Source organism: Terrapene carolina, unplaced genomic scaffold (assembly GCF_002925995.2).
Source record: "Terrapene carolina triunguis isolate 2854851 unplaced genomic scaffold, T_m_triunguis-2.0 Scaffold66, whole genome shotgun sequence".
Lineage (NCBI taxonomy): Eukaryota > Metazoa > Chordata > Testudines > Emydidae > Terrapene > Terrapene triunguis.
In genome coordinates, this window is record NW_020664417.1 from 10,945,531 (window position 1) to 11,017,619 (window position 72,089).

Sequence of the window (72,089 nt, forward strand, 5' to 3'; positions counted from 1 at the left end):
CTACCATGATCCATACCCCTCTACCCCCACCCCAGCAGCTTCCTAACTCTGTAGGTTCCTAAATTCACTCCGTGTTTAAATTTTCTCTGTAAAACTTAACTAGGCATCTAAGTTTCTGCCTCTGGGCATGTGCACTGCTGCTTCAGGCCTCTATCCAGCCTAAATCTCAGCACAATCCTCATATCAGGTGCTCTGTTTCACAGAGCTGGAGCCTCTTTGTAGATCTGAGCCTATGTAACTCTTATGGAGCTTCTCATTCAACCCAAACTGCTCACCTACTCTTGCAGTCATTTATACCTATCAGAGTGAGTGCCAAGTGTAAACATTATAAATGGAAGCATTTGACACTACTTTGCACAGGTGTAGATGACTATACAAATTAAAGACAGTGAGGAATCAGGCCTGATATCTGGAAGCTTAAAAGTAATGAAAATAACCAGATGGTTAATAAGGACATAAATGTGTCTTTTAGTGAGTATTATAAATATAGATCATTATATCACTATTGTGTTTTAAATTTCACTTTTATTTATATATGCATATGGGGTGCACACTGTAGTACATCAGAAGAATGCCTTTTGTCTTCAAAGCCAGCCTATTTTCTGTGTCTTTCTTCCACACTTTGTGAGCTTTATGCATGTGTTTTTCTGATGTTCTTTTGCTTTTGTAATTACATCAGTAAGATTATTGTTAAAAAGCACTTTTAAAAGTATCAAAGCACAGTGACTCTTGACACTTTGTCTCCCAGAATTGATACAATTTGTTGTTACATTTCACCACCAGCTTGGTACGAAATAAGGCTATCATCTCTCCTTCTTTCACAAATGCATCTCATATGAATTAGAGTCCTCCTTGCCTATTTAAAAACAAAGTAAAAAAAATACAGTATAATAGGAAAAATGCAGAGGGAGTAATTCAGCTGTAGAGCCTTTAATAAAACTGGTTGGGAGGCACTGACCCAGTATTTTTAGGTGGTTTATATTATATATGATACGAACCCACCATGCTAACAGCAGACCACAAATACCACGCAGTGAGCAAAATATTCTCTGAACACTGGAAATGTTCTAATTGTTCCACCATTTGAACACTTGAGTTAAATAACTCTTTAGTGATTCACTGTGGACATTCAGGGGTCCAGATCCTCTGTTGTTATACATCAATGTAGCTCAACTGAAGTCTATAAAGCTGACTGCATCTGCTGAGGATTAGTCCCAGCAGTTCTCAACTTTTTTTTTTATTTTATATTTTAAGTATGGAGGCACATTAGGTTTCAGCATTATACAGGTTTGAATATGATTCAAAACATTGGTTAAAGAGAGCTTAAAATAATTTATGTACGTCTCTTGCTATGAACATTCACTCTTCATTACTTTTTAAAAATGTGTTTGGCTATGCAGGTGATCTGGTTCCCTGAGTTGAGAAGGATTGGGAGTGCTGTGGAAGTGGTGCATTCAGCTTCTTAAAGTAAGTACACTGGCTGATGAAGGAGCATCATTGATACATAATGGCCATGATACAAAACTTTGTTAGCAAGAGATAAAAGCAGAGAATATAGAAACATTCTTGGGAATGTGGAAGAGAAAAAAAACTAAAAATCCTTCTGAAATTGTAAGGAGTTGTCAACAATACCATGAGTTTCATCATTTACCCAACTATAGAGACAGGCATCCTAAATTTAACTGCAGATGCTATATTTGCACCCTCTGGTTCCCAAGAAATTATTCTTGTTTGAATTCATTTCATATGCAAAACTAATTAGTCAGCTCAGTGAATTCTTTCTGTGGCATAGAAGATATTTTAATTCCAGTGTTTACTAAAATGTTCAGACTAAATTCACTGTAAACTTGTGACTTGCATTTGAGCTTGTAAATTCAATATATTTCTAGAAAACAAAACAAACAAATATACCCTGAGTGATACAGTGTATGTTTTCACTGCATGGTCTATTAGAGGAATGCACATGACCATCCTTTCAATATGTTTTTTTTAAATCTTCTTTGGGAAACTTACAGTACATTTAACAGCCAGACTAATCTGTTTGGATCATCCGTCAGAGTGAGGAGAACTTTTCCATCTGTTTTCTGTGAACCATTCAACTAACATTTTTAGAGTATCCTTTCAGTCTTATTTACTGTAAGTATGATTCATAAAACAAAAGAATAACATTCCGCTAATCAAGGGCCCTAACTTATTTCCCCTCCTTTTCATTTTTGCTGACATGTAGCATATTAACAGTTAAATCCAGTAAAAGGAAAAAGTAATAGTCCACTCAGAAAATATATGGTGACTGATCATATGACTTTTTCCCCCCAAAAAAGTCTGAGAAGAGCTTACAATTTAAAAACCAAGTCCTGCTCACTTTACTCATGTACACAGTTCAGCTGTGTGATAGGATTTAGCCCTGTTTAGTCTAGTTTAAAACACACATATAGAGGAGAGATTTAAATACAAGCAGGAATGTAGAGAATGGAGAATTGCAACAGTAAGATCATGCTTTCACATAGTGAGTAATTCAAGTTTCTTGGAAGCTCAATAAGGATTTTGGGGCTGGGGTTATTTTTTATTTAAAGATAATAATAACTTGAATCATCCCCAAAGAAATGAGATTTAGTGAGGAACATAAAAAAGACGTTAGGGTGTGGGGCCAGGAAAAGGGTTCTTAGCATAAGGGATAGCATGAAAAAGTTCAGAATTGGGTATGGGAGAAGGACACAAAGGGGTTCGTCAAATGAATATCCTGGTCTGCATTAAACACACTCTCTCTATATATATATATATCAATTGTATGTGTGTGTTTAATGCAGCCCAGGATATTCATTTGATCCCCTTTCTGTCCTTCTCCCATACCCAACTCTGTATGTGTTATATATATATATATATATATATACACACACACACACACACACACACACAGGGGAGGAGGGGAGGCATGGGGAATGAAAACAAGAAAAAAAAGAGGAGGGATCTAAACTTTGAAGGGTCTTGAAAGTGAGAACGAGAAGTTCAGTATAATGTGGGAGCCAGCAAGAGAGCTACAATAAGGACTGAATATGGTCATAGCAGTGAGCAAGGTGAATAACTTTTGTAGTTGGGTGTTACACACTGTGAAAAGGGATATGGGGACTGATTCAGCACCCATTGATTTCAATGGATGCTTGATCAGGACCTAAGCTGAGAGCACATGAGGTTAGGAAAGAGTAGTTGAATTCAGCCTCACTATATTTTTAGTGTCATGGAGAGGAATTAATGTAGTTAATGTAGAGGAATATTTTAGTGTCGTTCAAGAAAATATAAGAAGAAATAATAAGATAGTAACCCTAAGTATTCCTATTAGGATAATTCTTCCAATACATGTGGAATTTGATTATGGAATACTCTCCTCAGGGATGTGGTGAGAGGTCTATTATTTAAGACATCGATTCCCCACCCCACATCGGATCTATTCAGTCAAAGAGAGAATACAATGTGATGTCTATTTTTAAAGTTGATTTTCAGAGTGAAATAAGACAGTCTATTCTCACTCTGTTACTACTCCTCAGAGAGCACCAACTTTGGTTCTTTGTGGAATGAATTAAAGAGACAGGTGAGAGACAGGAACCCAGAATGAGAGCAATGTATTTCAAGCAAGACAAACTTCCCCATGAGATTATTGACTCTGGCAGTTGGGTGCTATGTTTTTGCTGAAAGTAATGTATTTTGTATGGAAGTTCATCTCTTGGTGAAATCATCTCCAGTGTGCCTTGTTTCAGAGGGTAGCATTTTCCATCTATGGACAAATTTTCAAATCTGGGTGCCTAATTTTTCCAGCAAAAAAAAGTTACACACACAAAATCCTTCATTTTGGCTGGAGATTGGACTAGAACCTTGCAGTCCCTTCTAACCCTGTGTTTCTACGGTTCTATGAAAACACAATGTAAGCAACAAAACTGATAATTACTTGCCAAAAAATACATTTGAGTATGCAGTTGTACATATAAATACAAGTTTTGCTCTTGTAATCATTACATGAGCATTTGGGCAAGAGAAAATGAGGCAGTTATATTTTGCTATTTGGGTCCCAGTCTGTTAGCAACATGAGGCGAATGATGTAATCAGTTATTAAAAAAAGGAGAGCGACATCTTGGGTGAGCTGTATAACTTGAGATTGATGTTGTAGTTCAGGGGTTAGTTATTACCAGATCATGCTCTTACAAACCCCTTGCTTTGGTGAGTATAAAATAGTAGGTTTAAGCACAGTTTTCAATACATATCACCTTAGTAAGTTAAAATAAAGTTTTAGCTCTGTATTAGTTCTGAATTATTATTAAGTCTGTTTAAAAGCATTGCTGTGCTGCAGTTGTGGTAGGAGAGAAAAGTGATATGTTCACTGCAATATGTTGGCACAGGTGTTAAAGCAAAGGCAGCTAAACCTAAGCAGTGTTTTATACAAGACATCAACAACAGAAAACCTTGGTAGTTATGTGCCATACAAGTAAGTGGCCAAGTGGTGTATTTTGTAAACTGTTTTATTTTAAGGAGCAGAAGGAAACTCTGGTTGGGATTCCCTAGATTTCCCAACTCTATGGAGCTCTATGAAGTACACTCTAAAGGATGTTACAGTGACCTTTCACCTCAATGACTAGTTAACTACTATTCCTTGACTCATCCTGTCCCCTTTGGGGTTGTTTGTTCTCCCAGGATCACTGAGAGAGACTAATAATTGATTCTTTTTCAAGGTAGAAAGAAGATGAGATCCATCTTCAGGCATCAAAACATGAATGGAAGTACCTTCCTCCACCTCAGTTTTGGACATAGACACACTGGCCATGCCTTCTAGTCTCTCCCGTTCACTACCCTGCATGGAACCTCTAAAAAGCTTAGCTTCACTTTTAGGAGGTGTCAGTAATTCCACTGCCTATCATGAAAGCATGTGCCCAGAGGTGGAGGTGAGGGTGAGGAGGAAACCCAGATGCTGACCTTAATTTAAAAAACAAATTTCAGTCACTGTCTCCCAGCAAAATAGTCTGTGCCTCTTGCTGAATTTTCAGCTTGGGTTCAGGAGTCTTTAAATTCCAATTGTTAACACAGAGTGCCTTTGGGGTACACTAACGAAAGCATCAGAGTGGAAGTAACTCTTGTCATTTCTAACACGTCACTGTCAGCCTGGTATCTCATAGTGTGAAGGTGAGAAATTGAAATGTGTGCCATGATTGGTAAAAACTTTTGCCCATTTTAAAAAAGTAGAGGGCTATTTTCTTTCTAATCTCCCAGATATTCATCATTTTCCCCATTTTCTTGAGTGCATGAACTTTTACAGTTAAGAAAGCAGAAATGGATGAGGGTCAATGAGCATAATTTCAGCAAACAGATATATTAAGTTCTCAAGAGGCTAACCCTAAAACTGAGAAAATGTTTAGCATGCAAAGCGAGTAAAGTGAGGCCTAGCTAAATACTTTTTGTATTGTGCTATATAAATGTAATTAACATATTAAGGCCAGTCAATGATAAAAAATGGGTATAAAAGTTAGCTCTTGGTGTCTGCACTTTCCTCAGCCAATCAGACCATTCAGCGTTTGGAACCACATACAAACATTTGATATTTGGGGTGGTTTTTCCCCTCTGAAATAAACATACTGCCACCACTAACAACAACAACAACAACCACCATCCACCTTTAAGCAATTGCTGGACCATCTGAACAAACCAGAAACTGCCATACCAAACCAGTTGAGGTTCTCCCATTACTAGTTAATATGATACCAACCAATGACTTGTGCCCAGACAAAGCTGATTCTAATTATAAATGCTTTTGACTAACACAGACGGTAGCTACTGGGAGATACTTTTTTGTGTGCTCAGGTTTAGTGATATTGATTAGTCTTTCCACTTATTTGCTAATTGTTAAAATAATATTGTAATGAACCACTAAGAGTATCCATGGGTATTTAAACGAGTGTTTAACCTCTTTAAGTGAGACTGTACAAATAGATGGCATTGTAAATATTTAAAATTCTATGAATAAGGCTCACACTAATCCCTATTAGCAGACCTTGAATGTGAATATAAGAACATTTCACACTGCCCTTCCCTGAGCAGTATCCTTCTGGTACTATGCAATAATGATGTCTATAAACCCAAACACTTAAAACAACATATAATAATTTTCTTTTTGATTCTATAGTGTGGGCTACTTACCTGAGACTTGAAGTGGAATTGGTGATTTTCTTTTTTAATGATAACCTTTTCACTTCCTTAAAACTATGGTATATTACCAGAGACCATTGTGTGTTCTGGCTATATCATACATATCTCAGTTGCTTAAAAGACATGGGAGATCTCATAGCAACTGCCACAGATATGAATTTCCATAGTTTGTTTATTATTCAAGTATCTACTCTCTCTCTAATGCTGTAAAGTTATTAAAGTTTCCTGTGCATGAGAAATTTAGCTGTTTATAAAATTCTTATATTATCATGGAATCATTATCTTAAAGGAATTTTGAATTTTATATGTTAATACATGGAGCGATAGCTCTGGTTCTTTTTAGGTTGTGTTGTTTATAAACAAAGTAACTGCACTTTATTTTCTGTCAAGTATCAGAGGGGTAGCCGTGTTAGTCTGAATCTGTAAAAAGCAACAGAGGGTCCTGTGGCACCTTTAAGACTAACAGAAGTATTGGAAATCACTTTCCATTACTTGCATCTGAAGAAGTGAGGTTCTTACCCACGGAAGCTTATGCTCCCAATACTTCTGTTAGTCTTAAAGGTGCCACAGGACCCTCTGTTTATTTTCTGTGTAGAACATGCTTATACAAACTGTTATTTGTGTGTACTCTTTCCAGATTTGGAAATAGTTTACAGTATCATTCATTTGTGTTTTTGCTAAGACGTGTGGGTGGCTTTTTACACATTTTCAATTAAGCACCAAAGAAGCACCTCATGTAAACATGGGTTAGCATTAGGAAAAACTCCTTCTGAGCTGAATCATATTAATGGTGCATTGTGGCCTGATAATGAAGCACAATTCACATTTGTAGCACATATAAACTTTTTTTTGTAAGTTATTATACCTTTGTTAATGTGACTTTATTATTGACCAAGATCATTCAGTGGGGGACCATATCAAAATGCAGCTTTAAGAAAAGTACAAATGTACATGTAATTAATTTGTGCTACAATTTAACTGAATAAGAACACATGATCAAGGTCATTATTTTGTGATGTGATTCTGAACTTTGATTCACAAAGTAAAGGTTGTTTCTGGTCCTTTAGGAAATTGGAGATCTGTTGTATCTGAAATGCAGTGGTATGCACAATTTACCTCAAAACAAGCAAGTGATCAAGGGGATTGACAACAAGCGATGGGATCTACATCCTATCAATACATGATAAAATGTGAACAAAAAGAGAAAATGTTGATTCATAATAGATTATCTAAGATGTACTAGAGGCATGTATTATTTAATATCAAATTTAGTGTAATAAAAATCTTTATTTTGTTCCTGATATCTTCATTTTGAATATATGATATTATGTATTAATAGCCTAATTTTTCCTGCTGCTAAATAAACTAGCTAATATTGAGAAGTAATGTGTGGACAATCTACTTGACAAGATAATTTGGGAAGGTCTATTATGTAGTATGATTCATGTGAGTGAAAGAAATGGGAGAATATTATTTATTACCAAATATGTAAAGGACAAATGATAAAGACACCCTACTGTTTTCAGTTGGTTTGTTTTATCACTGGCCGAATGACAAGAGAGGTCTTGCAAAGAGACCACTTGATTTGAAGAACATAACATTTCATTATAACTGCTAGGAGAAAGACCAATTATATACACAGAACCAACACCTGAAAAGGTAATTATTGTGGTTTTTAAAAATAATTTAATGGTTTTCAATAATAGGTTTGGACAGGAATTCACTGTGAATTAATGACCAGTTCTAGTCAGATTTTGAGACTACAACTTTATCAATAATTATTGCTTAGTTCTTAGCATACTTTTCCACAAACCCATATCCTATGGAACATTGAGCACTCTCCATTCCCATTGATACTAAGTATTTGTATTATTTGATTGTTTCAGTTGTTGAACACCTACATCACATAATGTTTGTTTCCTGTTGGAGATCTAATCCAAAAGCCCAATAAAGGCAATATGTGTCTTTCCAAGATCTTTCATGAACTTTGGATCAGGCCAGGGATGAATGGCTGGTTGGTTAATATCAACTAACAACTAAACGGTAGATAACAAGCACTCATTTAGAAAAATAAATAAATCAAGATGTTGAGAACCAAACTATTTAAGGCACAAGGGATGTAAAGAGATTAATTTCTTTAAATCTCTCTTTACCAGTAGTAGGAATCTGGGTAACAAACAAGACCAAAGGAATTGCTCATAAATTTGAGCTAGTTGACATTACTGAAACCTCTTAGGAAGTTTCTCGTGATTGGAATGTTAAGATCAATTATTATAACGTATGTAGGAGAGATCCATTGGGCAAGAGAGGAAGGGTGATGCCACTCTGTCAAAAATGGCATTACTTATTTCTGAGTCACTGGTTAAGATGGAAGCAAATCATCTTCAATGCTTATGGATCAATGTCCAGATAGATAAAGCACAAGATGGGGGTGTGAACTGGTGTCTGCTACTGTCCATCAAATCACCTTAGGGTACCAGATGACTGGATCCTAGAGCACCTATCCATAATATGTAGGGGGGAAAGTTGCATTATCATGAGGGACTTCAATCTGCATGACAAATACTGGAAATCTAATTGTGAAAACATCCTCAGAATTTCTAATATTGTAGATGACAGTTTCTTAACTTTAAGAAGTTTTGCATTCTGAAAGAGGAAAAGGAATTGATCTCAGAACTAATATTAGTGATTGCTCGGGTGCAAGAGACCTAGTGACAGAGGATGTGGAAAAAGCTAATGTACTCAATGCTTTTTTTGCCTCTGTCTTCACGAACAAGGTTAGCTCCCAGACTGCTGCACTGGGCAGCACAGCACAGGGAGGAGGTGACCAGTCCTCTGTGGAGAAAGAAGTGGTTCAGGACTGTGACGAAGTCGGGGATTTTCTTGTTTTTTCCTTGTTTTCCAGTGGTTTGCGTGCAGAGGGGGCGGGACTCAGCTTCCCTGGGTGTTACTGGTTTAACGAAGTGAGGGGAGAGGGAGTTTGATGTTACAGAGGACCGGAGAGGGAACTTGGGACTCCAGCCGATGGCCTGGAGGAGGGACACCCCAGCGACTGGTGACCTGATGACCCGGAGACCCAGCAGCCGGTTCTGGCCAGTGGGAGAACAATGGGCTGCAAAGAAAGGACCCCATGACCTAACCAGCCCGTTCCAGCCAGAAGGGGCCAGAGGACAGAAGGCCGAGGCGACCCTGTTTACCTGGAGAGAAAACAATGGACAGAGGTGGGGCCTGGGGCCAGTGATCTCAGATGCCCAGCTGGGAAGCAGGGGGGCTCAGGGCTGGAGAGGGGGAGCAGGCAGAGCCCACCTGGATGCAGGGAGAGACTTAGATGGGCTGTGCAGAGGGAGGCCAGACCTGCGGGTCAGAGAGTTTCCTGTGCTGTGTTCAATGCTCAATAAATCCTCCTGTTTTACGCTGGCTGAGAGTCACTCCGGTCTAGAGAACAGGGTTGCATTGTCCCCTTTGGGGGCGGAGGCCTGGGGGATCCAGAGCAAGTGGACTCCCTGAGGGGGCCCACGGCGAGAGACAGATGTGCTAAGACTCAGAGAGGTGTGGCTCCAGGAGGTGGACGGGCCTGAGCCCGAGAGAGAGTGGACCCCTGAGAAGGGCTGTCTCACTGAAAGGGGCACCCCCCACGGGCTGCACAGGGCCACGAGTGGGCACGATCTATGAGTCCATGACAAGGACTATTTAGAAAAGCTGGACGAGCACAAATCCATGGGGCCAGATGCGCTGCATCTGAGGTGCTATAGGAGTTGGCGGATGTGATTGCAGAGCCATTGGCCATTACCTTTGAAAACTCATGGTGATCGGGGGAGGTCCCAGATGACTGGAAAAAGGCTAATGTAGTGGCCATCTTTAAAAAAGGGAATAAGGATGATCTGGGGAACTACAGGCCAGTCAGCCATTCCTCAGTCCCTGGAAAAATCATGGAGCAGGTCCTCAAGGAATCAATTCTGAAGCACTTAGAGGAGAGGAAAGTGATCAGGAACACTCAGCATGGATTCACCAAGGGCAAGTCATGCCTGACTAACCTAATTGCCTTCTATGAGGAGATAATTGTGTCTGTGGATGAGGGGAAAGCAGTGGATATGTTATTCCTTGACTTTAGCAAAGCTTTTGATACGGTCTTCCATAGTATTCTTGCCGGCAAGTTAAAGAAGTATGGGCTGGATGAATGGACTATAAGGTGGCTAGAAAGCTGGCTAGATCATCGGGCTCAATGGGTAGTGATCAATGGCTCCGTGTCTAGTTGGCAGCCTGTATCAAGCGGAGTGCCGCCAGGGTTGGTTTTGTTCAATATCTTCATTAATGATCTGGAGGATGGCATGGACTGCACTCTCAGCAAGTTTGCAGATGACACTAAACTGGGAGGAGTCGTAGATACGCTGGCGGGTAGGAATAGGATACAGAGAGTCCTAGACAAATTAGAGGATTGGGCCAAAAGAAACCTGATGACGTTCAACAAGGACAAGTGCAGAGTCCTGCACTTAGGATGTAAGAATCACATGCACTGCTACAGACTAGGGACTGAATGGCTAGGAAGCAGTTTCGCAGAAAAGAACCTAAGGGTTACAGTGGACAAGAAGCTGGATATGAGTGGACAGTGTGACCTTGTTGCCAAGAAGGCCAATGGCATTTTGGGCTGTATAAGTAGGGGCATTGCCAGCAGATTGAGGGACGTGATCATTCCCCTCTATTTGACATCGGTGAGGCCTCATCTGGAGTACTGTGTCCAGTTTTGGGCCCCACACTACAAGAAGGGTGTGGAAAAATTGGAAAGAGTCCAGTGGAGGGCAACAAAAATGATTAGGGGGCTGGAGCACATGACTTATGAGGAGAGGCTGAGGAAACTGGGATTGTTTAATCTGCAGAAGAGAAGAATGAGGGGGGATTTGATAGCTGCTTTCAACTACCTGAAAGGGGGTTCCAAAGAGGATGGATCTAGACTGTTCTCAGTGGTAGCAGATAACAGAACAAGGGGTAAATGGTCTCAAGTTGCAGTGGGGGAGGCTTAGGTTGGATATTAGGAAAAACTTTTTCACTAGGAGGATAGTGAAGCACTGGAATGGGTTACCTAGGGAGGTGGTGGAGTCTCCTTCTTTGGAGGTTTTTAAGGCTCGGCTTGACAAAGCCCTGGCTGGGATGATTTAGTTGGGAATTGGTCCTGCTTTGAGCAGGGGGTTGGACTAGATGACCTCCTGAGGTCCCTTCCAACCCTGATATTCTATGATTCTATGATTTGTCTGCTAGAGCAGAATGAAGTTTTTTCAAGGAATAGAAATGTCACCAAGATGTTCTGGAGGCTCCCAAATTCTTTGTGAATTCAGACTGAAATCAAAAAAATAGTTGCATCCAAAAAACAACAACAAACCTTTAAAAAGTCAGAGTCAAATTGAAATGTTTAAAAGTGAAACATTGTTTCAAAACAATCTTTTATTTTTAAATTTAGCCAATTAAAAAACAAGAACACAAAAAACACTAAGATTGAAAAATACCCCAAACCAACCAAATCAAAAGAAGAAACTCAGGCTAAAACTGAAGTGTTTGAGTTCAACTAATATAAAAATATTGGGAAAAATTATTTGCTTTGATTCAAACTGGATTTTTTCCCCAAATTTATCGTTTCATGAAATGAAATGAAAAATTTATTATTTGCTCAGCTGTGATTACATTTGTTATGTGCAAGGAGAATAAAATCCAAACCAGTAATTACACACACACACACACACACAGCATTTAAAAAGGACCAATTTCACAAACTTGAGGACAATCATCAGCCAAATCAGCTGGTAGAAAGAATTTAAACCAAAAATTATAAGTAACAATTAGAAACGGTTTAAGAACATTTTATTAGATCCCCTAAAAGACACGATCACTCAGCTGAGAAAGAAGACCACACTGCTTTAGAGAAGAAATTAAAGCAATTATTTTTAAAAAATGCATAGCCATTGTTATAAATTAAAAGGTAGGAACCAGAGAAAGTTGATAATGGCAGGAAAAGGATACTAATGGCTTGCAAAATTTAGCACAATAAGGAGGAGCTTTTAAAGTGTTAGGAATACAGCTGGGCAAATAACTTCAATTGATCTTCTGCTTTTGGGGAAAATTCCAGATGATGTATTCATATAATGATGATGAAACTCTCTGTTCTATCCATAACTCAGGAGAAAGTTAAACAGCAGCTACTAAGTTAGACATTTTTAAACCACCATGTCCAGATATCTTGCATCTAAGGATCTTGAAAGAGAGCTAGCAGAAGAACTCACTGGACCATTATTGTTGATTTTCAATAAGTTTTAATACCCTGGGGAAATTTCGGAGAACTGGTAGAAAGCTAATGTTGATCCAAAATATAAAGAGTAACTATACTGACCCAGGTAATTATAGGTCTGTCAGCCTGACAATTGATCCCAGGCACAGTAATGGAATGGCTGATATAGGACTAGATTAATAAATACATAATTAAAGATAGATGATATAATTAATGCCAATCAACAGAGGTTTATAGAAAACTGATCTTGTCAGAGTAACTTTTTTTATGAGCAGTTTGGCTGATCAAGATAAATGTGGATGCAGTATACTTAGATTTCTGCGATGTGTTGCCTTGGCACCACATGACATTTTATTTAGAAATTAGAATGGTACAAAATAACATGGTGCACATTAAATGGATTAAATACAGGTTAATTGCAGTCTCAAACTGCAACTATAAATGGGGAACAATCATTGAGCAGTTGTTTCTAGTGGTATTATGGCCCAATGGTATTTAATATTTTTAATCAATGGCCTGGAAGAAAACAAAGTTTAAGTTTGCAGATGACACAAAGACTAGGGAGTCATAAATAATGATGAAGAGGACAAATCATTGATACAGCACAATCTGGATCACCTGGTAAACTGGGCTCAAGCATACAATGTTTTAATGTGAAAAAACGTAAAGTTATACTTCTAGGAACAAAGAATGTAGGCCATAATTCCAAAATGGGGAATTCTGTCCTATGAAGCAGTGACTCTGTAAAACCTTTGGGGGATCAGGCTGAATATTACCAGCTGAACATGAGCTTCCAGAGCGACACTGTGGCCAAAAAAAGCTAATGCAAAGCTTAGATGCATAAAAGAGAAGACTCTCGGATCGGAATAGGGATTCTATTTTACCTCTGTATTTGGCACTAGTGAGACTACTAGTGAAATAGTGTATCTAGTTCTAGAGTCCATAGTTCAAGAAAGATGCTGATAAATTGGAGAGGGTTCAGAGACGAGCCATGAGAATGATTAAAGGATTGAAAACATGTTTCACAATGATAAACTAAATATATTGAGCTCCTTCAGTCTAAAAAAAAGGGACATTTAAGGGGTGACTTGATCACAGTGTATAACTACCTATATGGACAACAGAAGTTCAATAAAAGAGAGCTGTTCAATCTAGCAGATATAGATAACTAGAAATAAGCTTTAAATTTTCAAACAATGAAGGTAATTAACCATTGGAACAACCCACCACTGCCAATTGTTAGATCAAGATTGGATGCTTTTCCAAATGATATGCTCTAGTTCAGTGGTTCGCAACCTGTGGCAATCAGCACACAGCTGTGGCCCATGTGACATCCTCAGAGCCATACAGCTATTACATATATACATATATTAGTGGATGTGTCCCACATAACACATAGATAACTGCATATGTGGCCCAAAATGGTAAACAGGGTGAGAACCATTGCACTAGTTCAAAAGGCAATTAATTCAGGAAAGTGCTGTGTTATGCAGGAAGTCAGACTAGATGATCACAATGGCCCTTCTGGGTTTATAATCTAAGAATGGGAGTTTAGGGTGCTCAATCTCTTGCAGCAGAGTCAGTCATTCCCAAGATTTATATTTTGATATTGCTAGTTGTGATATTAGATTCAGCATGTGAAAATGATGGAATAAAATAGAAGCAATTTCTCTTTTCTCATTTTGTCTTTAATAGTTTGATTGTAAATATGGCTTGACATATCACAAGGCACATCAAGTGTGGCAGCAGTACAGATGTCTTACAGATGAACTCTACATGCACAGCTTCTGCTTTTGTACTGAAAAATTAATATGGTTCCAAACCTCTTAAAATATTTTGCTTATGTTTTTTGTATGATGTAAAAGTAACTGTTGCATATGAACTTTAAAGATATTAAACAAAGGTGGCTGGAAATTCAGAACATCTAACCACAGTTAAAGCCTGTACTGGAACCAACCATTTAAAAAAGTAATTTGTGGGTCAGCAAATATTAGTTGCAAAGGTAACTTGCTTTTCTTTTGGTATCTTATTGAATGACTTATTTACACTATTCCTGTTCTCCTCCCCACTGAAGGCCATTTTGCCACCAGCACTTTCACTGTAAGGATGAAGGACTACCTTTGGAGTTGATAAGACAGTAGTGGACTCAGTAGCCTTGCAGAAGTCTTTCAGTGTTGGACATCGAAAGCTTCACCTTTCTGATTTATTTATCTCATATCTGGTGCTGTAGGATCCCCAGATCTGCTCTAAACAAGGATATTTTGGATAGCTGTGTTAAAACAGCTCTTTGGAGCAGGCAGACTAGTTTAACCTTTTTAAAATACTAACTGAATGGTCCCAACCACATTTGAAGTTAGCATTACAGCTGAAAGAAGAGAAGAAGTTGTCCTATATCTGCAGTGAATATCACCTTGGAAAGGTGCTGAGGTGGTGATTTATCTAGTCTTTTGGGGATGTTAACTAAGCATTCAAGTAAAATAGGTGTTTGAGACTGATGGTGTTGCTGTTACTGTATTGTGAAATTTCCATCTGCTACCAACACTTGTGTGTGTGTAAATCTACCACTTCACTAATGGGGGCTGACTGCAGTTTTAAAAACTTTAAAATTTTCCTTTTTGCCTGCAATGTTTAGGGAAATGCTGCAATGAAATGCTGCAATGAAAGGATTATCAACGATGGTTGAAAATGATTGAAAAATACAAGCCACAGCACTCTACTGTATTTTACAATAAAGTTCTGCTTCCTTCCTCTCCCCTACTCACCAGTTCACTATTGAAGTGAAGCCTTGGATTTCTTTCGCTGAAAGGAAATAACTAGACTGAAAGAAGCTGGGACTTCACCTATAACTATGATGAACTTTGACCGGAGCAAAGTGAATGATGCTTATAGACAATGAAAGGGAAGTGTTCAACTTTCACATCAAAGCAAATTTCATAACAGGGAACAACAAGGTAAATGATGAGAAAATGTGCTATTCCATGAAGCTGACACTTTCCTTTCACTTCTTTCAAAAACAGCGTTAGCAATATCTCTTAATTTGTCATCCGTTGTCAGCACCTCTTCTCCTTTCCAGGAGTGACTAGCTTCTCAGAGATCTGTTTAACACAATTTCCCAAATGGCAGCAGGCATCCTAAACTGTTTTCCCTCTAGGATTCCATTTCAGCACTTCTCTTGTCAGTGTACTTTCTCCCCTTTGATGTATCCCAGCCATGTCAAACATTGTTACTGCACCATAGTACTAGCCCCACAGTTATCCAGCACAGTATCTTCGCCCAGTGATAAAAGTTACTCAGTTATTCAGTGTGTCGAACTTTATTCCTTTACTTTTCAATGACTTCTAGTTCCAGAAAGCATACTAAAAATCTTCCCTTGGTTTACCAACTGCTCCTGCTGTTACATTTATTAGCCTTAATAAAAGCCATTAGTTATGCACAATGCTTTCTTCATTAATGAAATATAATGAAGTTAATGCTTCTGCCTTAATATATGTGGCAAGGCAATTGTAAGGATTCCACTCATTGCTATAGAATAAGAGTGAACATAACTTGAAAGGTGTTACAAAAATAAACTGAGATAAATCTGCAAAAATCCAATATTGGGTTTTCATTAATTTTTTTAAAATGTTTAATTATTGGTATCTGATTTCTGTCCCTCGGTAGGTAATATAATGTAGCTGACATGATATTTTCGTGTATGTGGTGTTGCAGTATCTACTTGTATTTGGTAAATGTTCTGAGAACAGATCCTCACCTTGTTTGAATTGTTGCATTCATGTCTGAACCCAAAGTTAAATATTGTGGCAGATCAAAGAATGGGAGGGGAGATTCTTCACTACTTTGTCCTTGCTTAGTCATTTACACCTGAGCAAATTAAGCATTAACTACTATAAATGATATAAATAAATGGAGAATTCTCAGGTGTTTTATACCACTTTGCACAAATGTAGATACACAAAGTGTAAGGAAATGGAGAATCAAATCATCAGTGTTCCAAAGCATACTTGATCTGATGACATCAGAAGTACCTTGTATTTACAGATCTCCATTCCCAGACTATGAAGGGAAGTGTAGGTTCAGTTTCCAAGAACTCATGGTTAACAGCTAACCCCAAACTTAATTAGGGTTTTCCATCTCTAGTATATCGCAGTATAAGGAATTATATAAAAGTCTTTATTATATTTACAATATTGCCTGCTATGTTCTTGCTGTTCAAACACTCAAACACCCTTCCTTCTCCAGGGATCTCTGAGAAATCTAAGGAAAGACAGAGATCAGGACAGCTTCAGCAAGAGAGACCGAGGGAGCCCCCACATCAAAATAGCCTATAACCCAGTGGTGAGGGCTCTCAGAAGTGGCAGATCCCAGGTCAAATTCCTCCCCCCTCCCCCCACTATCCCTTCCATCCAAAAAGGGGTACTTCGCTCAGGGGCCTCCCAGCATCCCAGCTGAGTTCTCTAATCACTGGGCTAAAAAGTTAAGAGGAAGGTCATCCTCTTCTTCAAATAGAAGTACTTAACTCCTAGAGAGTGTTTGCATCTGAGAATCCCTAGCAGAGTGGTGTTCTCCTGAAGCCCAGACTTAGGCCCCTATTTCCAAGAGGGATCAGGGCTTAGCACACCCCTTCCACAGGGTGGCATCTCCCATTGGCTAGTTTAGGCAAGAAGCTGCCTAACTCCTGGCTTTTGTTAATCTCATTCTGTGATGCCTCACTCCCCTCCATTTGTTGTATAGGGAGCCTAAGTGCTAAACTCAGGCTTGGTAAATCTGAGTGATTTCTAGGCACCTAAAAGCTAGGGGAGACATGATGATACTGAGTATTGCCAAAATTTCTTTGTGAATCTAGCCCATAGTCTAGATAATACTTAGCTAAACACTGCAGATAGCACAGCAGGCAATCAATATTGATATTCCCAATCCAAGTCTCAAAATGTGCTCTAGCTTGTGGCCTGTTTATAAGTCATGCAAATAGATACAGTGGCATTTTGGGGTGACAGATTGCTGTCAAAGCTTTCAACTTACGCACTAGAGCTCAGATCTCTAGATCTCAGGTATCAAATATCAGTCCAGTTTTTCTTCTTATAAGATGTTCACGTAGAAAGAGGTTCCACTCTACCAAAGTGATTGCTCGGTGCCATAGTATACTAACATATCTACAGAAGTGATTATGATTTTTGGCTTAGTGAAAACTAGGTGCAGTTCTGATTCCAGTTGCATTTAACAGTGGTTGACAGCAATTGAGCCACAGGAAGAATCAAAGTTGACATATTTAGAACACACTACTAAAGCACTTGACTAAGCCAATAAATGGCTGCAGCTGGGACATGTCCTGTAGGTGATAATGGAACCAGTAGGGTAGTTTTTGTGGGAGATAACTTTAGACGGGAATATTTTGCATTAATTGTCAAAACAGGAGATTTTGTGTGAACTTACTTAAAAGACCAGGTTCATTTGTCATGATATCCTTTATGATGTATTCCCCCCCCGCCCACAAGATGTGTTAGTTGGATCAACCAAGATCTAAAACAAAGTAACTGATTTGTATTTAAAGCTAGGTTCAACTACCCTCTTGTTTTTTGAAGCTCATGAGACTTTCAATAGTTTAAACAAAATAAGAATCTGGTACATTTATATTGGGCTATCCAAATATATTTGTATTGCAGTGAATTAATATGGTGTTTAAGACACTTCTAATGGTCAAATTTTGTCATTCAGTATCACCTAAGTGTAAACTGAGTAACACAGTTCTTCTTAGACTGATAAAATTTGACTACTAGAAGTGCTTAGATATTATGGTAACATCCTAATAAAAATTTAAGCAGGAGAATATCAAGCGTTCATTTTATTCAGATATTTTCGAGGTGGAAACAACTCAAAATTCTTTGCTTTTAAAAGTGGACATAACTTCATTGAAATAGTTGTGCCTATTGGCAGGTGTTACACAGGACCCACACATATTTGATGTAGAGCCTAATGGGTCCCTGCCCCTCATCAGAGGGAGCGCTGTACGTCCCCAAAATTAGTTCTTGTCACAACACAAAACTAAGCTGGATTCCTGCATCAAGAAACTAACTTAAATGAACTGTATTCATCAATGTATGTTGTGACATATCCAGGAGGGTTTCAATTACATGAAAAAGAATTGGCAATTGAATCCTATTACCATTCCCAAGAAGTATACCCATTTCATCCTCAATGATTTCAAACAGTATGGAACATCTTTAAGACTGTTGGTTGTTTGAACTGTTCAGTTTTTATTATTCACTACTTAGATTTGTGGTGATTGATCAGTTATGTCACACAATATTGTTTCTGTTCTACAACTGAATAGCTGAAACTTTGTAAACTAGAGCATGTCCTAACCTCTGTCTCAGTGCTGGGAAAGTTAGATCAGACCAACTGGGGATAGAAAACCCCTGGGGCTCTAAGGTGAGGGGTGGCGAGGGAGGTGGCGGGGGAGAGAAGGAGAAAGGGAAGGCTTGGCTGCTCCTGACCCTTCTCCACTCTCCCAGAGCATACATGAAGATCATGGCTGGATGGGGATGAGGGTCATAAGAGAAAGAGAGGTTTCTTCTCATCTCCCTGCTGCCCATTGCTCCTCCCCCATAGCCTAGTCAAAGTTGTATGTATCTCATTGCTTTACTCCCTTGCTGTACATAAAGATCTCAGGCCATGCAAATAGTGATGAGTGAAAAAGATACAAATAGTGAATAAGACATTTTACTATGAATTTTTAACATTTTAATAAATGCCTTATGGTTTTGTGAATACTTGTGAACAGATAATGACATCATGAACAGCAGCAAAAAAAAATTAAGCAGTTTCATGAATGAGAACACTTTCAAGTCAATGTTTTAATATTAATCCAACTCTAAAAATTGCAATAAGATACTTATACTGTTTCCAAAAGATCTTGGTAAATATATTTGGACAATTAGTATGATTTTTTCTAGTGAGAGCCAGGCAAAATTTTAGGGTACAAAATTATTTGAATTTGGGTCAGGTTTGGCAAATTGTTTCACCCAAAAATACTGAAAGTGTCAAAACCAACCATTTTGAAAAATAAACTCTTTTAAAATGAAATATCAATTAAAAATGACATTTGTGAAACAGATGTTGTTTTGACTTGAGACACTTGAAATATCTTGATCAACTTAGCAAAGTTATTTTGGGTTTAGTTTCATTGAAAAATGTTCAGTTGTAATTCAAAACAAACTTTGCTTTTGGGAAGGGGGGATTTTTTCTTCTGTTCAGCCACTGAACCATATTTGTTCAGTTCAGCTCTAGTCAATTCTATTCTGCTTAAGTTCTTATATGGCACTCACATTGGAACATGCCTTAAAACACACTGTTCTTCGTATTGTACGAGAGGAGGATTAATATTTACAAGTTATTATTTTCAAATAAAATTTTAATTCTACCATGAAATACTAGTAGTGGTCTGACTTAAGGGGCTGATACTATGATTATGGGTATGGCATAAGAAACTAAAGAGAACTGAGTAGACTAGAATGAGCAGTTTGTGACCAGTTGTCCAGTATATTCATGGGGTTTTTTTTAAGTAATGTTTTTACAAGTCAGCCAAAAAAAAAATAAAAAAAATGTTTTCCCAGTCAGGCTGAGAACTACTACATGGGCATTTCTTAGTGTCATAGTCAATAAAAGATTACTCCTCTGTCTTTGTGCTCTTTGAATTAAATAGTTATGAGCTTTTGAAAAGCAGACATCCTAGATATGGAGAAATTGCTACTATTTTGATTTCCCCAACTAAAGCCTGTCTCTCCTACATAATAAGATGACATCTAGTATAGTATAGTTTCCAAAATACCAGGTATTCACTGATATTATGTGGGAGATAAAAATTCTCTTCCGTGTTCAGTGGCTTCATCTGCTGGTTATAAATTCTGTGCAAAACACTGCCTGTCTAAATACTGTTTTATTTCTTTCTCTTTTACTAATTCATATTCCACATGCAGTCTCACAGCAAAACTACATACATTACATGAAATACTTTATTAATCTCTGGACTTTAAAAAAGAAAGGATCTGTTTCCCATCCCCTCATCCACTCAAATGAAGGATCACGAATACCTGAAGGACCAAATTCTCTGGATTCTGGCCTATGGTGTTGAAAATTGTGTGTTATTCTTTATGGTTCACATTCATGGTCATTTTCAGTCAGATTTTTTTCTATTTCAATAAGCAGCTTTATGCCACTTACCAATTTCCCCGTCGAATTTCAAGCTGCCAATTTCCCCATCTTCAGCACAAAGATAGCCACCAAAAGAAAAAAACAAACAAATTATACCTATTTTTAGAAAGTTGCTTAAGTTGTAATCCATTTATTTTTAACATGAACTCTAAGTGAGCTGTTTCTTTCAGTTTACAACCAGTGATCATGATTGCAAGCAAAAAGAATGATGGTGCACCCTTTACATACAGTAGTAAAGTAGTGAGCTCACCACCACGTGTAAGCTAATTGTTCAGCAGAAGTGCCTAAGTATTGTCTGCCTATGCTGATGTATGAGTTTCTCATATTATGCTGTTAGTTTTCTCCTCCCCTTGCCCCACACACTTTGGAGTGAATTCCTTATTTTAATTCCAACTGCTATTACATCATTGACTTGATAGATTCGTAGATGGGACCATGGTGTTCATCTAGTTTGACCTCCTGCATAACACAGGCTATCGGATTTCCCTGAATTAATTTCCATTTGAATTAGAAAATATCTTTTAGAAAAACATCCAATCTTGATTTAAAAATTCCCAGTGACAGAGAATCCTCGACAATCCTTGGTAAAGTGTTTCACTAGTTGATTACCCTCACTGGTAAAAGAAGTGGATTTTATTTCCATTTTGAATGTGTCTAACTGCAACTTTCAGCCATTGGCTCATGACACACTGAAGAGTCATTATGAAATATAGTTCTTCATGTAGGCACTTACAGACTGAGTACTTCTTGGCCTTCTCTTTGTTAAGCTAAATAGATTGACCCCTTGAGTCAACCACTGTAAGGCGTGTTTTCTAATCCTGTAATCATTCCTGTGGCTCATCTCTTAATCCTCTCCCAATTTATCAACATCCTTCTTGAACGGTGAGCATCAGAACTTTACACAGTATTCCAGGACTTCTTGTACCAGTGCCACATACAGAGGTACTAAAACCTCCTTGCCCCATCTCAAGATTTCCCAGTTTAGAATCACAAGGAACACACCAGCCCTTTTGGCCACAGCATTTTAGTGGGAGCTCATGTTTAGCTGATTATTCTGCATGATATCATGTCTTTCATAGTCACTGCTTCCCAAGATAGATTTCCCCATCCTGTAAGTATGGCTTATATTCTTCTTTGCTAGATGTATGTATTTTCATTTAGCCATATCAAAACATTGTTTGCTTGAGCCCAGTTCACCAGGTGACCCAGATTGCTCTGTATCCATGACCTGGTCTCTTCATTATTTATCACTCCTGCTATCTTTGGGTTATCTGCAAATGTTATTGGTAATTATTTTTGTTTTCTTCCAGGTCATTAATAAAGAAGTTTTAGATAGCATAGGGCCAAGAAGTGATCACTGTAGGACCTCACTAGAAACACACCTGCTTGACAATTCCTTGTTTACAATTATATTCTGAGATCTGTCAGACTTGAAGTGACTTACCCCAGAATTTGATCTTACATTTTTACTTGTCAAAATGACTGGTCAATCCTTTAACATAAGTACAGTAATGTCAGAGGGAAAATTCAAAACACTTATGCATGTGCTTACCCATGTGATCTCAATGAATCTGTCCCCATATATAAAGCTAAGTATGTGCTTAAGCATTTGCAGAAATACCCTCAACTAAAACATGAAATTCATGGGACATAAGTGGTGAAAGGTTTTGTGCTAGCCCTCTGCAATGGGTGAATTTCAATATAAATGGACACTGACAGAAAAAGAAAAGAATGAAAAACTTTTGTTCTACCTTACTAGCTTTGGTGCTTTTAGGTTTAGGAGGTATATAGGGCCAGAGTCCAAGAATAATAGTGCCTATACCTATTTCCATGAACATTTTAGTTTGAAACACTGATTCTATCTTATTGCAAGGTTAACGAGTTTTAGGATTGGTCTTCTCTGCAGCATTAGCTTGAGTAATCTACACTCTGGTTAATACTTTTCAAATTAACCTAACTGGAGTGAGTGGTCACATTTAAAAGGAAAAACACTCAAGCTGCATAGACCAGATTAGCAGCACAGAGTAACTGAGTACCCACTACATTACTAACTTAAGCATCAGCAGCATTGAAGCTTCACCCCACACCCTGGACTGGCCAGATAACTGGAGTTTACTTGAGCTAGAGACTTGCATGTGTGCCTGGGAATTGGGCTAGGGACAACACTTGAATTATACCTTAAGCTAACACTGCAGAGTAAAAATAAACCCTTAAAATAATTTGCTGAATAAGGGCATGAAAATCATAGTTGGATGTGGATTGCTATAAACTATGCATTTAGTTTTACAGAGGGTAAAATTAGCCTAAGTCGACTTCATGGTAGATCTCTATACAATACTCTGTACTAGATTTATACAGTAAACTCATATTGATGCAAATAGAATTTGTTCAAAAAGTTGAATGGAAAGCATTAGGAATGGATTCTGTTTGGTTCTATTTCTTGTTTTCCTTTCTCTACTCTGTATCCAAAATTACAGTACGTGTGTCATCACGGCCACACATCGACTAACAAGCTTTCCAATTTTTGAACCAAATTGCTGAAATAGAATAATAGAAATCAGATGTCATAGCTGGCCCATCTCCTGCCAATGTAAAATTGTTTCATTTAGAGAGATGTGTCCAATCTGGTTGGACCTTTCACCACTTACTTCAGCCCCTCAGTAAAAGTTAAAAAACAACATTTCCATGATTGTTTTAGAACAGAATTTTCAAATTCAATTTTTGTTATATGAAGTTCATATGTGTGGATAATTTACAATGTACCAAATCCTGAGAGGTACTAAGCATCTGCAACTCCCATAGAGTTCAGCGAGGGCTACAGATCCTGGGTTCCTTACAGGCTTGGAGATTATACAAGTCTGAAGAATTTGATAGTTAAATTTGTATTTCTGAAGACAGAGCCTAGTAAAAACTTAATACTGACTTTAGCAAGATCTCTTTATGGACATGATCTACTGCAATCAATGGATTTTGGATAAGGCCTATGCTGATAATTTCTGTGTATCCTAAATACACAGAACTATGCATTTGTAATTGCAAAGCTGATGTCTAAATTTCAAAATCAATCTAATTTAATCTATTGACCTAAAATAATATCTCCACTAAGAATATGTATTATCAGAACACACCATGTGCCAATCAAATTGAAAATACATTTTGTAGACTATTTGGGGCTAAAAGTATAAATACTTTTTGATATGGTTTACGATTGTGTTTAATACAGGATACTTCTCAAATAGGATCTCTTGCTGAAAGAGCTCATTGTATCTGAAAGACAGTAGAAACCTGTCAATAATACCCATGTGTTCTGTAAAATGTTATTTCTTTCATGGTATGTTATGCTTTATCAATTTCCTTAATCCTAGCTGCAGTTCACGTTGCCAATCTGGAACAGCTCACTGAGCAGTAATTTATCTCCTGACTGTGGCATAACAACCAGAAATACGGGTTATTCTGGGAGCAAGGATTTGCATTGCATAAGCCATATTTTTAAAATCATTTTCAAATGTGATTAATTCATGATAGGGAAATTATTCCTCTATTTTTGGATCCAGCCTCCAAATCACTTGAGGCTGAGTATTGAGTGTTTTGTTAGGTATCGGGCAGAATCTTCATTTGAGGATTAGGGATTTCTGTGAAGAGAAGAGAAATGATACCACAGGAGAAATGAGAAGATGTTTCACCCATTTACTTTAATACCTATATAAAATTGGCATTATAAAGATAATGACAGATTGCATTTTAGCTGAATTTTTCAGTTGTGCTCTAGATGACTTGTATTTCTTTTCAATTAAGCTGACTGCTTTAGCGTGGTAAGAGATTACTGCTCCTGCATGCTGAAAAGATATTAACAATTAAAATGGGGGGAGGGGAGGTCATGAAGAGGGGGATTATTGCAGTTTTCTTTGCCAGATGACGAGGGCTTCTCTTTGAAAGTATCTTGTTTTAATGCATGTCATTAAGCAAAGATGGTTACATGTTGAACAGATATAGTTATGAGAATAAAAAAGGCTTTAAGTGTGCATTTAACTATGGTGCTAAAATAGCCTGGCCTAGAGTATTATATTGTAGTGATGTTTCTCTGCAGTCAGGCCTCTGTGTGGAGTCTGCTTAAGCTTCCAGGACCTAAATGCAGTGGGGGGAAAAAACAGAGGGAAAAAAATAAAGGTCTCAGTACAGGGCTAGCTGCACCTGTATCCCCCTTCTGGCCTCTAAGTGTATCCCCTCATGTGTCTGTCCCTCGGCCTTTACCTATCCCAGGATTGGAGTCCAGGATTCTCCCATCCTTTATACCAATCCCTGAGTACACTACCCTATGGATCGGCTGTGCTTACACAGCAGATGCAATGGGGCTCAGCAGCAGTTAATCTTCCCTTTGGGAGTTTGTAACCAGTGGTGTACAGTGACATGAGAGACTTTTTGAAGCCAAAGTATTGTTTAGAGAAAAAAGCATTTTAAAAAAACAGTCCACAGGTCAATCTTACCTAACACACTTCTATCTTGTGATGGTGAGGTAGTCAGGCCTAACTTTTTCAGACACCTGAATGACATTCCTGTGTTTCTCTTGTTCTCCTGAACAACTTTCCCCTTAGAGAGAGAGAGAGTGTGTCTTTTTAAACTGCTATCATTCTTTTGATCTCAGGTGGACACAGGCCTTTTCCCACAGTGACATGATCTTACCTTCATAGAATCCTAGAATATCAGGGTTGGAAGGGACCTCAGGAGGTCATCTAATCCAACCCCCTGCTCAAAGCAGGACCAATCCCCAACTAAATTATCCTAGCCAGGGCTTCGCCAAGCCTGACCTTAAAAACCTCTAAAGAAGGAAATTCCACCACCTCCCTAGGTAACCCATTCCAATGCTTCACCACCCTCCTGGTGAAAAAGTTTTTCCTAATATCCAACCTAAACCTCCCCCACTGCAACTTGAGACCATTACTCCTTGTTCTGTCATCTGGTACCACTGAGAATAGTCTAGATCCATCCTCTTTGGAACCTGCTTTCAGGTAGTTGAAAGCAGCTATCAAATCCCCCCTCATTCGTCTCTTCTGCAGATTAAACAATCTCAGTTCCTTCAGCCTCACCTCATAAGTCATGTGCTCCAGCCCTCTAATCATTTTTGTTGCCCTCCGCTGGACTCCTTCCAGTTTTTCCACATCCTTCTTGTAGTGTGGGGCCTTGATTCATTCTGTTTCCTTCCTGCTAACTAAACCAATTAATTCAGGCAGGAAACATCCTAATTACCAGCTCAACATATTGTATTAATAAAGTTACAGAGTCCATAGATGTAGAGGTTTTAAATTCAAATGCCACCCTATAGCTATTAACTCTCTACAGCAACCACCTTCAGGGGAATCCTCTGAGGTCGTGTTTAGTGCTGTGCAGTATGTACGCCACACCACGTTCTGGGAAAGGCACTGCACTCTTATCAAATTCCTTTTTACTTTTTTTTTGTTAATATGTATCCAGTAATATAATTAAAGTGTACACTCCAGAGTCCAGATCATCAACTCACACAAGGTTACATAGTTCCATTGACCTTAAGAGCCAAACCAATATACACCAAGTGAGAATCTGACTGCAGGAGCTTATTTACAATCACAGCTCCTAGTGAGTGCAGTAATATAGAGAGAGATAACATGCTGTTTCATACATATAAAAAAGTGTTGCATAGTAGAGTGTATGGCAAAACCCGGGATAAGAGTATAAGGTATCCAAATTAAAAAATTGCTAGTAATATCTCATCAAGTACAACATCTTTGGAAAATTTAAGGACAAAATTTTCATCCTCTATATTAATTGAGTAATAGAAATTCTAATATAATTAGCAAGAGAATTGTGAAATCCAGAAAAAATGAATACATTGGTGCAACTACTTTAAAAAAATAGTGCATGAGAAAGGTGCTGGTGACTGTTGCAGAAAACAACAATGAGCAATGCAATTGCCAGTGCAGAAAATGCTTTAAAGACTTGATCTAAAGCCCATTGAAATCAAGAAAAGGCTCCCATTGACTTTGACACATGTATACATGTATGAAGTTCTATCAAGTGCTGCCAATTATCTGCAGTGTTAATTTGACCAAATCCTTTACTAGTTGTCTAGTAACAATTTGATAACAAACATTAACAGCTAATATTGCCAAACAAAGACAAGTAGAAGCTGGAAAGCTCCAAAAAGTAAGTAGCATAAGACGACTTTTTAGGTTATGATATTCAGTGGGAATCTTTAAAGGTCAGAAGTTACATGAGAACAAGATGTTGAGAGATACATAGACTGAAAATACTCAATGTTTTGTTAAAATGTCTATAACCAATCCTTGCTCACTATAAAAACACACAGCCCTTTTATACTGGTATAACTCCATTGGCTTCAGTGCAGCTACTCCTGCATTTACAATAGTATAAATCAATCAGAATTATATCCACACTTATCTTGCAAAGAGAAAGGACCTGGTCCAGAATCCTTACAACAAAAAGGGCTAGATCCTATCATGATTCCAATTTTCTTGCACAGTTTGAATGGGCCTTGTTGGGTTTTTTTATTTTACAAAACATTGTGTATTTGGAAGCTGCAGAGCTGGAATTCATAAAGTACACAACCAGAAGCATTTAATAATTTTGTCTTAGAAATTCAAATTTGAAACAAAAACTGAGTGACTGAAATGTTCTCTGAAAGTACTTGAGAACTGTATTTGGAAAATAGGCTTAGCAAGAATCTTGTGTATCCAACATTACAGCAATTACTGCAAGTTATCTGAATATGTTCGTGTATAAAAAGCTGTGGTTGTTCAAAGTGAGTTGGAAAATTTGGAGCTATGTTTATGAGTTGACCAGCCTTGTAATTGAATTTCAACTGCTTTGATACTACTAATGGTAGAACCAATGGTTAATTACCAGCCATAATAGTTTTCTATATAATATCCAAGGGTTTGCTGTAACTTACAACCCAGAGGTTCTTCAGTACTTGCTGAAGCAATAATATACATGTTTAGAAAAGGGAAGACATAAAGCTGTGAAACTTCTCCCACGTTACCCCAACAATGTGCCCTAACCTCAGCTTCTAAGGGTCAGGTCTCAGGATAAGGATACTGAAACGACCAACATGGATGCAAAATCTTAACTCTAATGAATGGTAGCTGTGGTAATTTTTGATACACTGGAGAGCTAGAAGATGTTTCTGTGGGTTTCTGAAAGCCCTAAGTTAAAAGTCTGCATTTGTAATGAAGGGAAGATTTACATCATGCTAACATATCTCAGATAGGATTGTTTCTGAAAAGCAAGTGGTTTGGCCTTTGCATTGGATCAATATGGTTATTCACTTTTAGAAATGTAAAAAGAATCTTGAAGATAACCTCCTTTTCTCTTACAAGATCAGTACCTCTATTCTTCCTCATGAGATTATACAAATTAATTGGTGAGCTATACTACAATATTCCTTCTTAATATTTGTTCTGGAAAAAAGATGGAAATATTGCTGACAAAGTGCATCTTTCTGTAATTTTGTTACCTCCTTCCTTTGTTATAAGGAAAATTAAATGCTCCCCCCCCCCCCACACACACTCCACAAATAAACAAACAGACAGATTCCCTTGTCTTTCCTGGCCACACTGTCAAGAACACTCATTAGCTCTGTAGGGCTTCCAAAAGGGTTTTCAAGAGACAGGTCAAATTAACTACAGCTATTGATGTTTCTGTTTATTAACAACAGAATACTATAGCTGTGGCAGCCTCTTTGCTGGCTTCCCAGAAAATGACCATTTTAACTATTCCCTGTTTGGTCATATAAAATATACCTTGATTGTGGTCTATCATAAATCTAGAATAGGGGGCAAAACTACACTGATCTGAGTTGCAGGATTTACAATGTTAAATTCTGGATCAGAGCCAGAAGAGCACTGTTTTGCAAGAAGGCCAGTAACTATTTGAAGGCCAACCTCCAGAGCTAGAAATAAATCTACACAGAAAGAAATTAGATGAGCACCAACAATTTATATCTAATTAGTTATATTTATTTTGATTTACTTTGATCATTTCACTTTCATATCCTCAGTTTTGATGTAGAATCTTCTGCTCAACCATATATAAACAAATTATTTATATATTGCATCTGGGATTTTCAAAGGTGAATAAGGAAATTAGATGTCCGATTCCCATTGACAGTGGTTGCCTTTGCTGTGTTATGTCAATTCTATGACAATAGGAATGCCTAAGTCCTATAGGAACCTTTGAAAAATCCAATACTTTTGAATTTTAAATTTGAAAAAAGGCTCTACCTTTTAAATAAACTAGGGATCAAAAGGCAAGATACTATACCAATGTGCAGACTGCAAATAATTATCCTCATAATTATACCGAATTAATGAGAACTTATTAGACTGTTTCAGCAAACACATGTTATGGCTGAAGTTCTGAATTTTCTTCACCTAGGACTGTAATAGAAAAATCCAAGGTAACAGCAGGTGAATTCTCCTGAAAACTCTTTATTCCAAATTAAATAAAAACAGTTATGCTGGATTTACAAGTAATAGTATGCACCCATCTTATATACACCAGGAACGAACAGAGGAGTAGGTTCTCTCCTTGCCCCAAAGCCTGACTAGGAGATTGTATTTATATTGCATTTTCTTCAAATTCAGACCACACATTAATCAGTAGTTTTAGATCCCTACAATAATGTGTTCCCAAATCTGATTGGCTTCCCGTGACAGCCCCACCCTCATCTCCAGACTGGTGCCTTCTCCTGGTTGTACTGGGGATTAGCTTGAGGCTGATGCCATGTCCATGGTCTGCACACCATCATTCTGTCTCTGCTCCTGTCTCAGCTCCCAGAACTGCAACATCCTCTTTGTGACTTAGCCCTTAGCCACCAGCCAGGTTTCCCCCTTCTTGGGGGTGAGGTGGGTATCTCTATCCAATAGTCCAGCCACTTCCCCAGTGGTGAGTGGGCTGGGGGGTGGGGGGTGGGGGGTGGGGGTGGGCCCACCCATTACTCAGGGCCACCCATTACTCAGGGCCACTGCCCCGGGACCCTGTAAATAGCAGCTTCCTGCTGATCCTCTGTAACCTCTATCAATGCTGCTATATTTCCGGGACCACTTCCCCATGGCCCCAGCACCTTCTTCACCCTCACCTCAGGGCACTCAGCTGCTCAGCACCCAGGAACCAGCCACTTCTGTCCAAGGTGCTTACAGTTCTCTCAGGCCTCCAGGGACGAAGTCCTTACTCCCTGGGCTCCCAGCAGCAACTGACCTTACACTATACCACAGCTCCCTTTTATCTGAGCCAGCCGGGTCCAGAGTGGTTGCTCCCTACAACTCCTCCCTGATTGGCTGCGCTTCACACAGCCTCTCTGGGTTGCTCAGAGGACTCACTTTCATTGTGCCTTCCAAGGCAACCCCTTCTATGCCTTTGTGGGGTTAGGCAACCCATCACAGGAGCTTCTGGGTTTTAATATGATAATAAAATTGTTTCCCCTCCCATACGTACCAGGGACTATCTGCAAAAGATAAGTAGAAATAGGGCTACTAACTAGCAGCAGTTACAGTTTGAAATGGTGAAGGAGAACTGTGGCATGTAGCCACAGCCCTGCACTGTGGAGGTGCAGGAACTCCAGAAGTCCTCTCTGAATTGATGAAGAGTATAGCCACAATACTACCCTGACAGAGCTAGTTCCATACACCTCTTGTATTTTTCAAGCACAAGAGATCCTAGTGCACTGTGGAACTTCTGTGATACACAGTCTTGTGGGCATGGGATAGATGCCCTCTTCCCTAAACTAGATCTTTCTGTTTCTTTATGAATTAATTGCAATATTGATAAGCAGTTTTCATTAAAAAGGATCATTCTGTTGGTTAAACATCTGTAACCCTTCTGTCAGGTACTGTTGGTAACAACAAGGGCTGAGTTTAAATAGCTAAGGGTCCCTCCGAAAATTAAAATCATTGGCTCAAGTCTCCAACCAGGATTTCTGGGACCACTAAATATCTTCCCTGGGTACACTTAATAGACAATGCTACCCCACTAACTAGCATTGAGTCTGTTTAAGAAATAAGGAAACATTAGCCTGGAAAGCACAGCAATGATGTCTAATATTAATTATAAACTTTGCCCAGAGAAACTTTAGTAGTCCATTATCTTCATTCCAAACTGACCAGTGTGAACATCCAATGGGCATATGTCTCTTTACCACACCACTTTCCCACTTTTGCCAAACCACTCTCATAGTTTGGTACCAGTGGGTAGCAGAGTCCCAGAGTCCTGAGGACCACACAACCTGGCTGTTCTCCAGTCCCTTGGGAGTACTGTCTGTTCTGTCCTGAAGGTCCCCCACCTGACTCAGCTATAGTGATTTTAGCTTTATTTGGTGGCTCAGCAGGAGGGGTGTCTGTGTTCATTCAACTCTGCTGCTGTCCTCTGCATCTTCCATGAAGAGCCTTCTCTGCAGTGTGCCCTTTCCTGGGATCACCTCTGCATCATCACCCATAAAAGAGTCCTCCCAATGATGCAGTGGAGGGGATCCTTGAGAGGACACCTTGCCACTGGTATAGTCTTCTTATTAAAAGGGTAGAAGACCCTTGCCCCTCTCTCCCCTCTACATTCAGTTCCATTACTCAACCAATTCTGAATTTATGAACAATTACGGTGACTCCCAGACCGTCACTTGAGGAATTCAAGGTAGAAGCTCCTACAAATTAAGCTCTCTGTTGAGATACTCCCTCCACTCATCAATAGATGGGGTGCAGACCTCCTTCCCCTCTGGAGATGCTGTCCATCCTGATTTCTGGAGTAAATAGTTTATGCAGATGAGGAAGCTCTGTGGCTGCTCTTCCCTCTGATCATCAACAGATGGGAGCAGAGAGTTCTATACCATCTAGAACAGAGGTAGGCAAACTACGGCCCACGGGCCACATCTGGCCCATGGGACCATCCTGCCCAGAGGCTAGCCCCCGTCCTCTCCCCTGCTGTCTCCCCTCCCCCACAGCCTCAGCTCACTCGCTCTGACGCCGGCACAATGCTCTGTGGTGGGGCTGTGAGCTCCTGGGGCAGCACAGCTGCAGAGCCTGGCCTGACCCGGTGCTCTGTGCTGTGTGGTGGCAGCGTGGCCCGGCCTGGCTCCAGCTGCGTGGCGCGGCTGTAGCGCCGCCAGACACTGGTCCTCATGGCAGCGCAGTAAGGGGGCAAGGAGCAGTGGGGGTTGGATAGAGAGCAGGGGAGTTTGGGGTGGTGGTCAGTGGGTGGGAGTAACTCACTGAGAATCTTTGTGCCTCTGAAAATCTTCCCAAGTGAACATCATATTGAACCCTTATATTTTTGAGAGTCCAGTTACCTGCACCATGTGGACACACAATTCAACCATTTCTAAAGAATTCCAAAAGTTCTTGTATATTGTGCATTTCAAGTACCAGATTTACATATTCATTTAGGTACAACTTGATTAACCCAGGAGCACATGAGGAAGAGGTTAGATTTTTGTTTTACAATAGAAAAAAAATCTAGTACATGCTTATTCATAAAATATGTTCAGCTTGGTTCACAGAAAATAGTCAAGCTCTGGAGACAGATAAAGTGCAGAGCATTATGATTCTGAATCGGCTTTAATCTTAGTCAAAGACTATTTGTCCCTGAATCTATACATTGCCTTTATAACATGTAACACAGTTATATAATTTAAAAAGGGATTGGCAGCAGAGACAGACAAAGCATAGTATACCAGCTCCTTAATTTCCTTATTTAAAAAAAAAATATTTTAAGCATCTTTGTGCCCATTTGTGTCTATCACATACAAACTCTCTGTTATTTCATCAGTGGGGCATTCTATGATTTAGACTGACTCTGGAAAAAAGAAATAATCAGTGAGGTCTGTTAGTCCATGAATAATCTCTCAGCGAGAGTGGTGGAAGCTTTATTCCTTGTGTCATGTAAAACTAGGCAAGAGAAATCACTGGGAAATATAAGTAACTTATATTCCAGTAGGTGGCACTAACTGTTTCATATTTGAGGTTTCAACCAATTGGTAGCATCAGTATCATCCTTTTTTAGGGCAAGTGGTGATAGGTGATCAATACTATCTTTTCCATTTTGTACTGCCAGTCTCAAGGAAGGCATGCACTCTAGGTGTTCCCTTACCTCTAAAGAATTTACATATATAGTTTCTTAAACAGTGCTCTCAGGAATCATTATTCCGCAATCAGGATTGGCAACTCATGCCATGCACACGCATGTAAGTTATATTGGGAAAAGTGCAAAGGGAAGTAATAAACAATCAAACTATAGAGAAGATTTCCAAAACACACAAAAATCAAGACACTTTCCAGACCTCAACACCTCTTTTCTCCCACATCCCTGAGGCTTCAAAGTTACTACTCAGACTGCAGTCACACTACACTTCTAGGTGTTTAACTTTTGGAGAGCTCATTGTTTGTAAGGGGACTTGGTGCCAGTGCAACAGAGGTAGTCTTAAAAGCAGAAATCTACCTGAGAAGGTTGAGAGCTTTTTATAGACAAAAAGTTCCAGCAAACAAAATGTATAGCTATATTTTCAAGTTCTTCACCTAGGACTCTGCTATTAAAGTCCCTGCCTTCGTTAGTCCAGAAAACTTTTTTATTCTAAACTAAGAATACAGTTGCAGTTGACATACACCTGGTTCCTTTCTCTCCTGCACCAGCATGAGACACTGCAGTGTCTCTTGAAATGAACACTATCCATTTATAGCTACATCAGAATATTGTGGAAATCCCTAAGTGTTCAGGAAAACAAAAGAATAAACAGCACACAAGTTACTAAAATGCATTCTTCTGCATTTTAAAAAATATGTAAATATAGCCTACAATAATTATGCATGAGTGAGCTGTTTCTCAAATAAAAAAGCAAACTGTCTTAAGCGTTTCAGAATAGATGCTCATCCTCATGCTTGCATCCACAATACTAGCTATCTGGAAGCAGCTTGATCCCCAAAGGACAAGATTCCTCAGGAGCAAGGTAGAAGACCTCATAGATTTATTACTTAAGTTCAGTGAATAATTTTCAGTGAGTAATTTGCTCCACAATTTTGCCCTCCTTAACTGCTTGTAGAATGTCAACAAGCATATGGTAATTTCTTTGAATGCATTTGATCAGCCATCCCAAGTCTCCAGGGACATCTCAGCTCACTGCATACTGAAAGACAACTGTATATTGTGCAAGAAATTTGCTCATGGAAAGCTAGTTCAAAAGAGTCTCAGGCACACCTAACGACAACTCAGGTTTATGAAGCGAATGAACACTTTTGAATAGAGAATAGTAGTTCTCTAGAGCAGGTTAGAAACTTCATTTTTTTTTAATGGAAAATAGCTTTTTCAACCAAGAGGGAAGTTTCAGGAAAGACCTGTTTCTCAAAACCCAATCTTTTCAGTGAAAACCAAAATGACTCTCCTCCCTCCTTTTTTCAACAATGAGATTCTCCCCACACCGCTTTTTTTTAATTTTAAAATGTTCAGGGGTTGGTTTTCAGTAAATGCCTAGAAATTTTTGAAGAAAGTTTAATGAAAAAAAGAAAGTTTTCATTTATCATTTTTCCCCATAGCTAAAACATTTGTTTCCCCAACCAGTTCTTGCTCTTATTGTTAATAAACAAAGACTTTGTAATCTAAGTGTTATAAAATGCATATGATATTAATTTTCCAAAAAGGACAGTATCAGTAGTAGAGATGGATCAGTACTGTAAAGTTTGGATTTAAATCAAAAACATTTCTAGTCCACAGCACATTGGTCACCACTGAAAGTCATGATTTGCCAACAGTTACTACGCTATGGTGTATGGTGAGATCTACCCCCAAAAATATTAATAGAATAGGAAAATATTGGAGTAGAGATTAAAAGTGGTATGTTTAAAATATTGTAGATATTTTAGTTAATATTTGATAACTTGTCATCCTCCCCTTTTCACTCCTTTTCCAATGGAAAAATTGAAGAAAAAAGGGGAGAAAGGAAAGGAAAAGAAGAAAAAAACCAAGAAATCAACATTTTCGCCCCATTTCTTCATTTTTCTGTTTTGTTTTGTTTTTCAATCTGAGTCAGTTCTGGATATATCTATGGGCCCATTCTGCAAGTCCTTAGTCCATCCTAGAAATACTCCCATTGCTGTCAACATGACTTTTGCCTCTGCAGTATCTGAGTAAAGACTTCAAGATGAGACCCTCAATCAAAATGAACAGTGTGTCAAATCAGATAGCAATAAAATTTTGTTGAGAAATAAAACTAAAACAGTCCTGCAGAGTTCTATCTTGGACCAATCTTATTTTCCATTTATATTAACAATATAGAACAGGTTGCTGGGAGCTCTTTATCTTTTCACTGATTATACCATTTTATATTCTATAAGCATTTCATTGTCCTCAGTTATAAATGAGCTCTAACAGAATTTTAATAAAATTCAGAAACACTTTCTGATTCATGTTTGCTATTAAATGCAAGTAAAACAAAATTTATGATTTTAGCCGGGATAATTCATTTAACACTGATATTGATAGATCACCTATGATATTAACTTCTAATCAAATTGTATTGAAACATGTTTCAGCTTATAAACATTTAAGTATTTTGTTAGGCTGTGCTCCACCCTTGTACTGTACAACAGCAATGTAATTTAACATGTTTTGTTAAACTCATTCAACCAAGCAACTGCAAGTTCAAGCAATTGCTTATTTCCCATCAAAAAGTGTGGTAATTTAACATGAAGACTGCCTTCTGGAGGATGTTGAAAAGAATAGAGATTTCAGATAACTCAGAAGCCATATTTGTTACCAGAACTCCCTTCTGTTTTCAGTGTATTTTATATAGATGATTCTTTGAATGAGATACCTGGAAATATTAGTATGTTGATCATTTATTGAACATTACTTGTGATAGTATCAATTTATCTTCCCTATTTGCATGTTTTTGGTCATTAACGCATCATACAAATAACACAACACTAGTTCTTCAGTACTGATAATAATAAAATCAATCCAAAGTATTATTACATTTTCAACTGTCAAGATTAAAGCTAAAAAAGCTTATATCCCTTCATCTTTTAGCCATTGAGAGGACTGTTTTTTTGCCCTGTACATGTAACTGTTACTCTTGACTTGTGAGCATACTGTGTGAACTTGACATGTGAAAATTTATTCTCTATGCGGTGCAGTTTGGCTTTAGGCACAGCCTTGGGCAATGTGACATGCATGAACTGTCCCACCCTAACAGTAGATGGGTAGACATATATTTTCTCCCAGCTCCCATCTTACTCCATGGAATGGCAATGTTCAGAAACTTACTACACCTCACATGCTGGCTGGCATGATGAGGGTTGGGGGGACAGAATCACAGCTCAGCCCATTCCTGGCCCCTTCCTTCCTACTCTCCAGCCAATTTCTCCAGGCAATGGGAGTAAGCAGGTATTGTAAGCCTTTTTAGCCTCCCATACCAGGACCCAAAAAGAGTCAAATGGGGATTCTTATTCCCTTGTGCAGATGTATAGTCACCTCACAACGTAGTCCTATTCCTATAATATTCAGTGTTAAAGGTCTCACTCTGGCCTCCATTTTTGGGTACAACTTGCATTCACATTTTAGAATTTGCATTTGTAAACTGTTTATATTCAATTGTTATTAAATATTTTGCAGGTTTAATGGGCAGGTGATAGTGAATAACTGCATTAGCAAGTGTTCATGTACACAATTGCACTCAGAGGCCACATTATGAGAGTTGTCTTAATAAATCATACATACAGGTCTCTACTGTAAAACAGAATAGTTTTATTTTTATTTTTGTTGTGAAATATTTTATGCTAGTTATATTGATGATTATTTATTTTATGACTATATCATAAAAGCATGTGATGTTTGAGTTTATAGAACATCCAGAAATGATTCCAAAGGGCAATTCAGAATAATATTGTACTTTCTATAATGTGAATGTGAACTAAGCTAACGGGTAGTTAGGACTAACTATTAAAATAACCTAAACAATGATCCAGAAGTCCAGTGGTTAGAGCACTAGCCCAGGATTTGGGAGACCTAGATTCAAGTCCCTGTTTCTCCACAGATTTCCTGTGTTACTTTGGTCAAGTCATTCAGTCTCTCCCTCAGTTCTCCATCTGTAAAATGGGAATAATAGCATTTCACTACCTCAGGGGTGTGAGATGGAAATAAATACATTAGAGATTGTGAAATGCTCAAATACCATGGGGATGGGGGCACATAAGTACTTAGAATAGAAAGAATTATGAAAATGTGTTAACATTTTCAGCTAGAACTCCTTCCCCAAACACTTCAGATATATCTCTTAATTGTATCTAGTCCCCTAGATATTTTAGAAGACATACAAAACTCAAATTAATCAGATGCAGTATTGCTGGTTATCAGATAGAGATTTTATCAATCCCCACTATTCCACATTACTAAGTCACTGTTTAAAATGATTTATAGCATTTTAATGGGTCATCTTGCTTCATTTGAAACAAAGCAGTAGCATTGAAATAGCTGTTGAATGGCTGATTTTCTGAAGTGCTGAGCACCCACAACTTGATTTAAAGCTATTGAGAACTGTGGACTCTTTAGTGCCTCTGGAAAAAATAATCAGACCTAAGAGTATATAAATCTAATGCCATTAAGAGTAGATAAAGCCAGAACAACAAGCTCAAATGTAAAACATAGTGAAGCAGTGCACCTTTGAAAATTTATGAAATCTTTAAGATTGAACAATATATTAGAGCATTTCCTATATTACAACTATAGTTTGTTACAAAGCACATTTGCCAAAGAATAAAATTAAACTAACAAGAAGTCATAGGAAAAGCCTGACAATGGTATTTAAATTCTTAAAAAAATGTACCTAGGCTGCTCCACACTACCTCATCCCCAATACAACAGACAGATTCAATACAGAAAAAAAAAAAAAAAAGGACGTTATAAAGCTGTACTGTATATCACTTCATGGAATTTAACTGTAGCTTCAACATAAATCCAAACTACCACACACTGTCATCTCACCCAAGATTGGGTTAGATTGTCACCTATTTATTGGAGAGCAGGCACAGCTTTTTTTCTGCCAGCAAGTGAGCTGTGATAATCATTGGAAGGCATACTGAGTCCATAATGGGCAACTCCACTGCTCTGGCACAATGGAACTCTCAGTCATAAGGCTAAAGCTCATTTGTGCAACAGACCAGACTTTCTCGGGGCACAGTCGGAAACTGTGGAATTAACTCCCATGGGAACTGAGGACTGTCACAAACCTCACCACTTTCTGCTCCAAGTGCAAGGCACACTTCTTCAACACTAATATTTAAGTACATTTAAAAAACAAAATCCAACAAAATAGAACACTACACACATAGTCCTCTCCTGGGGGAGAGGATAAAGAAGAGAATGAACCACATAAGAGATCTTAGTCATGTCACTTAAGGAGTTACTGGAAAACACTCAGATACTGGAAAACACTCAGATACTGTGATGATGAGGACCTATATAGAAGATATATTTCAAGAACCTATATAGAATATAAAGACTTCCTCAATGGTTATGGAAGAGTGGGTTTGGGGCCTCTAGAAGACTGGTTCCCCTCAGTCAGTAATAGAGTAATCCTAATGTAGGGTGACCAGACAGCAAGTGTGAAAAATTGGGACGGGGGTGGGTGGTAATAGGAGCCTATATAAGAAAAAGACCCAAAAAATCGGGATTGTCCCTATAAAATCGGGACATCTGGTCACCCTATCCTAAGGGTAGGTTGACCATCCATCCTATTTTTACAGGGACAGTCCCATTTTTCTTACATAGGCGCCTATTACCCTCCACTCCCTGTCCTGTTTTTTCACAGTTGCTATCTGGTAACCCTACCTAAAGGCAGCCTCCATAGTGCTGACCCTGTGGACAACAGGGTTGATTTGGGGATAGCTGCTCTGAGGAAGCAAAGACCAGGAATATAACCAGATTCTCATAAGATTACTACATTGCATGTGGAATGAGTCTTTTGAATGAACTCATGATAATTCCCCATGCAGGAGACCTTTTTCTAGACCTTTACTAAATGAATTTGTATAAATACAGATACTTCCTGGTTATAAAGGCAATAGTAGTCAGATTTATGTCCCATGTCAGCAAGTGAATTATTCAGAGTATCTGGAAGTGCATTATTTTCTTCTGAGTGGTTTTTGATTGAGCATCTATTGAATTAGAGATTATTTGTATCACAGTAACACCTAGATACCCAACTAAAACCAGGGCCCATAGTGCTAGGCACTGCACTGACATAGAAGAGACAGTTCCTGCCCTGAAGATTTTACAATCTAATAGAGGCAAAGCATGAGAGGCTCAAAGAAGTGAAATGACTTGCCTACGACAAGGGCCAGCTCTAGGCTTTTTGCTGCCCCAAGCTCCGAGAGTGCAACTGCCTAAGCAAAAAAAAAAAAAAAGAATGGCCGGAATGCCACCCCTGGAATTGTGCCACCCCAAGCATGTGCTTGCGTTGCTGGTGCCTAGAGCCGGTCCTGCCTATGACCACACAAAATATCAGTAGCAGAATCCAGGCCTCCTAGATAGTAGTCTAGTTCTTTATCCACTAGAGCACATTGGGATGTTTTAGAATGTAGGTTTGCTTTTGATTTTTTGAGGTAGGAGTTAATGTTTTTATACAGACGTGCGATACGAGTAAGAAGTGGTAAGGTTTTCTTTACTTTCTTTTTAGAGGTAGATATTGTGTAGTTTGTTGTTAAAAAATAGATTTAGGTACAACAATTTCAGATTTGTGATTCCTGAAATATCTAATGTAGGTTGCCTTCAAATCCACTTGTCTCTAATGGGGTAATATAAATTGCTCAAATGCAATTATTTGTTTAAATTTCAGAGTGCACCATAATCTGACAACTTTCTCCATATTAACAAGTATGAGTTTTTTTTCTAATATACTTACAAACTTGATCATGTCATTATCTATAATTTCTGATTTTGGACACTACTAGGTGTAATCATTTTATGGTTGGATTTGTGAGGAATATTTTCAAAAGATAGTATAGGAAAGACAAGATTAATTTTAAGATTTATAATGGTACATTTTAAGTGCCTGACTCAGATCCCATTTACACCTTTGAAAGTCATGAATAATCACATTTAAGTTTAAGGATCATTTTGATATTAGTTACAAAAGCAAGATGCACTATCAGGAATCTCTACAGAAAGCTAGTATATATGCCAAGAATGTGCAGAATATTTTTTCCAATTTATATCTTGTTATTGCTTATGATTTTTACACTTTGAGTATATATTATACTATGTGCAAATACCTTTAAATCAACTTAATATTGTGCAACTACATTAAGGTAATATAATGGTTAAGAATTTAAATACATAAATGTCAAGAAATTCAGAAGTTATGGCTGCTGTGGGAAACATAGCTCAGTCTGTTGTAAGTCTTACTGTAACAAAACTGTTAAAGATATGAAAAATTAGTTCGTTATAATAGGCCATATTTAAGGTGCACCCATCTCTCCATGGATTTCGTTTAATGACTCATGGGCACATTGTTCTCTCTCACATCAGTGAGAATCTGAAATGACTCCACTGATATCAGTAATGTTATTCCAAATTTACACCGGACAAAAGAATTGGGCCATCTGTGATTAAAGAATATGAGCAAAGTGTTAGACCATTATTACAATACTGATGGATTTACTGTGTCAAAAGCAGAAGTATCTTGTGAATGTAAGTAATTTAAATTGGTTACCCTTAGTTTAAAACCAGAAAGCAGAGTAACTCACCATTTGGCACATTCCCTCATGGCTAAACACAGAATTGCAGGGCCTTCCCCCAGTAATCTCCTCTGCCAGCAATACTTTTAGTGACTCTCCCATCCATTCAGGTCACATACAGTCTCACCCATTCCAGGGAATCAATGTCTCAAATAAATAGTGTCCAAAACAATACTGGCCATCAATAACATTGGTCTACAATTTTTGAGAAGTCATCTGCTTCAGAGATAAAATGTGCTATTTATTATGTATTTTGATGTGCTGAATTCAAATATGACAATTAAAACAACTGATTGGCTACTGTTTCTAAGATATTTAAGTTTTTACATTTTATGTCTATGTATATTGTGTAGATAGTAGAGTTTTAATCATAAATTGTAAACCTAGGTCTTTTCATGTGTTTATGGTTGCTTTACATGATAATATTTCACCTGTCCTGTTTATGTAACACTTTAAAAATCAGCCAAAGGGTTATATAAATACAATTTATTATGAAACAAAAGGCAAAAAACTATTATGTACATAGTTTAGTCCTATTCAGTGTCTACTCGGTGCTTCTTGGCTTGTCTATTGTATTCATTAAATGGAGCATTTCTTGTCACTGTCCAGCAATAGTCTGCAAGCATTGATGGGCTCCATTTGCCCTGATAGCGTTTCTCCATTGTTGCAATGTCCTGGTGAAATCGCTCGCCCTGCTCGTCGCTCACTGCTCCGCAGTTCGGTGGAAAAAAATCTAGATGAGAGTGCAAAAAATGTATCTTTAGTGACATGTTGCAACCAAGGCTTTTGTATGCCTTGAGGAGGTTTTCCACCAACAACCTGTAGTTGTCTGCCTTGTTGTTTCCGAGAAAATTTATTGCCACTAACTGGAAGGCTTTCCATGCCGTCTTTTCCTTGCCACGCAGTGCATGGTCAAATGCATCATCTCGAAGAAGTTCACGAATCTGAGGACCAACAAAGACACCTTCCTTTATCTTAGCTTCACTTAACCTTGGAAATTTTCCATGGAGGTACTTGAAAGCTGCTTGTGTTTTGTCAATGGCCTTGACAAAGTTCTTCATCAGACCCAGCTTGATGTGTAAGGGTGGTAACAAAATCTTCCTTGATTCAACAAGTGGTGGATGCTGAACTCTTTTCCTCCCAGGCTCCAATGACTGTCGGAATGGCCAATCTTTCTTGATGTAGTAGGAATCTCTTGCACGACTATCCCATTCGCAGAGAAAACAGCAGTACTTTGTGTATCCAGTCTGCAGACCAAGAGAGCAACAACCTTCAAATCGCCACAAAGCTGCCACTGATGTTGGTCATAGTTTATGCACCTCAAAAGTTGTTTCATGTTGTCATAGGTTTCCTTCATATGGACTGCATGACCAACTGGAATTGATGGCAAAACATTGCCATTATGCAGTAAAACAGCTTTAAGACTCGTCTTTGATGAATCAATGAACAGTCTCCAGTCATCTGGATCGTGAACGATGTTGAGGGCTGCCATCACACCATCGATGTTGTTGCAGGCTACAAGATCACCTTCCATGAAGAAGAATGGGACAAGATCCTTTTGACGGTCATGGAAACCCTAACATCACCTGCCAGGAGATTCCACTGCTGTAGTCTGGAGCCCAACAGCTCTACCTTACTCTTGGGTAGTTCCAAATCCCTGACAAGGTCATTCAGTTCACCTTGTGTTATGAGGTGTGGTTCAGAGGAGGAGGATGGGAGAAAATGTGGGTCCTGTGACATTGATGGTTCAGGGCGAGAAGTTTCATCCTCTTCCTCTTCCTCATCTGACTCAAGTGAGAATGATTCTGGTGCATCAGGAACCGGCAGTCCTTCTCCGTGGGGTACTGGGCGTATAGCTGATGGAATGTCTGGATAATGCACAGTCCACTTTTTCTTCTTTGACACACCTTTCCCAACTGGAGGCACCATGCAGAAGTAACAATTGCTGGTATGATCTGTTGGCTCTCTCCAAATCATTGGCACTGCAAAAGGCAGAGATTTCCTTTTCCTGTTCAACCACTGGTGAAGATTTGTTGCACAAGTGTTGCAGCATATGTGTGGGGCCCACCTCTTGTCCCAATCTCCAATTTTGCAGCCAAAATAAAGGTGATAGGCTTTCTTAACCATAGTGGTTATACTGTGCTTTTGTGATGCAAAAGTCACTTCACCACAAACATAGCAGAAGTTATCTGCACTGTTCACACAAGTACGAGGCATCTCTGCTCACTTTGGCTAAACAGAAATGTGTCCCTTTGCAAAATCAAACACTGACAAATAAGAGAGTACGACACTGTATGATTTCTAGAGCTGATATAGGGCAATTTGTTCAGCAGAGTGATGTAAGCTTCGTTATGATTGCATCATCCATGACTTCTAGGAATAACATGATGCAATTCATATCATGTATGACGCAATACCAGCTTCAGATTGCATCATTCATTGTTTTGCCTAAAAAGCAAGTACTGTCCAAACCCAGTCATAGATTTATTCATAGATCCAGTCAAAGATGTATTTTAGTAATTTCTGGTTTAAATTGAGATCCCTTCCCTTTATAACTCTCTTATCCTCCGCCATTCCCAAGTCAAGGGTCGTATATACTGACCCAATAGCATATCTTGAAAACTAGAGCCAATCAACAATTTTAAGCATCATTTTCGTTCTCAGTGACCCAGAATTAGTAAAATTTGACTACATTTATTTCAGAATTTTACAGCCCTGTAGCCAGGGCCCTGCAAGCCTGAGTCGGCTGACCAGGGCCAGACACATGTGCTTAATTGCTGTGTAGACATACACTTAATGACCAGTGTATGTCTACACAGTTGCTGGATCAACTCTAAATATGCTCCTAGCACTTTGTCACACTAGCTCTTGTGGTTGAAAATTTGAAAATATGAATGCTAAACGTTCAATAAAACAGAAGGAAATTAAAAAGAACTCCCAACATATTTTTTTTTCATCTCGTGATTTTTAAGCTAACCTCATTTTTGGAGGGGCGGGGCTGACTAACAATTTTTTTAATTTTTGTGTTGATAAACTGGAAATTCAATTAATTTGGGGTAGAATTAAGTGAAACAAATTCTGCAAAGGTGGAACATGTTTGTTTGCAAGTGCAGTCTGCTTGGAATTTGAACACAACCGTTTTTTTAATGAAGACCTATAGTTCTTTGCACATGTTGCTGCTATTTTTGTTTTATTTACCCCGTTCAAGGCATGCAAATTCCTTATGTGCATATTTCAAACAATCATAGGCTAGAACAGACTATCCTGAACCTGTAAATATCTAATCATTGACAAAATGCACCTATATTTCACTTGTGAGATGCAACACATGCTGGTGTTATGATGGTATCTTTTACTCCACATTTGTGAGTGTGCTTCTTAATGTAGTGTACCACACAATATTCCAATATTTATAACTTTCCTATTTCTAAAACAAATTCTATCAAATATTCTATTAAAGCTAGCCAAACTTTCACAAATACTATCCTTTTCTCTGAATAATTTTTTTTTGAACTCTTCCAGCACAAAGGCTCATTTTTTTCTGTAAAGTTCTAAGGCCCCATCAGAATCTATTAACAATTATGCCTGTGCATGAGAGAAATCCCAAATATGTGGGACTCTGGATGGACACATGGGACCACATTAATAGAGCCTAATAAAGGATTTGAGGCCTTACAATGAACATAGAAAAGGTATTTTCAATGGGAAATTACTAATTTAAAAATGGACTTGTACAATAAATATTTGGAGATTGAGCTTCAATTAATTAAATTTACTTAAAGAAACAACTGAACTAAGGTTACTTCTCTTATGAACTTCCTTCCTTAATGAGATCACCCATCTGATATCTTGGACCTCTACAATGTTGTGATTGTTTAAGAATTTCTGAAATATATTTTATTATTGTGTTACGTTTTTCCTTCAGTTGCATACATAAGTTTTAAAGTAGATAGAGGATTTTTTTTTGTATTGCTCATCTGTAACTTCAATAAAAAAGTGCCTCTTCAACAAAAAATATTGCAACACTGAAATATCAAAATAATCATTTATTCTGAGAGATTTAGTAGACATCCAGTGCCAGCCTTCTTCAAGAAGCTTTATTTTAATGATCATGCATTGGATCAGACAAGGTAAGCCCTTGTCTTGTTTTCACATGAGCCACATGCACATACACATACATACACACACAAAGGATACAATCTTGTAAAGATAATCCCAAACTGCCACAGTTTTCTCACTGCCATAGTACTTGGTTTGGGTCATGCAAGCAAGAAGCTGCATGCAAGGGTAGACTGAAGCTAACAAAGAAATGTGTATACATTGTACTGACATGTAATGGATCAGTCTGACTCCTGATCCTATTGATTTCAGCTTATTGATATATTAAATAACCTATTCAGCTAATAAACATTTTGGGGCAAGGCTTCTTCTTCATATTTGTCAGCAGAATGTGTTGGCACTATCTCGTAAATAAATAAAATAAAATAAATACATTATAGATCTTGCAGTGAAAGCAATAGAACAGGAGTGTGTATGCCAGACAAGCATTGAAAGGGTAAATGATCTAAAAATCGTAGTGAGCAACCCCTCACTCTGCCCATTTAAGCAGCATGTAGTAGCTCTTCACTGAACCATTAAACGCCCAAGAATAATGATATCATGGCAGTTGTGACAAAAAAGGCTTTTGAATTTCTATAAAGATAACAGATGCAAAAGTACACTCCACCCATCAAACCCTGTCATACCCGTTGCTCTTGAGTGCTCATGGGAAGCATTTGCAGTAGGTTATGAGGGCATTCATATTTCTGAATTGGTAAGGAAAATTGTGTCCAGTTATTAAAGATTTCTTTAGCATTCAATATGAATCTGACAGCACTGTCAAGAGGAGGCAGAATGGTGGGAACTTGTTATAATGTAATGTTTGATGGGCTCAGTGGAGCTATGCAATGAAAAGAAGAATAAAAAATGAGGCTTCTTATTAAGATCTGGCTGAAATATCAGCCATGGGATGCAGTAATATGTAGAGTATTTTTGTTGTGACATATAAAAGGTTGAGGGTTCAGAAGCAAATAATTGTTTATCTTTATAAAACTAGCCTGGGCCCATGTGTATGAATAACCACCACATACATCAGGCTGAGGGAAACAGAGTAAAATATATCAACAATTCTGAATCTGAGTTCACAGAGAGTGAATTCAGCCCTCCAATCCGACACTTGCCTGGGGGAGAGAGGAGTGTGTGCCGAGGTGGTTTGATAAGATTGGTAGGAAAAGGGCACCCCAAGGGTCCTGGCTGAAATTGGAGTGAGTGTTGCCCCCTTCACTGCCCCCAGAACCTTCTGTGGCATAGGTGGGGTTTTGGCTTGGACCAGGTTTGTTTTGCCTCTCCCACAAGTAGATCAACCAATGCCACAAGGGTTTCAATTGGCCAAGTTCCCTGCCCATTAGGGGATGGAGGGTATCATTTAAAGTCTCCACCCATATATAGAATGTCCAGTCAGCTCCCACTTTAGTCACCCACTGACCCTCCCTTCCTTCCATGCAAGTTAGGGCTTGTGTACATATATAATTCACAAAGACATTGGTGCAAAATAGCTAGTGTGTGATTTTAAAACACAGCAGCTCTTCCACGCAAGATATGACAAGCTTTCTTCCCATGCAGATGAGCCCTAAAAGGCTTCTGTACTTCATGTTCTGGGCTCTGCTGGTTCCCTTTTCAGAGCTAAGACAGACTTTTCCTCATTGCAAAACTGGCACTATGTAGTTTCACTAGAGCTGAATGGGAAATGATTTTCCCATTTCATGAACATCTTTTAGATTTCAATTTTCCCCCCCAATCCTCATTGAGATAAAACAGACCTTACAAAACTATTTGGGGGATTAAAAAAATCCACTCCAGCTCAAAGTAGAGCAGAGACTTGAACCTGTCTTTTCCATATTCTAGGCAAGTGCCCAAACCAAAAAGAAAAGGATTATTCTAGGATAAGGGTAGAGGGAGGTATAGAGAAACAGACAGACTCTGTGTGTCTGTCTGTCTGTTTGTCTTCTGTCTCTCTCTCTCTCTCTCCCCCAAGCCTCATCCTTCACTCCTCACACCTCCCTCCCTTACTCAATAATGAAAAATTCCTGACCAGTTCTACTTTTCACCTTCTTCAGAGCACATGAAGGGGTTGGCTTATATCTGAGGATTCTGTTTTATTGTTGCAAGTTTTTCCAGAAATCCAGTGTGGCAGCAGTAGGGCCAGAGTTGTGATTACTGGCCAACTGACTGGGGACCCTGCTTTGTATTGCTGGACGGTGAGTGGGTTTCTATGTCTGCTCCAGAACATAGTACCTCTCATCTCAATTATCACATCTTGTGTGAGGAAAGGAGGAGAAGGATCCATTGTCTGCCCAGTCATTGATCCTAGATAGATTTAACAAGAAGAGAATAGGTTAGCCTCTATTCAAGGATTAGGCTTGCCCTTCATGCCACTTTGCCAGAGAATCACTCTGGACTTGCTCTGTCAAGTATTTGTTGGATTTCTCAGTCCTCATCATAGTAAAAGTTGTGGCATTCTTTAAGTTATTTCACACAGGAATATGACTAAATTTCTTATTGTATCTTTTGGGCCAAACAATAGCATATTGCACAGGTCACATTACAGATGCAGCCTCACCATTGTAAATCATTCATTCCATTAAATCAGCCACTCATATTACATTGACTGTAGAAAACAAGAAAAAGCAGGAAATAAAGTAAAACAATGGGAAATCTTTGTATAAATTATCATACACAGCTGAATTGTGACCCTAGTAGCAATGTTTCTTGAACCACAACCTTAGGCTGTCTACACTACAGAGCCTATGTTGGCATACTTATACCAGCATAGCCTCACCACCCACCAACAGAAGCAACAGCTCTTCCCCTTGGCCAATCCCAATATTTCTGTATGGTTCTCAGCCAGTGGATACAGAGAAGCTTGGCTATGCAGGCAGAGGGTCAGGCACAATCTGAATAGTTACCTTTCACCTCAACACTACCACAGTATCTTTTTTTATAGCCTTCTGCACTAAACAACTAGTGAAACACAGTGTCTGACTAGTTCACTCCCTCTTTCATGTATAGCATCTTCCATGGTTTTGCAAAATGACTAACCTATACAGTAGCCTCACACCATGCGCACAAAACATAATACACTGGGGAAGATTTTTATTATTCTTTTGAAAGACACAGCTTCATTGTCAAAAACAAACTCAGCATTTTCACTCCCCATATCATTTTTATGTTTTAGTACTTGGAGGCATTCGGATATTAAATTGACGAGGGCAGACTGTACAGGTACCTAGATAAATTTTCAGATATCCATGCACATCCCCTAGACCCAGCTAGTCAGTTACACTGCTTTTTCAGTTGTCAGTGCACACAGGTTTTTGCCAAAGCTCCTCACACAAATACTTCTATTATAAATAATCTCTGGTCATGAAATCAACTGTTGGAGGATAAGCTCACATCTCAAAGGGCCTATTTCATTCTGCCTATCAAAATACTTCTGTTATCTTGTGTTTCAGTTTTTCATGCATTTTTGGTATAACTATTACAGCAAAATGAACCTATTATGGCTTATGGTAATATGGCTTTTTACACTCCAGCAACTGAAAAAATATCTTTCTATAAGCAAAGAAAGAAAGAAGTGTTTCCCTCTCCCACCCCCCACCTCTACCTTGTGAACTGATGCTGCAACTGCTGGTCATGAACAAATTTCCTGTCTACTTTATATTGTCTTATAAACATTGAATTGGTTTTTAGCACATGATCTGACTGTCACTTTAGAGCATATTTGTTTTATTGATGAAAAGGAGAGAAAGTCATTAGTAGTAATGTTAGCAGAGGTACATATATTAGAAGAAGCAAAATGGAAAACACAAATAGAATATTAAATACAACTAGCAGAAATGGAAAGTTAGTCAAATGCAAAATTGCAAGATCAAACACTAAAAAAAAAAAAAAAAAAAAAAATCAAGCAGTTACAAATAGCTAAATTTAGTCCAGCAATGCACACACAATATATTTTATGGTATATGGTATAACAACAAATCTTTTATAGTATAACAACAAAGTGGGAAATGGGAAGATTATTGTGATGGATATTGCAGCTGCATATAGTATCTTTGGGGGTGCATATTATGTTAAGTTTATGAATGGTTTAGGCATCACTGTGACTAGTGGGGAGGGTTACCGTAGCTCCTTCAGGAACTAAAAACGTTTGTGTGGGGGTGATTAAAGTGAATCAATCAAGTTGTAAATACCCCCAGAGAGATACTGCCCCTTTGGGAGGTTTGCATGTACTCATTCAAACTCAGTTTTCCAGAGACCAACAGACAAAGAAAGGGCTTTTGGCATAAAAAGGTTGCTTTTAAACAGACTCAGGGCCTACTTTCTGATCCAGCAAACAGACAGGACCTTCTGTCTAAGGAGGGCCTCAACTTTTGTGGAAGGGTTGGAAAGGGCCCCATGAGACTGATAGATGATCTCTGCTAAGCTTTTAGCATGGCTATAGAAACTTTTATTCTTGCATATGTTTTCTCTTTCATGCTTTTACCTTAAGAATACATGTATTTTGTTTTGTGAAGGCTGGTTGATAACCTTGCTGTATAGGCTAATAGTTAACCACAGATGCCGGAATCCAATTAGAGCTTTGGGGATATCACAGTGAGGTACAGAGGGACTGTAAGCCTAAATCCCCAATCTAGGAGAGAGACCTAGGTTTACACCCAAGAGAGATGACAATTGGGAGCCTGAAACCTTAGGAGGCTACCTTTGGGGAGGCCAGGATAATTGTTGTATTATAATCTTCTAGAGGGGGACAACGTGTGCTCTGGGGTGGCATTCTACCTATAAAGTTCATCATAAGAAAACCCTGAGAACAAGCCATCTCTTATTTTCTACAGAGTAAGAGCATGGATTTGCCACTCACCCCATGGTTGCCAAGGTATAGAGAATGTAACAATATGTGCTCTATCTAGACTTCTAATATGTTAGCCTTTACATGCTTGATCATAGCCACTACAAACTGTTCTACAGACTCATAAATGTAACATTATATTTTGATTTAGTTTGTTTTGATGACACAATATAATGGAATGTACACCAATTCACAGATATTACCCATAGTAGTTTCTCTAATAAGAAAGTCCATCACCCTTGAAAGACCATATGGCATTACATATGTTCAGCTTGCACTGTGTATGTGGCACTCAGAATGTGCCGTCCTTTAGCCATTCCAGATATTAAGCTGCAAACGGAATGAGTAGAGAACCTCTCAATCTGTTACGCTGAGAGCTACCGTACAAATACACTGTCAAAAAGCAGCCAGAAAGCCCTTGCGCATAATTGCTGGGATTCCAAAACAGTGTTTCAGGCAGGAACTTTTTTAGCTGCTGATATTGATTTGGGTACAGAAAAGTGCTTGGGTTTTCAAAGTAGCCTCAGGGTATTATGCTGTCAGTTCCCACTGAATGTCAGTGGGATTTGTTTACCCGTCTCCCTTAGGCTTCTTTGAAGAATCCCTGCCAAGAAGTCTAACAATAAGCAAACCAATAAGCCACACGTCCCCAAGGTACTTCTTAATATCCATTGTGATTATTATTTTAGAGATAGCGTGAAGTTCCATTGTATTATTGAATGCTAATTCAGTTACATTCAGACTCCTAATTTTTTCCTAATTTTAAAATATTTTTCTAGATGCAATCTGTGTACAAATCCCTTCATTAACTCACATGCTTAGAGATAATGAAGTAATTCAGACACTGGTATAATAAATTCTCTCATTCCTCTCCATCTGTTCTTTCAATCCAAAGATCTTCCTATTTTTTCCCCATCTCCTCCCACCTGAGCCTTATTCCTGACATTCTCCTTCCTCTTGAATAAAATACATTCTGTGCCTTTTCTTTTCCCTCTCTTACTCTTTTCTCAATTTTCCATTGAGCTTTTATCTTGTGCTCTGTTCCCTCCTCTTTTAGCCACTCTTTGTCTCCACCTGCTTGATTTTTTGTTTATTTTTCAGAACTGCCAGCAAAATGAAAAAAATCAATTATTCACGCAGTACTACATATGTGGCCCTCACCTCTATAGTAGAAGTGCCTCAGAAGTATTAAGGAATTTATACTAACACCCCTGTGTGCTATTTTACAGTTAAAAATGCCAGCCAGAAAAAGCTGATTTTGTTTGTCTGCTAATGATGGAAAAATGAGATTTGCTCAGATTAAGGTCAGTAATGTGTTTCATGCACTCAGTCATTTTGCAATTTACTTGTTCTCACTTCACAGTAAGTAATTACTAGTTCTGCCTTTTCTTCGTGACATAAAAGTGTATTGCAGTGGCAACAGGTTACGAAGATTTTATCTGCATTTTTAAGGATTTTGAGTGCTCCCCTTTTCTCCCACTAGTTTTCCTTTAGTCTTCAGATTCATTTTACTCATTGAACATTCCATTTAATCATGAAAAACAGGGGGAGGAGGAAAAGAATAGTCTGAACAAACAGATCCGAGGTCTGTCCTTTCATTTTATAAGTACTCAACACATTTTTTTCCAAAACTTGTTTTTTTCACTATGTGTATCTTGACACTTTGCATTCCTTTTACTAGCCCTTGGTTTCATTGCAATTCTGCTATTACTGCCACATTCATTTCAAGGTGTTTGTGCTACACTTAGATCCAATTTAGAATATTTTTGCACTTGCTGCCAAAGTGAGTTATTTTATATTAATAGTCAGGTATGGGAATCTCCCTCACATCCTCTGCAGTGAAGACTGATGCCAAACAGTCTTCTCTGCAATGGCCTTATCTTCTTTGAGTGCTCCTTCAGCACCTCTATCGTCTAGTGGCCCCAGTAAAGGTGCGGGACTCTCACCTGCAGTGCCTCCTGCTTGTCGTCTCAGGGAATTAGCTCTTTTCCAACCTCAGAGCGCCCTCTGCAGGGCTGGTGTCCCACTTGTAGCTGGCCCCGTGTCCCTCCCGGACCCCGGTGTCCCTTTACCCTGGGGCTGCCCCCTGGCAATACCCCCACCAGTCTCTATGGGTCTCCCCTCTCTGGACCCCCCCCCTAACCCTCTAATCCCCACCTTGCCTCAGTCTGGACTACTGCCAGTCATCACCAAGTCCCCACTCCCTGGGGCAGACTGCAGTGTAAAAGCACTCATCATAGGCAAGGGGGTTTGGACCTGCTGCCTTTCTCTGCCTCCCAGTACCTCTATGGACCTTGGACCAGGACCTGCAGCCTGGGGAGTTGCCAGCCTGGAGCTCCCCTGCTCCTCTGGCTCTCCCCAGCCCTGCTTCACTCCCAGTACCCTTTTTGCAGGCAGCCAGGCCCTGCTCTCTCCCAAACTGGAGAGAGAGCCTTCTTGAACCTCTGGCTCACAGCCTTTTTATACAGGCCAGCTGTGGCCTGATTGGGGCGTGGCCCAGCTGCAGCCACTTCCACAATCAGCCCAGCTTAGCAGCTCTCACCCACAACCTTCTCCCAGGGCTGACTTTAACCCTTTTTCGCCTGGAGTGGGGGAGCCGCCCCACTACAGGCAGGCTTCATGCTTCTGATGTATTTAACAATATTTTTGCTGTTAATTTTTGTGACAGCTTCACTGTCCACCAACAACATACTTTTAACCTCATCTTACATTCCAGGCGTATCTTCTCCATTGTTCTCTTGTCCATTGTAAATGGTTTCCTGGGTGTTTTCCTTTATTTTAGCTAGTACAGATATTCTGTTTCCAGACTGATGATTAATTTACCTCCATAATCCTGTCTCTGAATAAATGAGGCCTTGCCCATGTCCAATTATTCATATCAAACCAGGCCTAGAAGCAATACCTCTGAGAAGTGTGAATTTACCTCAATAGGTTGCCAAGTCTAAAATCTAAAGGTGACAATTTAAATGTCACTGTTAACAATTTCAGTGCTGAACATTTTAGCAGAAACATCTTGTTAATGCACCCATTCCACAATCCATATTTCCTCAGACCTCCTCAGATGCCCCAACTACCCCCTCCCCAACTCAACTGACCAAATGTCTATAATCTTCTCCAATGTAAATTGTGTTGTCCATACAAATATATTAACATATTAAAAAACTGACACTGCGTATGTCATAATTAGTGGCAGTTAAAGGGAAAACAACAACAATGAAAAATAGCTAACTATATCTTCTTTAGACTTTTAAATTAAATATCGAAGGAGAAGAGGTAACTTCACACAGCCACATTCAAAGTTTACCTTATTACCTTCATTCTCCAAGGGCAACATCATAGAAATGCCAGCAAAACCTTTCCTCTTGAGCTGAGGTGTCTTCTATTGTTATTCCCCAGTTCCTTTTCCATATGCCTTTAGAGTAGACCTTTGAGAATTCATATAATTGTTTGATATGGCATTTTGTTCAGTGTTCTAAATTATATTGAATTTAATCATGAGGTCACTTGAACCACGTAGTGCTGCTTTTTCTAAACTACTAACGCACATTTTCTCCAAAATAGGATAGGACCAGTCGTATTAGGGTTTCTGACATAGTAGGTCAATAATTCTGTATTTCATCCATAATTTTATTTTTCATTGTGTCAAGCTTTTCAGAAGTTTTCCAGTTTATATTGGAAAACTGAAATCACTCGTCACCACAACTTGATTGTTTTTTGTTCTTGTCTTCTCTTGTTGTCATAAGGCATATTACTTTTTCTTCTCTACTGTCCACTCTATCCATGAATAACTTGTCCTTTTACCCTAGTGTCTCTACTACTAGATTGTACATAAATGTAACACAAAGTGATATTTCACATTGGTACTTGGGCAGTTGTATTTTTCTACTTGAGCCAATATCACAAACTTTCCATATTTTATGAAGTTTAAACTTTTTTTTCCCCCTCAGAGTCTTTGAGTATGTATAATAAAGACACAGTGCCATTTGGAAGGTGTTTCACACCTTTGGATGAATTTGGCTCTCTTCACACAATTTTTAAATGTAACACCATAACAAAGTATTTCAGGATTGTCATTACAATTTACAACCAAGCTGAATATAAAATACACTCACCCATCTTTTCTATGCTGGTGATTAAGACAACATATGATATTTCAGTTATCTATCCAAAAAATATTACTTAACAGGACATCAGAATCCCACATTTGAATGGTCCAATAGATGTGTAGTTTTATAAATAGCAGACCTGGTTAAACAAATATTTGCATACTTTTTTTGTCAGGTGTGGCCCCATTTTCGTACACAAATTGTCCATGAACCAATCATGAATTTGACCAGTATGAGTATAATTGTTAATAATTTTATGAAAAATATTTGGCCCTCTGAGTTTTCATCTGCTGTTCATACTTGCTCTTAGTACTTGATATTTTAAATTTAATATTCATTCTGGGTGAATGGTACATTGTATAATTTCTACTCCCTGACTGGATGACTTTGCAAACCAGATTCCTAATACCATCATTGTTAAATATAAAAAGTCAATATCAACAGTTTCACAAGGAGAACCTCCAAGGAGAACAGCCCCATTTCTCTCATTGGATTTAAGTACTTCCCAACCCTTATTTACCTTTGCTGCCTTCAGAGACAGATAGCGTTCCTTCTTCAGCAATTTTTTGTGGGATCAGGGCCTCTCTCTTGCAATCACTAAAACAATAATATAGCTTTAATGGTTGCCAGGACCTGGTCTTTACTGCATGTGCCAAAACATGTTTTTATATATCTTCTATAAATACAAAAACATTTGCAAGTGTTGAGTACAAAAATTATCTGCAAAAAGAACAGGAGTACTTGTGGCACCTTAGAGACTAACAAATTTATTAGAGCATAAGCTTTCGTGGGCTACAACCCACTTCTTCGGATGCATATGCATATGCATATGCTGCCATTTCTATGTTGTAGCCCACGAAAGCTTATGCTCTAATAAATTTGTTAGTCTCTAAGGTGCCACAAGTACTCCTGTTCTTTTTGCGGATACAGACTAACACGGCTGCTACTCTGAAACCAAAAATTATCTGGTTGCTGATACATTTTAAGAGGTAAGAACAATGAAGGAAAAATACAGAGAAAGTTAAATAAAAATAACTAAAAGCCTGACTATACCGCCCCCACCCCCCAGTAGCAAGAAAATTGAGAGCAGAGGGTGAAATTAATCAGACTTAGCTTGGTCCTTAACTTGATTTCCTGCGTTTGTAGGTATTGCAAGTTCACCTTCAGTCTCACCCACTGTTCTGCTGCAGCTCTGATTAAGGACTATATATTCTCCAGTCTTGTTAAATGTGTTTAAAGCTCTGTATACACTTTGTATGAGTTACTGCTCCAGTAATCTATGGAGAGGGAGGAAAGAGAATTGAGTATCTGCATAAAGTAATGTTAAGTGAATAACAAGAGAATACTATTGTAAGTAAAGCTGCAGTATTATCGTATTCTAATGAGGTCTTTCATCACTCTGAGTTAATACTTCTGGTTGCATCTGCTTCCTATGGAAACAATGGTTTCTGGAAGAGCTGTCTTCATAAAGAAAACACTTATGCATGAATAATATTCAATGTAAAATAAAGACCAACCAGTAGTGCATGCAATGCATTATTCAACCACCTGTAGTTTCTGATTAACTTAGACTAGATTGGCATGGCATGCAGTTCTATTACACAATGATATTTTGGTCAACATAGTACACAACTCATTTGAATAATGTGGAGTATATTTTTGGCAACCACACTGAAAAGTAAGCACAGGGAAACCAAAACAAATAAATATGGCTCTTAATTTCAGTATTTAACCAAAGTTATCCTTAGCCAAGGGCAGTCTCTTCCATCTGTTCAGAGATCATGAGATGGATATTGGTAGCTACTTATCTCTGTCATCAATGGGTTAATCACTGCTTATTAGGGTGACCAGACATCCTGATAAAATCAGGACCGTCCCAATATTTCGGTGTCTGTCCCGCGTCCCGACCGATCTTTGGTCGGGATGCATTTTGTCCCGATATCCGCCGGCAGCACTGGGTTTTTTTTTTGCCCCGGTCGGGGGCCCCCCCCCCCCCCATTTGTCCCGATATTTTCTTCCCCTCATCTGGTCACCCTACTGCTTACTAATCTTGGTCTCCTCATTTTTTGGCGTCTATAGTTTCAGAGCCTAATATACTGCTCTTGGCACAGTCATTCTGGTTTCAGGAGGAAGTGCACAAAGATGTGAAGTTAAAAAAAAAAAATCAGTGCTGGAAAAGGAAAAGGGGTGAATAAACCAAGCAAAAATACTCAGTCAATTCAGTCAGGGTGGGGTGGGGGGAGGGTAGGTTAGTGTTAGCCAAGTTGAGGGAAAAGAAAAAATAGACTTTTAAACTTATCTCCCTCGCCTTCTTCAGCTACCACTGTCACCACTCCGAGATTTTGAGAAACCTCTCAAGATTATATTCTTGAGCAACTGACCACCTTTCTCTCCATTCCACCCAGAAGGAGTGGGCTACCTTTACTCTGACTGTCTCTCAATATATGCTGGTACAGTGTCTAGCGCAAAGGGTTCCCAACTTCAGCCTCTAGGTGATGTCAAACTATTAATAATAATAACAATTTACTTCAGAGATATATCAATATACACCAGCTGAAGATCTCACCCAAAATGTCTAAGTGACCTTGCATATTTTATCCATTAAACCTATTAAAAGCATTTTTGAAATGTCAAGGTTGTTACAAAGTCTACTAAACCCAAGGAAACCCATAGCTAAGTCTTATCACTATGGTTTAAAGGAAATAAAAAAAAAGATGCATTTGTGAGTAATCAAACCACAATATTAGAACCATGTATATGGTGCAGGTATATCTAGATAAGAGTTGAAAAGGAGGAATCAGCATGGGTAATGGACAAATGCTATAATTTTCAAGTGTGGGAGACTAAAATTATACTTCTAAATTCATATTTAGTCATCTAAACAGAAATGACTTGATTTTCAGAGGTGCTACACACTATCAGTTCCAATTGAAATTAATATTTATATCCCTTTTGTATTTGTTTTTCTGGACATTCAAGCAACCAAGTTTTAATGCTACTAATATTTGTCAAAATAAAATTTTAGAGTCACCTTAGCTATGTTCTGTTCCCCTGCCTGAATTTTATTTATTTTATTCATTGCTAATATTTGCACAGCTCTAAATGCTTTTTTCCTATTCCAGTCATAAAAAATATCAGCAAGATTTTATTAATGTTGAATTGAAAATGGTTTAAATTAAATTACCTTACATTATGCATTCCACTGTTGACCATGACCTGAGAAGGATGGAGGGAGGAAGCATTCCAGTTTTCCACATGCTACAGCTGTCTTGTTCCAACAATATTAATTGTTACCACTTGCAATATCCATTAATTCCTTCTCTGCATGTTTTACTTAACTACGAATAAGTAGAGCCCATCCTTTCTGTATGTTCATTGTCAATCAAAGGGGAGCATACCACTTCAGATGGAACCTTATGCAGAAAGTGTCTTTTCTCTTCTCACTTGGTAAATCTCGGGTACTTCATCAGCAGACTGATTTACCGTCATTTCTGTTTACAGTAGGTTTTTTGTTTGTTTTAAATCTCAAATGTATAATCACAGTGTATCTTGTAAAATGGTTTAGAAGAACAGGGTAGAGAAAGTTAGCAAGTGAACTTTGTGGACTAGATAGAGCATTATTTTCCTTGACATTATTATACATTTAATATTTCAGGAATTCTTGGTTATTTTTCACTCATCCTATAATTCATGTTCTGTAATGTACATGAGGAAAACGTAAATCATAAGAAACATAATTTTTCTGTCCAGCTAAATCAATGTTTGTGAATTTTATTTCAAAAGCTTACCTAGAAGAAGTTGACTTCTAATTGTGTCACTATGTAAACTGAATAGAGATTGCTTGGAAGCAGTGCTGCACTTAGCCTTGTCAAACATATTGGCAAACATAGTTTAGGTACATTATCTAAAAATTTTGAGTGAGAAAAAATGACTATAACAAGCAGAATATTTGTAATACAGTAGTAGAAGATTTCAATTCTATTTGTCATTTCAGTTCTGTTCGTCATTTGTCCTAACAATGTGTCCCCAGTCCCCCTTCCTCCATTCTGTTCCATTATCCAGCACCTCCTTTTAATGATGCCTTCTCTATGGGGTACCTGCATTGGACATCTGCCACAAGGAGGGGCCAGCAATTTGCTTGGCTGCCTCCCTGCTCCCCCACCCCCACCTAGTCAGGTTCTCAGACATCTCCCTTGTATAGCAGCCCCAATAGGTGAAGCCCCATTCTTTCAGAAGATCCCACTGTCCATTGCACCATGCTAGGATCATCAAGGGCACCAGCAACTGGTTTGTCCTTGACCAGATACTGCAACTACCATCCTCCGCAGTGGGCAGTATAGGTGACCCACTTTGATCCTTAAATTGAAAGAACTCATTAAAAAACAACTTTTTGCATAGCTCAGCTGAGTTCCCGGAGTCAAGAATCTCCATGTCACTGACTACATCATATGCCAAGTTTCCATAGAGCCAGCGGCATCTGCTCGGGTTCATTGCTAGCTCCTGGTGCAAGCTCACAAAAACTGTCAAACTGGAAACACGACAAGGCATCTGCTATGCCATTTTCTATGCTGGGCACATGCTGGGCACATGCTTGGAAGAAAAACAGATGTTGAGGTTTAAACATTGTAGAACAAATGCTCTCACCAACTTCATAACCCTGTGTACTCTGGAAGTTTGGCGATTGATAACCTGTACCACTGCCATGTTGTCACACCAGAAACACAGCTCCGGTCCCCAAATAACCACCGCAACTAAAATGGGAAAAAATTCCAAGAAAGTCATATCACGCACAACCCCATTTTGCATTCAGATGGCAGGCCATTACTGGGCACACCACCTGCCTTGATAAAACACCCCAAAACCTGTACCCCCTTGTAAGCCCCCTTGTAATAGCCATTCCTCCCTTCACAATGATACTGAAAAAATGACTGAAAAAATGTTCCCATGCCTTCAAATCCTTCTTCATCTCTCTAGTGCAGTGGTTCCCAAACTTGTTTAGTCGCTTGTGCAGGGAAAGCCCCTGGCGGGCCGGGCCGGTTTGTTTACCTGCCACGTCCACAGGTTCAGCCGATCGCAGTTCCCAGTGGCCTGGAGCAGTGAACCGCGGCCACTGGGAGCTGCGATCAGCCGAACCTGTGGACACGGCAGGTACACAAACACAAACCAGCCCAGCCTGCCAGGGGCTTTCCCTGCACAAGCGGTGGAGCAAGTTTGGGAACCACTGCTCTAGTGACTTGTATGTAATGGTGTGGCTTGGCTATGCCTGGTGTTGCCACTGCCATCCGGGCACAAAATGCCCTCCCCGGGGGAACAACCCCGCAGGCAAAGTTCAGGTGCCCCAGAACAGATTGCAGGTCTCACAGTTTGAGTTTTTTGGCTCCTACTGGTCTCCTGATCAATCCCAATAGCTCCTGAAGCTTATCCTGCGGGAGCCACAATATGCCCTCCCTGCTGTCTAACTCAATCCCCAGGGAGGCCAATGTAGTGGAGGGGTCCTCTGTTTTTTTTTCCATTACGGGTACCCTCAACTGTTTAGCCAGGACCTGAAATGAACACACTCATGTGACCTGGCTCTTCTTGCAAACAAAAAATCATTCAAATAATGCACTACATGGCATAGTCCTGTTGCCCGCACCACTGCCCAGTGCAACATTGTACTAAATTTTTCAAATGCTGAACAGGATACCGAACAGCCTATGGGCATAGCCTTGTCAAAATAAAATTGTCCCTCAAAAAGGAAACCCAAGAGGTCAAAGTGCAATGGGTGCACCAGCAGAAGTCAAAAAGCAGACTTGATATTGCCTTTAGCCATTAGTGCCCCTGGGCCACAAGCCCTAACCATACGAATGGCTTTGACAATGGTGGAATAGCGCACAGAACATAGCGCTGGGTCTATCCCATCATTAACAGAGCCACTTCATGGGTAGGACAGGTGATGAATTAATCGGTATGTCCCTGGAGTCTTCTTGGGGACCAAGCCCAGTGGGGCCCTCAAGATTTTATGGGTAATTGGTCAAATGGCCCAGCCACCCACCCTGCCCTCCTTTGATTCCTGTGTAATTTTCTCTTGAACAATATGTCCCATCCCAGTTACTGACTTTAAATTTTTTGACATCACATGAGTCCTACTTCCCACAAGGAGATCCGAAATCCCACAGTAACCCCGCCCCCCCACACACAAAGTTGCCCCATCTGCCTTGTTAGAGTAATCTAACTGGCGTTAGAGCCCGTGCCCATTGCACCACCCCGAACTCCCCTCCCCCAGCTTGTGCTCTATGTCCCAGACCCTGCTCCACCCGCGCCAAACCTGCGGGTAGCACTTGAGCCACCCACAGTCCTGTTTCCTCCTTGTGATTGTCCCTTACTGCTCTGGCAAGAACGGGCTGAATGGGTCTCAAAACATGTCTTGCAACATGCCTGTATCTACAGGTGCTGCGAAAACAACGCCCCCATCATTAAATGCCCAACAAATATTATTACATGACTCAGGCCCCTCCCGAGCTTGCTGTGGTATGAACAAACCACTGTCTCTGTGAACTCCTGGCCCCCTTGGCGTCATCCACTCCAATCACAGTGTGTGATGAGGTATGTCCCACCGGATCCCAGTTTGTGTTGCTGCCCTCAATCGAAACTGTTCATCATAATTAAACCAGGACATGCCCTCCTGTTTATGTCCATATCCTTAAACAAGCCCCGGCCTCCCTCTGGGTAGATAAGGAAGGCAGCCTCCCAATTTTCCCATGTTCTAGGCACCCTTGGCCACTTGGGAAACTCCCTATTCTGCTTGCTCTGCCCATGCTTACTCTCTGTCAGCATCTCCCTGTGCAAGAGGGATAATATGTCCACGTATTTCCCGTTCAGGATTTTATCGTTAGTTGACGGGCTCCATCACAGAGACCCCCCTTGGGACTGCCACCTGATGTGCTGAGACTACCTCTGAGCCCGTTTCCCCTGCCAGTTTGGGACTTCAGAACCCTGTCTTCTTGAGCCAGACACACTAACCTGCTCCAATACAGACCCAGGGCCCGAACCACAGCCCCCAAAAGCTGCAGACAACTGAAAATGGCTTAGAAAGTGCTCCTGTCTCTAGCATCCAGATACCCAGTTCGCAATGGGATCCAACCCCCAAACAAATCCATTTTACTCTGTATAAAGCTTATACAGGGTAAACTCATAAAGTGTCCGCCCTCTATAACACTGGTAGAGAGATATGCACAGCTGTTTGCTCCCCCAGGTATTAGTCACTAACTCCAGGTTCAATAATAAGCAAAAGTGATTTTATTAAATATAAAAAGTAGGAGTTAAGTGGTTCCAAGTAATAACAGACAGAACAAAGTAAATTACCAAGCAAGCATCCCCATCCCCTCAAGCATCCCCATCCCTCAGTCCACGAGGCTGCCTGGGATGATCCAACACACCACCCTGGGCTTCACCAACCTCCGTCCTGGTAACAGCTCCTTGCCCCTGCTGCAATGATCTTACCCTTGAGTCCCCCTCTAGCCCCTGAACTCCATTCAGACTGCCCTGAAAAAGGGCTTCCAATGCCCAGGGCTTGCACCTTTATAGCCTTCTGACCTCACATTCCTGGGGGGTGAGTCACCACCAAAGCTGACCACCGCTCACCTTTTGCAGCAGTTTCTGACCTCCTTCCTCCCCTCCCCCTGCCCAGCCATAAAGCACTGCTGCCTTCCTTTGGAAAGCTCAGACAATGTTCCCCCCGCTTCAGGTGCAGTGTGGTCATTTTTGTCACAAAACTTCTGGCGCTATCTCCTGTTATCATTGTTAGGAAGATCAACATACAAAGTGACTTTAAACATATGATTCTATCTGGCATGTCAAAAATCCAGGCCATTTTGGCATAGGCTGTTGCTAAACAAGATTAGCACCTGAGCACTAATGAAGTGGTAATTAAGAATTGCCACATGGAAGTCCATCATGTTTTTTCATATGTGAGCTTACCATATGCTCTAGGTCTGATTTACTACTACAGAGAAATTAAGAGGGGTCAAAGTGAAGATATCTGATAAGCCTTTGTGCCTTTGGGTATCCTGACATCCCAAAATACCTGCCATCATGTAATTGTGGCTATTCTAATTTGATGAGATTGCCATATGTTTATATTCCATTCCTCAAAGTAATATATCAGCTCAAAAACCTGCTTCTGGAAACTGTCACAATAATAGACAATCAGAACTGACTGGAAATTTGAGCCCGGGATAAGCCAGAATCATAGCTGAGGCACAGGTATTTATGCTCTTGCTAATACCCCCTGGGCCACTAAACACCAAAAAAAAGACAGGCAGTGGCATAGAGGAAATGAGGCCATGATCCTTCCTCCAAGAACCAGCCTCAAGGGATATAACAGTGGGTACACTTATGTGCATCGCCTCCTACTGGAACAATACTGCACTGTGCGACTGTGCCTTCTTTTTTGAATAGGACCAAGAAAGGAGATGTACAGTCAAGCTCATGAGGAACAATGCCAAATCTAACCCCAATCAGCAAGCAGGGGGGGGGGGGGGGGGGGAGTTGTTCACTCTTATTTAATATAGCTGTGTAAAATATACATGGTAAAAACCAAATCACACAGCTTTGTATTCCATTATAGACTTGAAACTCATGCCAGATTCATTGTAAGAATCTTTAAGGATCATGGACTTTTGAGTGAAGATGAGTCTACTTCTGAATAAAAATTTTATTTATATAATTAAACTGTCACTTTTGTGTAGAAAGTATGAATTTTTATTCTCTGATTGCAACTCAAAACAATTAAATTCACAAACACACTTTTATGGCCTTTTAGATCGAGAAGCCCAGTTGTTAAAATATTTATAAACCTACTGGTAACAACAAATGTCCAAATAGATGACAGTGTGTATGTGCCCTTTGGGAAGCATGCATTATGGATACAGAATTGATGACATACTGCATCCTAGAGTACCCATGTGGTGTACATTAGTGGCTTTTTGGTACTGCATTTGATCACAACATGCAAAGTTCAAAGGTTATCTTCATTATTAATACACTGTTCTGACAATTTGCAAAGCATACTTTCCTAAAAAAACATGTAAAGTACACAGGGATAAACTGAGAAACCAGAGAATTGGGTGTTTATCTGGTTTATGTTTTCCTTGTTTGTTTTAGAGCTTAAAGCTAAATACCAGGTTTTGTCAGCCAATATTCTGATGTTTAATATTACAGCCTGGTGTTATAATACTAAGTCATTATACTCATCTCGTGAAAGTCTAAAGTTATTAAAACTAATATATTTCTGGTTTCTGCAAGTACAAAAATGTATTTGCTGAATAACATCAATGAAACGGTATAAGGTTAGGGGTAAATGAGAGCAGAATTTATTCCAGTGCTGTTGACTTATTGTGAAAATTCAATGTTCAGTTTGCATCAGGATTTTCCATTTCTGATATGTGTTGATGTGGCCTACTGGCAAAATTACATTGTGTTTTAAAAGAGGTACAGGCCTGATCCTGCAACTCTTATTCATTGAATAGCTCTTGGGCAAAATCACACATAGTCTCAATAAAGAAATATTCACATGAATAAGGAATGTAAGGTCAGGTCCATAGCAAATACTTAAAACATTTTTACACTGCCTGAAATGTAATCTGTACTTCTTTACTTATCAAATGATACTGTGTTTGATTTTGGACTGTGTATATTTCTGTGTATCAAATTCAGAAGGCATAAAAGAGTTTGTAAAATTGTAATGTGAAAGGAAAATGAACATTTATGGTTGTTTAATGGTAGTATATATTTAAGGTGCTATAGTTGGGAAGACAGTGATTATATAACTTTCCCTTAAATAAAGTTATATTTTAGCGATAGTGAGCTAGGTCCTCCAGTTTAGCAAAGGTGAGCTTGGTAAAAGATCAGAAGGCAGGTTAAAAATATAGCTAATGTAAGCCTCCATAGTTGATCAAGCTTAAGGCTACATCTTCTTTTTCTGATCTATCCCATAGTGAGGAAAGTATGCTATTGAACTGACATTCAAGCAGCCTGGGAGGGAAATTATAACATGGGGAGTCATAATATCCCTTTTCATCTCCCCCTTTCTCTGGTTAGGGAATAAAATGCAAACAGTCTATATCCGGTGCAGTATACACATCATTGACATAACTTAACCCCAGGTACATGGGGGAGTAGTGTTATGTCTCTGCTCAGTCCTCATCCTCTCATTATTTTTCATGCATCTGCACAAAGAGGCACATAGTGGCTCTGTGGAGCCTGCTTGCCACTGTGTGCAGGAAGGAGTGTACAGTGCACTATCACAATGGTGTATTTCCCCTCTCTTCTTTGTTGTTCTGCCATGCAGAACAAGCCATGATCTGGCCCTTAGCAAAGCAAAGATGTGTAGATGTTCCAGGCATGCAGGAATGTAATTTTTAACTTAGTAAAATCAATAGAAATTATACTGTCTGTATTATATAGTTTACACACTTATATGTACATAGGTATATGTGTGTGTAGCGAGAGAGAGATGCCTAGATAAAGTAATGAGAACTTCAAAAATTAATGAGTGTTAAGATTCCAAACTCTCTTCATAAAGTTTACCAGAAGGACTCCAAGAACTAAAGTCTCATTGACAGATAGTGTCGATTTTGTAGAGAAACCAGAGCTGGCAGGTTCTGCATCTGTAATGTTAAGTATCACAGTGTACTGAGTGATCTGTAGCCTTAAAAATGAAATTGGGAGTAAGAAAAACAGAACATAAAACATTTAAAATTCATTTGTTCATGTACCTGGTGTGTATTTCTCAAGGAAGCAATTAAAAGCATGCCATAAAAAATTGGCCCCATAGCATAGGGGTAAACAACATCTCCATTATGGTAAACAAATGGAAGTCAGGGAAAGATTATTCAGTAACAGACACAAGACAATAGGTACTTAAGCCTGGGTAAACAGTATTTGAGACCTCAGCTGAAATAGCAGCTAATTAAGTGTGCACAGAAAAATTGTAGCTTAATTTGTTTGTAACTGTTCATTATATATACAAATACTGTGTAAAGAAATATTTTAACAGGTGCACCTTTGTAATTTCTCTAGGGAGAAACAGGATTGGATTGATCTTGGGGACATTCATGGTAGCCTGCTCCCACCCTTCCCCTATCTTAGCATTCACAAACAAAACCTGTAAAACATTTATACAATCCAGGCATACAATCTGCCCCTTGTCCTGTGCAGGGAGTCAGAAAAGAGTCCACCAGAATCTTCAGAAGACCTCTGCCAAACTCTTAGGAAGGCATATTGTTTGCATGGAGATATGAGAAAAGGATGATAGTTTAATAACTTCAGTGTTGCTTCATTGACATTTTTAAGCCATTTCTTAATTTCCTTAACAAAAAAAAAACAAAACTTGATCTTCACCGAGTCATTGTCTGCTGGTTAGCAAGGCCCTGACTGATGGGAGGAGGGTTGGTTCTGAAAGAACAATATAGGTAATTGTTTAGAATCTGGTCTGTAATTGAGAGAGAGAGGTTCCAGCGTAGGAAATCCACCAGTTTGACTGGTGGCACTGTATACCAGAAAAGCAACCTCTTTATAGTTCACAGGAATATCTCAGAACAGCTGACAAATTTGAGCTAACAAACGAAAATAGCTGTATCAGGGAAAGTTTCTGGTATTTGTTAACATTTCCAAACAAAAGTATTTCTAAATACGCTCATATGCCATCAGTGTGCCATGGTGCCCATAGTACATTACAATAAACTGAATATTTGCAAAATATGGCACATTCCATTAATGCAAGTATAGCAAATAAGATGCAATACTAAGCAGAATTTAAATGTGACTTTGTGAGAATGAAGTTTAGAGTAGCTCAGGGAGAAGAAGCATAATCATAGAATTATAGAAATATAGGGCTGGAAGGGACCTTGAGAGGTTATATAGTCCATCCCTCCTCGCTGAGGCAGGACCATGCATACCTAGACCATCCCTGGCATCTGTTTCTAAAATACTCCACTGATGGGGATTCCACAACTTCCCTTTGTAACCTATTACAGTACTTAACTATTCTCATAGTTTGAAAGTTTTTTCCTAATATCTAACCTAAATCTCCCTTGCTGCAGATTAACCTGATTGCTTCTTGCCCTATCTTTGATGGACATGGAGAACAGTTGATCACTGTCTTCTTTACAAGAGCCATTAACTATTTTGAAGACTGTTATCAGGTCCCATCTCAGTCTTTAAACCTTTCCTCATAGGTCAGGTTTTCTAAACCTTTTATCACTTTTGTTGCTCTTCTCTGTACTCTCTCCAATTTGTCATAAGAACGGCCGTACCGGGTCAGACCAAAGGTCCATCTAGCCCAGCATCCTGTCCACCGATGCCAGGTGCCCCAGAGGGAGTGGACCTAACAGGCAATGATCAAGTGATCTCTCTCCTGCCATCCATCTCCATCCTCTGACAAACAGAGGCTAGGGACACCATTCCTTACCCATCCTGGCTAATAGCCATTAATGGACTTAACCACCATGAATTTATCCAGTTCTTTTTTAAATGCTGTTATAGTCCTAGCCTTCACAACCTCTTCAGGAAGGAGTTCCACAAGTTGACTGTGCGCTGCGTGAAGAAGAACTTCCTTTTATTTGTTTTAAACCTGTTGCCTATTAATTTCATTTGGTGACCCCTAGTTCTTGTATTATGGGAATAAGTAAATAACTTTTCCTTATCCACTTTCTCCACATCACTCATGATTTTATATACCTCTATCATATCTCCTCTTAGACTCCTCTTTTTCAAGCTGAAGAGTCCTAGCCTCTTTAATCTCTCCTCATATGGGACCCGTTCCAAACCCCTAATCATTTTAGTTGCCCTTTTCTGTACCTTTTCTAGTGCCAGTATATCTTTTTTGAGATGAGGAGACCACATCTGTACGCAGTATTCGAGATGAGGGCGTACCATCGATTTATATAAGGGTAATAATATATTCTCAGTCTTATTCTCTATCCCCTTTTTAATGATCCCTAACATCCTGTTTGCTTTTTTGACTGCCTCTGCACACTGCGTGGACATCTTCAGAGAACTATCCACGATGACTCCAAGATCTTTTTCCTGACTTGTTGTAGCTAAATTAGCCCCCATCATAATGTATGTATAATTGGGGTTATTTTTTCCAATGTGCATTACTTACATTTATCCACATTAAATTTCATTTGCCATTTTGTTGCCCAATCACTTAGTTTTGTGAGATCTTTTTGAAGTTTGTCACAGTCTGCTTTGGTCTTAACTATCTTGAGCAGTTTAGTATCATCTGCAAACTTTGCCACCTCACTGTTTACCCCTTTCTCCAGATCATTTATAATTAAGTTGAATAGGATTGGTCCAAGGACTGACCCTTGTGTAACACCACTAGTTACCCCTCTCCATTCTGAGAATTTACCATTAATTCCTACCCTTTGTTCCTGGTCTTTTAACCAGTTCTCAATCCATGAAAGGACCTTCCCTTTTATCCCATCCCATACCTATCTTAAAGCGTAGTGCCCAAAATTTGGCACATTACTCCAGCTAAGGCCTTACTAGTGCCAAGTAGAGTCTTACATATGATACTCTTGTTAATATACTCCAGAATATTAGCTTTTTCACAACTGCATGATGCTGTTGTCTCATATTCAATTTGTGATCCACTTTAACACCCAGATACGTTTCTGTGGTACTACTGGCTAGCCAGTTTTCCCCATTTTGTATTTGAGCATTTGATTTTTCCTTCCTAACCTTAGTACTTGTCACTTTTCTGAACTGAATTTCATTTTGTTGATTTCAGACAAACTCTCCAAATTATCAAGATAATTTTGAATTGTAATTGTCCTCTAAAGTGCTTTCTACCCCTCCAAGCTTGGTGTCATCTACAAACTTTATAAGCATACTCCCCGCCCCATTATCCAAGACATTAATAAAACTATTGACCAGTACCAGACCCACAACACATCCCACTGGGACCCCACTAGATACATTGTCTGTTTGACAGCATACCATTAATGACTGCTCTTTGGATACATTTTTTTAACAGATGTACATTCACTTTATATTAGTTTCATCACAACCACTTTTCAGTAGTTTGCTTATGTGGGACACTGTCAATAGCTTTACTAAAATCAAGATGAATCATGTCTACTGCCCCTTATCCTTCTCCCCAGCCAGTAACCCTGTCAAAGAAGGAAATTAAGTTGGTTTGGCTTGATTATTTCTTGCCAAATCGACGCTGGCTATTTCTTATCATCATATTATCATCTAGGCATAGGCGCCAAGACTCCATCGGTGCTCCAGGGCTGGGAGCACCCATGGGGAAAAATGGTGGGTGCTTAGCATCCACTGGCAGCCCCCCATCAGAACCTCTCCCTCCCCACAGTGCCTCCTGCCCACTGGTGGGCCCCACTGATCACTGCCTCCCCTCTCTCCCAGTGCCTACAGCCTGCCGCGGATCAGCTGTTTCGTGGCGTCAGAAGGGGCAGGGGTGAGAGCAGGGAGGAGCGAGGGTGCAGTACGCTTTGGGGAGGGGGCAGAACTGGGTGGAGAAGAGGCAGTGCGGGGGTGGGAAGAGGTGGGGAAGAGGTGGAGCGGGAATGGGAAGAAGCTGGGTGGGGTGGAGAATTGGGGGAAGGGGAGGAGTGGGGGTGTGTGGCCTGGGGAGAGCCTGTGGGGAACACCCCCCGGCAGATTAGAAACTCGTTGCCTATGCCTCTAGGTGCTTACAAATTGATTGTTTAATAATTTGTTCCAGTATCTTTCTAGATATTGAAGTTAGGCTGACTGGTCTATAATTTTTCAGGTCTTCTTTGTTCCCCTTTTTAAAGATAGGTACAATGTTTGTCCTTCTCCAATCTGCTGGTACCTCACCCATCTTCCATGAGTTCTGAAAGATAACTAATGGTTCCAAGATTGCTTGAGCTAGTTCACTAAGGGTAGATTTTGTCAGGCCCTGCTGACTTGAATACATCTAACATCTAAATATGCTTTAACCGATTCTAGCATGTGTTCCTTATCTCTTGTTGTTAATGTTAATTGTGTTAAGCATCTGGTTACATTGAGGGTTTTTTCTTCTTCTGTGAAGACTAAAGCAAAAATAGGCATTAAACACCTCATCCTTCTTAGTGTCATCCATTATTAACTCTCCTTCCCCACTAAATAGTGGATATATACCTTCCTTCATCTTTTTCTTGCTTCTAATGTGTATATAGAACCTCTTTTTATTGCCTTTTATGTCCCTTGTTAGGTGTCACTCATTTTGTGCCTTAACCTTTCTGATTTTGTCCCTACATGTTTGTTCTATTCTTTTGTTCTTGTCCTTTTCAATTTGTCCATGTGTCCATTTTTTGTATGATTCTTTTTTGATTTCACATCATTAAAGAGTTCCTGATGTAGCCATATTGGCCTCTGGCTATTCTTCTTATCTTTCCTTTGCATCAGGATAAATTGCTGTCGTGTCTTAAATACTGTCTCTTTGAGAAGTTGCCAGCTCTTTTGCACTCCTTCTATACTTCAAATTTTCTTCCCGGGTGGCCTTACTTACTAGTTCTCTGTTTGTTAAAGTTGGCTTTTTGAGGTCCATTGTCTGCTCTCATTCCTTTCCTTTCCTTAGAATCATGAAGCCTGCCTTTTTTTTTTTTTATCACTTTCACCCAAGCTGCCTCCCATATTCAGACTCGAAACCAATTCCTCCCTGTTAGTCAAAATGATTTTCTGTTTAAGGCACTAGACTAGTGTAAGAATAAATAGATTTTGGCTCTGCCACTGACTTCAAATGTGAAATTAGGCAAGCTATTTAATCTGTTATTTCCTTATCTCTAAAAATTAGGGATACCATATATCCTATCTACAGCCCTCTGTCTGTCTTCTCTGTTTAGACTGCAACCTCTTTGGGTCAAGGTGTGCCTTTGCTAGATTTATGTACAATGCCTAGCACAATAGGACCTCAGTTTCAGTTGGGCTCTCTAGATGCTACTCTAATAGAAATAAATGATAACAAAAATGACTTATTAATATAAAGAAATAAAACTGGAAGCCTTCTACTTATTTAAAAGTGTATGGCAATGAAAAATGTATTAAAATAGCTCAAGATAGTGAGTTCTGATGTGCCAGACAAATCCCGAGGCTAAGATGCAGGTGCTGCTCTGCTGATTTTAATCAGCAATCAGCACGAATGCATTTACTCATGGGTACAAGCTATCTGACCTGCATGGATATGTGCTAACAGAACTCTGTCCCACCCTTCTGTTTCCTTTGATAAAACTACATAAATCAATGTTTTAAAAAATCTAAATAAACAACAACAAAGAATGAAACGAAGAAATGACAACTTAGAAAAATACATTGTGCTATAGTGAAGAGTTAGTCTGATAGCTAAAGGGAAAAAAGCCCACAGGAATCCTCTAAAAGCACAGAATTATATAAAGATATGACTGATATTCCAGGTGTGTCACAAGCAGCTAAAAACCTGCTGTCTATGCAGCCTTCTTTGTTTGCATACAAAGAAACAGAAAATACATTTTGATAATCAAAATGAAATATAGTACTATGAACGTTATAAAAGATTGTATGAAGCAATTAAAACTATGCAGGTGTTCAAAGTGATTTTTTTTAGGATCTGTTGAAGATCCTATTGAAACATACAATTAAACCATTAGGATGAATGACCTGGATGATAAAAATGTCTGTCTTAATGAAAAAATGTATTGCCATATCTGTCTTGGGGTAAGGTGGTAGCTTTCAGTTCACAGTCCTTAAAATCCTGATTTGATTATTTAATGTATCCATTTTAAAACATTATGTCTGTAGGGATATGTCATGGGGCACTGTAAGCTGTTTTTGTTGACAGAAGCATCATAATCAGTGCTGACTTGCACATACTGTGTATGGCAATATATGAGCTCTCTGGATTTCAGCCCAGTCCCCTGTTTTGCCCTGAAACTATGCATTGTGCTGCCCATTCAGTGATGTTGCAGCGTCTAGTACCTACTCGCATAGTCCTGTATTCCATGGCAGAACTCCCTCTGGCCACCCATATTGTGCACATTCCTGCCTAGGCTGCTTTCCCTCGTTTTCCCCCTTGTGCTGTACAGGCTAGATCAGTTCTTACTCCATGGTGTTTGTCTACTATAAGCATTTTTAGTTCTTCAAGCTGTAGAGACACAATTTTTAGAGTGTGCATAACTTGTATTAACCTCCTAAAACTTGTTTTAAAAATTCTGAGAATTGGATGTGATCTGGCCCTAAAAAATAGGGGATTTTTTATTTTTGGTGATTCTCTGAGTATATGGAAAAATTACAGAATCTTGATGCATATTCCACAAGGATTTTGAAATCAATATCTCATTAGAAATGTTAGCTTTAAAATGGCATCAGCAGACTTTCTTAAAAATATTACTGGTTTGTTTAAAAAATGCAAAAAGATAGCTAAATAAAAACTTCCTTTCCCCTTACTATTGAACAGTGTTTGAGAGAAAAAGTAATTTATTATTTGATGGAAGTGAGGTTTTATGATATTCTACTGTGTAAGAAAGATCACTTTAATATCTTCTCTGCCTATTCCATTTATTTAGAAAACTGAAACTGCCATCTTAATGCAGTTGTGGGCACTATTGTAATGTAAAATCATTATTGTCTCAATCCTATAAGGTGCTGAGAGCTTTCTGCTCCCACTGACTTCAAGGTGAGTTGATGGCCCTCAGCACTTTGTAGGATCAGCTCCTAAAGCTGTAAGGAATAATGTAATAATTCAAGGCATGCAGAAAAATGATACAGACATGGGTGGATTTTAGAGCAGAAAATCACAACTTTATGAATTTTTAATTTTATTGGGAGGATTAAAGTGCTAAAACAAAACAAAACAGGCATTTGTCTCTAGTGTGGTATTAAATGATCTCTTTGACAAATAACCAATATTTAGGGTTGGCCCCTTTGGCCTAACCCCAAGGATTCATCCCAACTCTGAAGCTTCTTTCCTGCCCCCATTCAGGAGAGTCAGTGAAGACTTAAGTTCTCCCCTTCTAACAGGCAAATAGGCTGTGCAGTCCTCTCCTGGGTGTTTCATTCATGCTTGCCTATGGGAGCTGGCTCCTTTGAACCTCACCCCCACTGGACACCAGAGCAAGTTGTGATTTAACATTACAAACTCACTTATAATTTACAATTTTATACCCTATCCCTACTAACCCAAAACTGGCCTTCAAGCATGCTATGAAGAATGTGAAAATACTGACCAGACACTTGCCAATTTTGCCACAAAGGAAAAAAATCCTTCCTGATCTCCCAAACCCATGATCCCACAGCTTCTTGGAAACAGAGTTCAAACTATATCTCCATTGTAGGGCAGGCCCAGACACAATCACCATATGCATTTGCAGCAGGAGGGAGGGGAGAAGACTCCAGAAGAGCCAAGCCCTGCAGCTCCCTTCCCCTCTACTCTGAAAGCCCTAGAAGTTGTCTCCCCCCATGATACTCTAATCAGACATTCCTCTCGCTGAGATGGTGATGGTATTGCCATTGTCTATAACATCTTTCACACTCCTCAATTATTACTTATTAAATGTTATTTTACTCTTCATATTGCAGACTCTGATGAACAGTATGGCTGCCATAGACCCAACAGGCTTGTTCTA